The sequence below is a fragment of the Somniosus microcephalus genome, unplaced genomic scaffold (assembly GCF_052327205.1).
Source record: "Somniosus microcephalus isolate GS21.2 unplaced genomic scaffold, FLI_Smic_1.0 scaffold19, whole genome shotgun sequence".
NCBI lineage: Eukaryota > Metazoa > Chordata > Chondrichthyes > Squaliformes > Somniosidae > Somniosus > Somniosus microcephalus.
Window position 1 is genome coordinate 1,345,368 of NW_028225206.1, and position 72,089 is coordinate 1,417,456.

The window sequence follows — 72,089 nt, forward strand, 5'->3', positions numbered from 1 at the left end:
GGTAAATGCAGATAATGTTTTCAAGAATTGTACGTGAATGGAGAAGATACGACTATCAGAAAGATTGGGCCGGCCAGGGCTCTGCTCTCTGGAAAAGAGAAGACGAAGAGGAGGCAGTTTAGAGATCTTCAAAATTATGAAGGAGTCCGATTGGGTGAATGTGGAGAAACTTGCTGCTTGTGGTTGAGTTCATGACAAGGCGGCATTAATATATAATAGCCTCTAACAGATCAGATAAAGCAGTTAGGTGGACTTATTGTTCACACAGACGATGGTGAGAATGTAGAACTCGATGCCACATGGGGTGTTTGATGCAAATAACATTGATACTTTCAATGGGAGGCGTGATACTTAAATGAGAGGGAAGGTAATAGATGGGTACGGGGCATGGAGGGATGAGGTCATTCGAGTGGGAGGAGCCTTGTGTGGAATTTCCACACCGGCATAGTCCAGTTGTGCCAAGCTGCCTTTTTGTTCTGCTGTAGATTCTATGAAGTTCTTTGTAATTGTCATCATTGTATGTTCAAGTGATTTAAAGCCAGTCTGTGAATCAGTGCACTCTGAAGAAATACTGCCCAAAATTGTTTCTATCCCCATCACAAGGATCACGGTTCCACATGATTGTTCATTTATCTTCACTGATTATTTCCTCTCGGTATATTATGTTCCACATAATTTGTTTATTTGGGTACTTATCATTGCCTGCTAATACATATTTTATTTCCTGGAATTTTTGTTTATTTTTTAACAGTTCTGTTTTGGAGCCCACCCTACTCTGACTATTACCACTGACTGCAGTGATTCTACATTCACCCACTGAACAACGACCTCCATTGTTTATTGCCCAGTTTTGCTGCATTTACCCAATGTACAGCGACCCCTTTGTTTATGGCCCAGTTTTTCACTGGAGCTGGCCCTGCTCTGACTTTTGTCACTGACTGTTGTGATTCTGCAGTCACCCACTGTCCAGGGACCACCATTGATTCTTTCGCAGTTTTGCTGCATTGATCCACTTTAAAGTGACAGTGTGTCTGAGCCGTGCCGCTCAGAACTGCTTCACAGTCGCAGTCCATAACTTTGCAACTTTTTGGGACAAGTTGCCAGATATTTGAGAACATTTGTTTCAATCACTCAGTGAGACTCTCAGAGAGAAGGACAGCCCACAAACATATTTAGTGGTAATCAGAAGATCTGAATTTTCACCATCTATGTACTGTACCAGGGAGAGACGTGATGTGTTCCCTGTAAACAGAAAGGCAAGTGTTTTATAGATGGTGATCACTTTGAACCTAGGATGACCTTCCATAACCCCAGTGTGTGAAAAGCCGCTCGCAGTCTGCAGAGTCTCAGAGCAGTCGCTGTGTGTTTTGCTGTTCTGTTGAACTGATAGGAAGCACCTGGCTCTGTGGTGATTTCTGTGCTCGCGTTTTGTTGAAAGCTCCTGTGAAATATTGACATACTGCTGCTGGACATTTCATCTGGCGATTTGAACATAGGATGCATATCATCCAGCGGGTCAACGTATCAGGAGGAAGCATATCTGGGTAATGTCATTAATTCATTGCAAGCACATGACAACTTAGTGTCTGCAAATTAACTTATCCCTTATCGCAAAGACTGAATCAGAGTACAAGATGGCCGGAATCTGTGTAAACTTTCCTAAATCTATAACAAAAATTATTAACAGGTCAGGATAAATAGTCTCTAACTGTGTCCAAATCTATCAGTAAATTCAGGTACAACAGGAGCAGCAATTCTCCCTGTAGTTTTGAAGTCAAATAGAAGAATCCAGGAGCGGTTTGGCTGATTTTTAACTGTGTTTATAGGTCAATGAAACATTAAAGCTCTAAAGAATCTAACACAATCAGGGGGAGTGCGGCCTGTATCACTGTAAATGGGTAACTTATTGTGATCCAATCCAAAGAGGGGATCAGACGCTAGACGGTTTTTTGCAGAAACTGTCCATTGTATATCTCAATAAATGAAATTAAACGTGGCTCTGATTTCTCCAAGAGTGAATGTAGATCTGGAGAATGAAAAGAGCTTGAATATTTAATACAGATCGATGAATGGACACAGCTGAAGTGTTACTATGAAGTTACCACGAGTCTAAAACAGGCAAATAATTCATTCCTAGGATGCCATGTGGAATGGAACAACTCACCAGAAATATACATTTAACTAAAGAATTCCCCAACCCGTATTGTCAACAAGATGAAAATCAGTTAAACAGGGGAAAGCCCCTCATAACTCTGCCCCCACTCACTGGTTTCTGCAGGTATATCCGGTCCTGCCCCGATCTGATAGACTGGGCCCCCTGAGGTGAGTTTTGTAGATATCAAACAGACTTACAATACTGTGAGTGTGAGCTCTGGGTGATGGCAGCAACCGGCTGTCACAGCAACTTGAAGCACTCGCGCAGAAAGATGGAGGTGGGAAATATTTGGAGTCGGTCTCGTGTATCTCAAAGGAGCCAACCACCTTCCTGCTCTGGTGGGAGGGAAATGCGCCACTTTAAGTGAAGATGGGAGCTACAAAAATAAGCAAAGCTTTCTAGCGTGCACATATATCACCGTTCATTTATCATCACTTGGACAAAACACGTGAATTCTCCACCTAACAGCATCATGGGAACACCATTACCGTAAGGACGGCAGGAATCAGGAAGAAGATCCAGCACCACCTTCTAAGAGCAGCTCGGGAATGGGTATTAAATGGGTCCAGAACACCATCACTACAAGGACTGCAGTGGGTCAAGCAGAAGGCCCGCCACCATCTCCTCAAGGCAACGGATGATGGGCATTAATTAGGAACACAGCACGGGATCAAATGGAAAAGAGCAGCCGGGGATGATTCTGGGACCCCGCCACACCTACAAACACTTACCAACAAAGAAGGACAGGAAAATACCCTCTGCTCCGTCCAGCATGTCCCACACAAGTGTGATAACTTGCCTGTCATAATAAATACACTTTCCACAGCACCCGCCATCATGTGATCTCCCGGGAGAGGCGAAAAACCAGCCAAAATCCATGGCCCATTTAGGGGCAATAATCTGGGAAATTCCACTCCGACACCCCCAGGCAATCGAATCTAGACCAGGAGATCACTCCAGACTGATAATTCTATACAGTACCGACCTTTTGTACAAATTGATCTCCAGCCCGCCCAGAAACAGGTTCAGCTCTCGCTTGAAGGAAGTCAGTGAATCGGCGTCCACCGCTCGAGCCGGCAGATGGTTCCAGAGCCCCACTATTCTCTGGGAAATGTCCCACCCCCTGACATCTCAGCTAGTGCTGGACTTGTACTTAATATTTACAACTTAAAATTATGACCCCTGGTCCTACTTAACCAAGTTAAACAGCATTTGCCTATCACAAGCCTAAGCCCCCAAGACATCAGGAGTGGCCTGAAGCAATCGAGCATCATCAGCTGTCTGGACACTCGCAAAAATCTTACTACCATCTGTAAACTTGCAGATCGTGCCCCCAACACCTATATCTAGATCAGTAATAAAAATGGTCAAGAGGAAAGATCCCAATACTGATCCCTATGGGACACCACTAGTGACTGGTCTCCAAACAGCTCCGAATCCATCAATTTTTTATCAATAATTTATACATTTAAAAACCTGTGCAATAAGGTAAGTTTATTTTTAGCCCCTTTAAACAGTTTTATGTATTTCTCAGAAAATTACAATTTTGTATAATATTTAATTAAATGCCATTTTAATTAATTTTAAATATGTATTTCTTATTTATTTGCTGTGTAGTTGTATTTTTGGGAGTATGCCCATTTATGCATATGGTGTTTCCATACATATGGAATCCCCATAAGAATGATTGGAATCCCATTCTTTCTTTCATTGGGATGGTCCACGTGATCCCAGGGGCACTTGCAAACCACGTGCGCCCCTGACGTACATGAGCCTCTACCCGCGGTTACCCAGAGAATCCCAGGACCATGAATCTCCAGAACTCCCGGACCACCAGGTGCATGGGCATTTTATTTGCAGATCAGAGGCAATTCATTGCGGGAAGCCTCTGACCACAATTTCAGGGCCCATATGATTAGGCAGCATCAACATGGTTTTATGAAATGTAAATCATGTTTGACAAATTTATTAGAGTTTTTTGAGGATGTAACCAGCAGTGTAGATAAAAGGGAACCAATGGAGCAAGTATATTTGGAGTTCCAAAAGGCATTCGATAAGGTGCCGCATAAAAGATTGTAAAGCAAGATAACGGCACATGGGTTTGGGGGTAAGTTGTTAGCATGGATAAAGGATTGATGAACAGAGAGAAAACAGAAAGTAGGGATAAATGGGTCATTTTCAGATCGTCAGCCTGTAACTACTGTGGTGTCACAAGGATGAGCGCTTGGGACTCAGATATTTACAAACTCAGGAGATGGAACATAAGTTCGAATTCTTGTAGCAACCCAGCTGGAAATTAGGTACCAAAATAAAATACTGCAGATGCTGGAATTCAATAATAAAAACAGAAAGTGCGGGGAATACTCAGCAGGGTTCACGTTTCAGGTAGATGACCTTTCATCAGGCTGCTGTCCCAAGTCATACATTGCTGACCATATGGAATTCATTGTTAAGGGTGTGTAATCAGGGCACTTAGAACATCATAACCTGATTAGCAGAGTCAATTTGGTTTTAGGAAAGGAAATGTGTTTGACAAATTTATTAGAGATTTTTCAGAATGTAACTAGCAGGGTAGATAAAGTGCATGTAGTATATTTGGATTTCCAAAAGGCATTCGATAAGGTGCCACATAAAATGTTATTACAGAAGATAAGGGTACATGGAGTACAGGGTAATAGAGAAGCATGGATAGCGAATTGGTTAAAGGACAGAACACAGAGAGTAGGGATAAATGGGTCTTTTTCAGGTTGGCAGGCTGTAACTAGTGGGGTGTTGCAAGATCAGTGCTGGGGCATCCGTTATTTACAATCTATATTAATGACCTAGTTGAAGGTACTGAGTGTAATGTACCAAGTTTGCTGATGATAGAGACCTTGGTGATGAGCAAGCTGTGAGGAGAACACCAAGAATCTGCAAAGGGATATAGGTAATCTAAGTGAGTGGGCAGTAATGTGGCAGATGAAGTGTAATGTAGGGAAATGTGTGGTTATTCACTTTGGAAGGAAGGATACAAAAACAGAATATATTTTAAATGGTGAGAGACTTTTAAATATTGATGTTCTGTGAGATGTGTATGTCCTCGTTCAAGTAGCACAGAAAGCTAGCATGCAGGTACTGCAAGCAATAGGTAAGTCAAATGGCATGTCGGCCATTATTGCAAGGGGGTTGCAGTATAAGAGTAAGGAAGTCTTGCTGCAGTTGTTCAGGGTTTTGGTGAGACCACACCTGGAGTACTGTGCACAGTTTTGGTTACTTTATCTAAGGAAGGACATACTTGCCTTGGAGGACCACGCGATTTATTACTGGGATGAGAGGGCTGTCCTATGAAGGGAAATGGTGTAGCATGGGCCTATACGCTCTGGAGATTAGAAGAATGAGAGATGATCTCATTGAAACATAAAAGATTCTGAAGGGGATTGACAGGGTAGATCCGCTGCTGCCATGGCCACCAGGTAGCGAATGACACAGTTGGAGAGACTGCACTTCCCCGAGATAGGATCACAATCGTCATTAAGTTACTTCTAAGGAAGGAAACAAACAGCGAAATTATACAATAGCAAAATACTGCGGATGCTGGAAATCTGAAATAAGAACAGAAAATGCTGGAAAAACTCAGCAGGCCAGGCAGCATCCGTGGAGAGAGAAACAGAGTTAACGTTTCAGGTCGAAGACCTTTTGTCAGAATTGGCAAAAAGCAGGAAATGGAACATATTTAAAAGCAAGTTTCGGGGCTGGTAAATGGGTGATGGGATGAAAGAACAGAAGGGAAGGTCTGTGATAGGATGGAAGGCAGGAGAATTAAAGAGGCATTAAGAGATATTCAAGGCAAGAGGAGATGGTAATGGGACAGGTTAAGAAACAGAGGATGGCTCTTGATGAAGTGTTAGATATATTTCTTAAGTCTAAACGGCTCAAGGGATATGGGGAGAAGGCAGGGGCAGGGTACAGAGTTGAGATGATCAGCCATGATCTCCTTGAATGGCAGAGCTGGCTCGAGGGGCCGAATGACCAACTCCTGCTCCTATCTTCTATGTTTCTATGTTTCTAAGTGTGAATTGCACTGATAGAATGAAAGACAGCTGCCACGTGGGAGGGACGAAAATAAAGGAAAAGGACAAACAAAAAGTGTGGATAAAATATCTAAATATGATAGGGGCCGAGGTTATGAGCTGAAATTGTTGAACTCTGTGTTGTGTCCAGAGGGCTGTAGAGTGCCTAATCGGAAGATGAGGTGCTGTTCCTCGAGCTTACACTGAGCTTCCATGGAACAATGCAAGAGGCCGAGGACAGTGAGCTCTGAGTGGGAATGGAGCGGTGAATTAAAGTGACAGGCGACCAGAAACTCGGGGTCCCTCTTACGGACTGAACGGAGATGTTCCGCAAAGCGGTCACCCAATCTGCGTTTGGTCTCCCCAATGTAGAGGGAAATTATACGTCAGGACTGGAGCAAAAGCTACAGTTTAATGGCGTTCAGGGTGAAATATGCAGTTTTTACAATAACAAGGGGGCATAGATTCAAGGGAAGGGGCAGGAGGTTTAGAGGGGATTTGAGGAAGAACTTTTTCACCCAGAGGGTGGTTGGAATCTGGAACTCACTGCCTGAAAGGGCGGTAGAGGCAGGAACCCTCACAACATTCAAGAAGCATTTGGATGAGCACTTGAAATGTCATAGCATACAAGGTTACGGACCAAAGGCTGGAAAATGGGATTAGATTAGACAGGGCTTGATGGCCGGTGTGGACGCGATGGGCCCAAGGGCCTCTTTCTGTGCTGTATAACTCTATGACCCTATTCACTCTCAGTCTCACACATGCACACTCACTCACCCAAATACACTCACACACTCACACAGACACACTTATAGACACTCATATGAACTGTAATGTTTTCATGAAAGTTTGAAAAGTTTGTGAGACTGTCGATAATGAACGTGCTAATGGTCTACAAGCTGTAGGAGCTCTGCAATTCAAACCATGATCTGATCTGTGAGTGTTCTTATGGGCCAAGCAGCTTCTGCAGATTAATCTTACTGTTAAATCTTACACACCTTCTGCCCGGCCATTGGACAATGTTGCTGTCAATGTATTACATATACATCGGTACTGTGAGTTAATCCTGGGAATTTATCAGATCTGTTGCTTGTACAGACTCAAATGGTTATTCTCTGCTTGTCTTTTTCCCTTCTGTCTCCTATTTGACACTAAGCTGAGCTTCCGACCCCCATATCCTCTCAATCATCAAGACCGCCTATTTCCACCCCCGTAACATCGCCCGTCTCCACCCCTGCCTCAGCTCATCTGCTACTGAAACCCTCACCCGAGCCTTTGTTCCTCCAGACACGATGATTCTAATGATCTCCTGAACGGCCTCCCATCTTCCCCCTCCGTAAAGTTCAGCTCATCCAAAACTCTGCTGCCCCATATCGTACCTCGCACCAAGTCCGGTCCACGCAGCACCCCTCTGCTCACTGACCTACATTGGGTCCCAGTATGGCAAAGGCTCGATTTAAAAATAATCATCCTTGTCTTCAAATCACTCAATTGCCTCGCTCCTCTCCTTATCTCTGTAACCTCCTCCAGCCCTACAACCCTCCGAGATCTCTGCTGTCCTGCAATTCTGGCCTCTTGTGTATCCCCGATTTTCATTGCCCCACAATTGACGGCCGTACCTTCAGCTGCCTCACCCCCAAGCTCTGGAATTCCCTCCCTAAACCTCTCTGCCTCTCTCTCCTCCTTGAAGACACTCCTGAAAACCTACCTGTGAACAAGTTTTTGGTCACCTGTCCCAATATCTCCTCATGTGGCTCAGTGTTAAACTTTTGTCTGACCTACGCTCCTGTGAAGCGACTTGGGCCGTGTTTCTATATTAAAGGCGCTGTGTAAATGCAAGTTGTTGCTAGCTGGGGAATAAAATAGACAGGTGAATATCTGAAGCAAAGAAAAAATTACACCTCTACAAACTGGGAGCTTGCAGGATAATTGGAGCGCTACTTGAAAAGGGGCAAACATATCTGTTAACATTTTGAACAAAAAAAACTGATAAAGGTGTGTTTCAAATCCATCACACTCTTTACAACACTGTGGGGGGGAAATTAGGTTGTTAGCGCCACCGATTATCGCCTAAAGAGGCCGAAAAGTGGGGCAATAGCCAATTTCTGTGTGGTCACAGGGAACCTAGTGCCTCGCCCCATATTGACCATGCATTTAGCGCCGGTGGAAAATCTTAGCGTGCGCTCGCGGGCGCAGGCTGATCATAACGTCATTCCATTGTGCAAAGCCTTTTTAGCGTCCCGGACCGGAAATTGGGTGGCGCCTGCCTCTGTTGCGGCTGGCACTAATAGTGACAGCTCACTGGAACGTTCCCTAGGAACTCTTGGAGTCGGGGGGCGCTGTTTGAAGGGGACACCACTGTTCTGAAAACGTCAGCACTTTTGTGAATGCAACTTGTTGGCTGGTTTGATACAGTTGAGCAGATGCAGTGCTAGAGCCTTATTGCCATTCAAACAGCGGTGCCAGAGGACCCTTAGCTCTGTGAACATTACCTAGATGCTGGTAAGAGCTTACAACCTTTACCTTGATCACTCTTATTATGGGGGCTGCTCTGGAAGGGAACATCCTTCTGCTAGAACATCTTGATAGTGCACAGAGATGGAGGGAGAGAGGGCCAGGAGTGGCCAGACAGAGGAGGGCCAACAGACGTTGCCGCACCAGACCTTACACAGCGAGGGTTTTCAGGCAGCAGTTCTCCTACCACAACATGTCGGAGGAGCAGTGTGACAGAAGGCTGCGATTCCATAAGGAGTTGGTGACTGAGCTGTGCCAGCTGCATCAGGATGATGTTCTGCCACGCATACGGTGCAGGACATCTCTGTCGGTGCCTGTAAAGGTTACTGTAGCCCTCAATTTCTTTGCCAGAGGCTCCTTTCAGGCCGTGACTGGGGACATAGCTAACATTTCCCAGTTTGCAGAGCATTGCTGCATCCGTCAAGTTACAGATGCCCTATATAACAGGAGGTGGCAATTTATTTCATTCCCTTTGACACCGGAGAAGCAGCAGGAGCGCGCAGAAGGCTTTGCGGCAATAGCTGGCTTCCCCATGGTGCAGGGCACCATTGACTGTACGCACATGGCTTTGCGGGTGCCTGTGAACAATCCCAAGGATTACCGCAACCGCAAGGGATTCCACTCCCTTAATGTACAGCTGGTGTGTGACCACAGGCTGCTGATCCTCGCAGTCAACACACAATTCCCTGGCAGCAGCCAAGGCGCTTTCATCCTGCATCAGACCACAGTGGCAGACCTTTTTGAGGCCCCGGCTCACCCACGAGGCTGGCTTCTTGGAGACAAGGGCTATCCTCTGTGCCAATGGCTTATGACCCCGCTACGTTCGCCCAGCACCCAGGCAGAGGAGAACTGCAACTCCAGCTATCAGGCGACGCAGAACACTGTGGAGCACACAATCGGTGTGGGGAAGCAGCGGTTCCGATGTCTCGACCATTCGGGGGGCGCCCTGCTGTACTCTTCGGAGCGAGTCGCCCACATCTTCATTGTCTGCTGCATGCTCCACAACCTCGCCATCCAATGCACCCAGCCAATGCCAGCCGAGCTTGAAGGACCAGCAGAGGAGGAGGAGGAGGAAGACGGGAGGGTTCCCGAAACTGGAAGGGCCATTCGTCAGAGACTCATAACGACTCGTTTCTAGGCCCCACTGACGGATTGTTTGGTGTGTTTGGGAGAGGACCGTCCAGTTCACCCAAAGCCTATGAAGGACAGATTAAGTGTAAATAGGTTAGATATCCATGTAAATAAAAAATTGTCTTTATTTTCAAAAAAGTGGAGCCTTCCAACTTCATAAAGCAATTGCAGCAGAAAGCAAAACTAACGAAATAACACTTAAGTAACGGCTTAACACATAACTAAGGATTTAACACAAAAGTAACGGCAAAACACATAACAAGGATTTAACACATCAGCAAGGAAATACAACTTTAATGTCTGCCAAACCCGCGACAGTAGCCAACACATCCCCATCATTCACAAGAGCTGTAGAGGGCCTTGACATGTCCTTCCCAGTGCTTCGGCGATGCCCTGGGCAGTCCTTTCCTGTGCATCGGAGAAGGCCTGCGCACTCCTTCCTGTGCTGCACAGAAGTCCTGGAGACTCCCTGCCAGTGTGTCAATGGATCCAGGCTTTCGGCCACTCAGCAGGCCTCCCACAGCCTTGATGAAGCCACTGGGGTCCAATTAAGGAGGAGCTGCAGGGAGGGAAGGGGGCGTTCCAGAGAGAGAAGTCGAAGCCCATCAAGGGGTCAAAAGTAGAGGGATCTTCGGAAACTGCGAGGTTGAACAGAGCAAAGCTCCCTCTACACTGACCCATCAAACACTCCCAGGACAGGTACAGCATGGGTTAGATACAGAGTAAAACTCCCTCTAAACTGTCCCATCAAACACTCCCAGGGCACGTACAGCATGGGTAAGATACAGAGTAAAGCTCTCTCCACACTGTCCCATCAAAAACTCCCAGGGCAGTTACAACACAGATTAGATACAGAGTAAAGCTCCCTCTACACTGTCCCATCAAACAATCCCCAGGGCAGGTACAGCACGGGTTAGATACAGAGTAAAGCTCCCTCTACACTATCCCATCAAACAATCCCAAGGGCAGGTACAGCACGGGTTAGATACAGAGTAAAGCTCCCTCTAGACTGTCCAATCAAACACTCCCAGGGCAGGAGCATCAGTGGGTAGATACAGAGTAAAGCTCCCTCTACACAGTCCCATCAAAGACTCCCAGGGCAGGTAGAGCACGGGTTGGATACAGAGTAAAGCTGCGTCTACATTGTCCCATTAAAAACTCCCGGGGCAGGTACAGCTAAGGTTTGATACAGATTAACGCTCCCTCTACACTGTCCCATCTTACACTCCCAGGACAGGTACAGCATGGGTTAGATACAGAGCAAAGTTCCCTCTACACTGTCCCATCAAACACTCCCAGGACAGGTACAGCACGGGTTAGGTACAGAGTAAACGCCCCCTACACTGTCCCATCAAACACTCTCAGGACAGGTAGAGCATGGGTTAGATACAGAGTAAAGCTCCCTCTACACTGTCCCATCAAACACTCTCAGGGCAGGTATAGCACGTGATATAGAGTAAAGCTCCCTTTACACTGTCCCATCAAACACTCCCAGGGCAGGTACATCAGTGGGTAGATACAGAGTAAAGCTCCCTCTACACTGTCCCATCGAAAACTCCCAGGGCAGTTATAACACAGATTAGATACAGAGTAAAGCTCTCTCTACACTGTCCTATCAAACACTCTCAGGGCAGGAACAGCACGGGTTAGATACAGAGTAAAGCTCCTTCTATACTGCCTCATCAAACACTCCCAGGGCAGGTACATCAGTGGGTAGATACAGAGTAAAGCTCACTCTGCACTGTCCCAACAAACACTCCCAGGGCAGGTACAGCATGTGTAAGATACAGAGTAAAGCTCCCTCTACACTGTCCCATCATGAACTCCCAGGGCAGTTGCAACACAGATTAGGTATGGAATAAAGCTCCCTCTAAACTGTCCTATCAAACACTCCCAGAGCAGGAACAGCACGGGTTAGATACAGAGTAAAGCTCCTTCTATACTGCCTCATCAAACACTCCCAGGGTAGGTAGAGCATGGGATAGAAACAGAATAAAGATCCCTCTACACTGTCCCATTGAAATGAAGAATAGATTTGCCTTTCTAATCTAGGCTTTATTAACTTTAAAAATCCAGTAGCACATCTTTCAACACCAGTCTCCAACCATGACTGGAGAGAACTGAATTTAAGATGGCCACCGCAAATCACCTGACATCCACTACCAATGAGTTTACAGCATATATCTCAAGGTAGAAACAAACAACCAATTACAATACTTCTTACTAACACAGAGAACAACCACCCCATTCACCAATCACAATACTTCTTATTAAACATAGGAAATAATCACCACATTCACCCCTCCTTTTAAAACATGCTCCAACCTAAAACAACCTTTACAATTTATAATTAATTTATTTACAACTAAAATACAAATATAATATTGCAACAATTTTAAAACATTACTATCAATTTAAAAGTCCATTTTCAATCGGTCGACCGGATATCTTGTTCGTGTCGACCTTCTTAACCTTGGTGAAATTCCTTGCCCTCCCACACCCGGAGACACCGAAGTATCTTCTGCAGGAAGGCTATCCATATCCCACTTATCAACGGTTTCCGGATTGGAAATCCCATCAGGAAGTAAACTAGGACGGTCATGATCATCCATCAAAGGCTGACTAATAGAAGTATAATTATCTGCAGTAGGATTGGAAATATTCGTAGTATCTATAACAACATCCACATTATCTGAATCATGACTATTGTTAATATTCTCAGAAGAGGGCTGGCCACCACAAAGAGCCAAATCTTTAATTGAAACAGTACTTTCTTTCCCATCTTGGAATCGAATATGAGCATATTGGGAATTTGCCTCCAACAGCTCCACCTCCTCCACTAAAGGATCATATTTTGACAATCTAACATGGCGTCGAAGCAGCACAGGTCCCTGCATAGTAACCCATGAAGGTACCGAATATCCCGTAGTAGATCTCCGTGGGTAATTAAAGAGCCTTTCATGGGGGGTCACATTAGTAGCCGTTGAAAGCAATGATCTAATGGAATGCAGGGCATCAGGCAGTACCATTTCCCACTGTGTATTCTTAAGGTTCCGGGATGTCAAAGCCAACATAACTGCCTTCCAGATCACCCCATTGTATCGTTCGCACTGTCCATTACCCTGGGGGTTATACGGGGTAGTTCTACTAGTGGAAATTCCCCGACTCTGAAGGTATTCCTTCAACTGGGAAGACATAAAAGAACTTCCCTGATCCGAATGGATATACGCAGGCATCCCAAAGATGACAGCAAATTGAGTCAGACATTTGATAGCTGCAGCAGCTGATACATCTGCGGAAGGAAAAGCAAAAGGAAACCTTGAAAACTCATCCACAACAGTAAATATGGATCGATTTTGAGTCGCTGAAGGAAGAGGCCCCTTAAAATCAACACTCAGACGTTTAAAAGGAGAAGTAGCCTTTATAAGATGAGCTCATTGAGGCTTAAAGAAATTCGGTTTACACCGAGCACAGATAGAACATGATGAAGTCATCCACTTGATGTCTTCAACTGAAAAGGGCAAATTCTTACTGCATACGAAGTGTATCATCCTTGTAACCCCAGGATGACATAAGGCATTGTGAAGATTAATAAGCGTATCTCCGTGAATCACAGAACAATAAGCCCTCGACAGTGCATCAGCAGCAACATTATCCTTCCCCGGACGATAAACTATATCAAAATGGTAACATGCCAACTCAATCCTCCACCTCATTATTTTATCATTTTTAATCTTTCCTAAATGTTTAACATCAAACATAAAGGACACAGATTTTTGATCGGTTACCAACGTGAAATGTCACCTCGGTAAATAATGTCTCCATTTACGCAGTGCTTCTACAATTGCATATGCCTCTTTTTCTATTGAAGAATGTCTTTTTTCACTATTGTTCAAGGTACGTGAGAAAAAGGCCAGAGGTCTTCCATTCTGGTTCAGAGTAGCCCCAATTGCAAAATCAGGAGCATCCGTCTCAATCAGAAAGGGAACCTGCTCATCAATAGAATGCACAACTGCTCCTAAGATATCCTTTTTAAAATTATCAAAACATGTCCTGGCCTCCCATGATAGAGGATATGTCATAACCCGAATAAGGGGCTGGATCTTCTGTGAAAAGTTTGCAATCCAATTAGAATGGTAAGAAAACAGTCCAACAACTCGTTGCAAAGCCTTAGAATTAGTAGGATAAGGTAAATCGATCAATGGTCGCAAACGTTTTGGATCTGGTTTAATCTTATTTCCCGAGATAATATACCCCAGTAGATTTACCTCAGTAGTCGAAAAGATACACTTCTCTTTATTAAAAGTTAAACCAACTTTTTCCGCAGCTTGAAGGAATCTTTCTAAATTCGAATCATGCTCCACCCTTGATTTACCACACACCGTGATGTCATCTAAATATGAAAAGGTGTCAGAGAGAGAGTTATCACTTATAAAAGCATCCATTGCCCGTTGAAAACAAGCAACACCATTAGTAACACCAAATGGTATTCGGCAAAACTGATACAGCTTTCCACCAGCCTCAAAGGCTGTATATCGTTGATCCCTCTTAACAATCGGAATCTGATGATAAGCACTCTTTAAATCAATAGTGCTAAAAAACTTAAACTGAGATACTTTGTTGATAAGCTCATCAATCTTAGGCAAAGGGTACGCATCTAATTGAGTATACCAATTAATAGTTTGAGAGTAATCTATCACCACTCGTTTCTTATGTCTCTCGTTCATGGTGACAACTACCTGAGCCCGCCAAGGCAAACAACTAGGTTCAATGATTCCTTCCAATAAAAGACGCTGGACTTCAGAATTAATAAATTCTCTATCCTGACTGCCATACCTTCTTGACTTGGTAGCAATTGGCTTACAATCCGGCATCAAATTGGAAAAAAGTGATAATGGAGAAATGGATAAAGAAGTTAATCCAGAAATGGATAAGGGTGGCTTAGTCCCTCCAAACGAAAGACTGAGAGACTCGTGTAATTTAAGCACATCATGACCAATCAAAATATCCGCACAAAGATTAGGCAAAACAGATAGGCGTATATCAGTATACGTATTACCAAGAAGAATCATTTTCACAAGGCAACAACCAGCTACTTGTGAAGTAAGGGTCGTCTGAGCCATACACACCTGATAAGTAACAGGCAAGATTTTCAAACACTTTTCCTTCGCAAACTGAAGACTTATGAAACTCTCGGTACTGCCCGTATCTGTGAGAGCCTTCACTTCTAACCCATTAACTTGGGCCATAACTATAGCTTTGTTTAGGCCATGAGCAAATGCAGCAGAAATTGATGCAATAAACGCCCTCTCTACAGGTTGAATAGTCGCAGAAGAGGAGGGAATTGAACCTAATCATTTACAAACAAGTGCATAATGACCTCTCTTTCCACATTTACTACACTTCAAACGAGGATGCCGGACGTTCCCACAAAATTAACACTTCTGAATCCTAGAGGCAACAGCCGCCGAAGTAGAAACTGTTTCAGAATCTAGTAAACCACTCCCATTAAGTCCACCTAATTCTTTTTCGTCCGGAACTGCCAAAACCACAGTCGCAGGTCGATTAGAAAGAGCATAAGAATCCGAACTTCTCTGAGCCATATCCAATGTAGAAGCTTGCTCAAAAGCACTCTTGAGATCCAAAGTCTTATTTTCTAACAACCGCTGACGAATTGATCTAGACAGTAGTCCATTAATAAAAGCATCCCGTACCGATTCTTCCTTATATACTTCGGCCATCACGGCTTTATAATTACAGTTAGCACTAATGTGCCGAAGTGCTTGTAAATAAGTAGCCAAAGATTCTCCCACCTGCTGCCTACAGGCAGATAGAAGATAACGTGCAAATACTTCATTCTTTGGTTTAACAAATATCTTCTCCAATGTAGAAATAGCCAATTCGTAAGTTTTACAGTCCAAAATATACTTATACACATCCGGAGCAATGTAGTTGATCAGCATATTCAGCTTATTCAGAGACTCTTGTTCCAACACACCCAAAAGGTTTGTAAATGTACAATACCAATGTTTCCATTTATCATCCAGTCCTGCAGAATTAGGGTCAGCATTGAATCGTTCTGGTTGAAGATATCACTCCATTCTGATAAAAAGTTAATAAATTGAAATAAAGAATAGATTTGCCTTTCTAATCTAGGCTTTATTAACTTTAAAAATCCAGTAGCACATCTTTCAACACCAGTCTCCAACCATGACTGGAGAGAACTGAATTTAAGATGCCCACCACAAATCACCTGACATCCACTACCAATGAGTTTACAGCATATATCTCAAGGTAGAAACAAACAAACAATTACAATACTTCTTACTAACACAGAGAACAATCACCCCATTCACCAATCACAATACTTCTTATTAAACATAGGAAATAATCACCACACCCATCAAACACCCAGGGCAGTTGCAGCACAGGTTAGATTGAGTGAAGCTCCTTCTATACTGCCCCATCAAGCACTCCCAGGGCAGGAACAGTACGGATTAGATAGAGTGTTAAGCTCCTTCTATACTGCCTCATCAAACACTCCCAGGGCAGGTAGAGCACGGGTTAGATACAGAATAAAGCTCCCTCTACACTGTCCCATGAAACAATTCCAGGGCTGGTACAGCATGGGTTACATACAGAGCAAGGTTCCCTCTAAACTGTCCCACTTGGGCAGGTACAGCATGGGTAAGATACAGAGTAAAGCTCTCTCTACACTGTCCCATCTAAAACCCCAAGGGCAGCTACAACACAGAGTAGATACAGAGTAAAGCTCCCTCTACACTGTCCCATCAAACAATCCCCAGGGCAGGTACAGCACGGGTTTGGTACAGCTAAACGTTCCCTCTACACTGTTCCATCAAACACTCCCAGGACAGGTCCAGCATGGGTTAGATACAGAGTATAGCTCCCTCTACACTGTCCCATCAAACACTCCCAGTGCAGGAGCAGCACGGGTTAGATACAGAGTAAATCTCCCTCTACACTGTCCCATCAAACACTCCCAGGGCAGGAACAGCACGGGTTCAATACAGAGTAAAGCTCCCTCTACACTGTCCCATCAAACAATCCCCAGGGCAGGTACAGTATGGGTTCGATACAGAGTAAAGCTTCGTCTAAACTGTCCCATCAAAAACTCCCAGGGCAGGAACAGCACGGGTTAGGTACAAAGTAAAGCTCCCTCTACACTGTCCAATCAAACATTCCCAGGGCAGGTACAGCACGGATTACATACAGAGTAAAGCTCCCTCGACACCGTCCCATCAATCACTCCCAGGGCAGGTGCAGCACGGGTAAGATACAGAGTAAAGCTCTCTCTACACTGTCCCATCAAAAACTCCCAGGGCAGTTACAACACAGATGAGATACAGAGTAAAACTCCCTCTAAACTGTCCCATGAAACAATCCCCAGGGCAGGTACAGCGCTAGTTAGACACAGAGTAAAGCTCGCTCTACATTGTCCCATCAAACGCTCCCAGGGCAGTTACAGCACGGGTTAGATATAGAGTAAAGCGCTCGCTCCACTGTCTCATCCAACACTCCCCAGGGAAGATACAGCATGGGTTAGATACAGAGTAAAGCTCCCTCTACATTGTCCCATCAAACACTCCCAGGGCATGTAGAGCACACGTTGGATACAGAGTAATGCTGCGTCTACATTGTCCCATCAAACACTCCCGGGGCAGGTACAGCTAAGGTTTGATACAGATTAACGCTCCCTCTACACTGTCCCATCAAACACTCCCAGGACATGTATAGCACGGGTTAGGTACAGAGTAAAGCTCCCACTACACTGTCCTATCAAACACTCCCAGGGCAGGAACAGCACTTGTTAGGTACAGAGTAAAGCTCCTTCTTTATTGCCTCATTAAACACTCCCAGGGCAGGTACATTAGTGGGTAGATACAGAGTAAAGCTCTCTCTACACTGTCCCATCAAACACTCCGAGGGCAGGTACAGCACGGGTTAGATACAGACTAAAGATCCCTCTAGAATGTCCCATCAAACACTCCCAGTGCAGGTACAGCATGGGTAAGATACAGAGTAAAGCTCCCTCTACATTGTCCCATCATAAACTCCCAGGGCAGTTACAACACAGTTTAGATACGGAGTAAAGCTCCCTCTACACTGTCCTATCAAACACTCCCAGTGCAGGAACAGCACGGGTTAGATACAGAGTAAAGCTCCTTCTATACTGCCTCATCAAACAATCCCAGGGTAGGGAGCATGCGTTACAAACAGAGTAAAGATCCCTCTGCACTGTCCCAGCAAACACTCCCAGGGCAGGAACAGCACGGGTTAGATACAGAGTAAAACTCCATCTTCACTGTCCCATCAAACAATCCCCAGGGTAGGTACAGCATGGCTTAGATACAAATTAAAACTGTCTCTACATTGTCCCATCAAACACTCCCAGGGCGGGTACAGCATGGGTAAAATACAGAGTAAAGCTCTCCCTACACTGTCCCATCAATCACTCCCAGGGCAGGAATAGCACGGGATAGATACAGTGTAAAGCTCCCTGTGCACTGTCCCATCAAATACTCCCAGGGCAGGTACAGCACGGGTTATATACAAAGTAAATCTCCCTCTACACTGTCCCATCTAACACTCCCAGGGCAGGTACAGCACGGGTTACATACAGGGTAAGGCTCCCTCTACACTGTCCCATTTCACATTCCCAGTGCAGGTGCAGCGCGGGTAAGATACAAAGTAAAGCTCCCACTACACTGTCCCATCAAACAATCACAAGTCTGGTACAGCACGGGTTTCATAAAGAGTAAGTCTCCCTCTACACTGTCGCATCAAGCATTCCCAGGGCATGTACAGCACGGGTAAGATACAAAGTAAAGCTTCCTCTACACTGTCCCATCAAAAACTCCCAGGGAAGTTGTAACACAGATTAGATACAGATTAAAGCTCCCTTTACACTGTCCCATCAAACAGTCCCCAGGGCAGGTACAGCACGGGTTAGATACAGAGTAAAGCTCCCTCTGCATTGTCCCAACAAACACTCCCAGGGCATGTACAGCATGCGTTAGATACAGAGTACAGCTCCCTCTACACTCTCTCATCAAACACTCCCCAGGGAAGGCAGAGCATGGGTTAGGTACATAGCAAAGTTCCCTCTGCACTGTCCCATCAAACACTCTCAGGACAGGTACAGCACGGGTTAGATACAGAGTAAAGCTGCATCTACACTGTCTCATCAAACACTCCCCAGGGAGGATACAGCATGGGTTAGGTACAGAGTAAAGCTCCCTGTACACTGTCCCATCAAACACTCCCAAGGCAGGAAGAGCACGGGTTAGATACAGAGTAAAGCTCCCTCTACACTATCCCATCAAACACTGCCAGGTCAGGAACAGCACGGGTTAGATACAGAGTAAAGCTCCCTCTACACTGTCCCATCAAACAAGCCCCAGGGCAGTGTGGTGTATGTAACCGTTCCACCTTTAAGAGAACTATTTTAAGAGATGCACTACTTTATCTTGGCTGCTGTACACTGTAATACCGGTTGTGGCCACACCGGTATATAAGTGCTATGTAATGATTTATTGGGCAGTTCAGCCTGTCCTCCGAGTAGTAAAGACCTGTTGAATTTACTCTTGTGGTCCGTGTGCAGTGATTCTTATTAACAATTACTAGAACACACAGACTTAACAGTTGCGACGATGACGATCTTACCCTGCGGCAGAGATATATCCAAGGCAGTTTAATGGGCATCGAGAAGAGGCATCCACCCTCATCATCCTGCTAAGAGAAGACTCGGGTCTGAAGAGCAAGGAAGAATCCTGACACGAAGCCTTCCATCAGGAACAGGCAGTGATCATCCCTTCTATCACGGTGGTGGGTAAGCCGATCAGCGACGAGCAGCAAGTCGGCCGCGTTGGCTGTGAAGTAGGGGAGGGAAAAACGGAGGATATAAGGGCGGAGAACTCGACCACGGCCGGGGAAAAGAGCCGGATAGAAGTCGGGGCCAGAGGCGCTGAGACTGGGGCAGCGTAAGGCATGGGAGCCGCGGTGAATGCAAATGCAGCCGGTGTAAAAAGACCGGGCTGCAAGCGGGCTGGGAGACACAACAGCATCGAGAGAGAGCTCGACCACGACCGGGTAAAAAGGCTGGGCAGCTACCGAGGCCGCGAGGCGCGGGATAAAATAAAAAAAAATACCGCGGAGAACTCAGCCGCAGCCGGGGGAAAGGACCAGACTGCAAGAGGGGCTGGGAGGCACGATTTGAGAACTGCTGGGGAGGGCGAACGCAACAATACGGCAATCACCATTACAGGCAGTGGGGGAGAAAGGCAAACGCGGGATGCCGCAATTTTCGTAGGCGGGGGAAGAAGACAAGCGCGGGAAACCGCCATTTTGAAAAAAAATAAAAGAAAAATTTCTTTTTGTTTCTCAAGAAGATTGCGAGGATGCCTAAGTGTGGTAACATCAACGATTTCGATCCTGATGTTGAAGATTGGGCCACGTATGTAGAACGCATAGAGATTTATTGTAAGGCAAATAAAATATCAGATGAAGATAAAGCACTAACCTTACTAAACTCAATGGGTGCGAAGACATACGGGCTATTGAAGCATCTTCTATCACCAGCTAAACCGGCGGACCAGGCTTTCGCTAATATTGTTGCTGTCCTGAGAAATCATTTGAACCCCACACCGCTGATGTTAGCGGAACGATTTAAATTTTATGCGAGAACGCAACTGAAAGAGGAAAGCAACGCAGAGTATTTAATTGAACTGCGTAAGCTAGCAAAATACTGTTAGTTTGGGGAAAGACTGACAGAGGCACTGAGAGACAAATTCGTGTGTGGATTGTCGAAAGAAGGAACACAAAAGCGGCTGCTTGAAGAGAATCTTACACTTGATAAGGCTGTCACTATTGCAGCATCACACGAAGCCGCAGTGAGAGGCACTGTGGAAATGCAGCTGAAGGCAGCGGTACTCAGCATAGATCAAATGGCTTTTGGTACAGCGAAATGTTATCGTTGTGGAAAGACAACACATGATCAGAACCAATGCTGGTATAAAACTCAGGAATGTAGAAAATGTGGCAAGCTTGGTCACATAGCTAAAGTATGCCGGTCAGGAAAGAAGACCAGCAACAAAAAGTCACCGCAGGAAAAGTGCAGAAAGGTACATAAGGTGGCTGAGAAGAGTTCGGATGAACAGAATTCGGATTCAGACTCCAACAGCAAGGAACTGGGTAGTCTGAGAATTCACAATGTGAGTAAGGAAGCTGACCTACAAACTATCTGGGTCACACTTCAGATAGCAGGAGTCCAAGTGAAAATGGAATTGGACACTGGATCGGCGTTGACGGTCATGAATAAGCAAGATTACAAAAGGTTATTCACACATATTCCCCTACGGGAAACGGAGATAGTATTGCAGACATACACGGGGCAAAGAATTTACCCCATCGGAAAGATAAAAGTCAAGGTGGTACACAAGGGCAAAGAACACCAAGGATTGGACTTATATGTACTACCTGAGGGAGGTCCACCACTTCTGGGACGGGAGTGGATCAGGAAAATAAATATGGACTGGCACTCCCTAAAAGCAATAACGGTAGATTCCGGAAAAAAAGATGTCAAACCTGAACGATTGTCCAGAATATTGGATGAGGCTAAAGAGGTGTTCCAACAGGGACTGGGAACACTGAGAGGAATTACGGCAAAAATCAAGATTGCAGAACATGCAAACCCAAAATTTTTCAAATCCAGACCGGTACCTTATGCGATACGACCTGCTGTGGAAGCTGAGCTGGAAGGGCTAGAACGTTCAGGAGTACTGTCTGAGGTGGACTGGAGTGAGTGGGCCATGCCCATTGTTCCCGTCATGAAGCGTTCGTTGAGTAACAAGCCAGGGGAACCGGGGAAGGTCCGCACCTGTGGAGACTTCAAGATCACGGTTAATCCGGTGCTTCACACGGTGCAATATCCGCTTCCGCGGATTGAGGATATCTTTGCTTCATTGTCTGGTGGGAAACACTTCACCAAGATAGACCTGGCGCAAGCGTACTTACAGATGGAAGTTGAGGAAGAGTCGCGCCAGTATCTCACAATCAACACGCACAGAGGCTTGTATCGACATAATAGACTAGTTTTTGGAGTGACTTCGGCTCCAGCAATTTGGCAGAGGGCCATGGAGCAGGTATTACAGGGAATTCCAAACACTCAATGTTACTTGGACGATATCCTGATTACAGGAGATGACGATGAGGAACACCTTGCAAATTTGAGACTGGTGCTCACCAGATTGAAGGAATATGGACTTCGAATTAATCGCCAGAAATGTGAGTTCTTTCAGAAACGGATCTCGTACTGTGGTCATGTCATTGACCAGGAGGGGCTGCACAAGTCACCTGACAAGATCGAAGCTGTTGTGAAGGCTCCCGCTCCAGAAAATGTATCCCAGTTGAGGTCGTTCCTAGGGTTGATTAACTATTACCATAAGTTTCTGCCAAATCTATCCACGGTGCTGCACCCGCTGAACGCTCTTTTGCAGAAAGAAGTACCATGGAAGTGGAGCGAGGACTGTAAGAAGGCCTTTCGCAAAAGCAAGGCATTGTTTACCTCAGAGGAAGTGTTGGCTCACTACAACCCAACGCTACCTATTCGTTTAGCTTGTGATGCTTCTCCTTATGGTATTGGAGCAGTACTCTCACACAAGTTGCCAAATGGCTTGGAAAGGCCAGTCGCATTTGCATCCAGATCATTGACCTCCGCTGAGCGCAACTATGCTCAGATAGATAGGGAGGCTCTCAGCCTTGTGCGGGGAGTAAAGAAGTTTAATCATTACCTGCAGGGCCAGAAGTTTACACTGCTGACAGACCACCAGCCGTTGGTATCCATTTTTAACCCTAAGAAGGGTGTTTCGGTGATGACAGCACAGAGGCTCCAGAGATGGTCCCTTTTCCTAGGGGCACATCAATATCAGATAGAATTCAAAGGTACAAAGCAGCATGGTAATGCTAATGGGCTGTCGCGCCTGCCACTACCTACTGAGGAGGAGGCACCGACGGTTGACCCGGTGGAGTTATTTCACTCGACCATCATCGAATGTTTACCTGTCACCCATGCAAATATTGAAAGGGAGACTAGGAATGACCCGACACTGTCCCGGGTCTACGAATTGACAGTAAAGGGATGGCCAGCCCATGGTGATCCACTGTTACCGGCATTCTCAGCAAGACGAGAACAGCTGTCCATCTGTCAGGGAACATTGATGTATGGAACAAGGGTGATTATCCCTCCTAAGTTAAGAGAGAGAGTTCTAAAAGAACTATATGAAGGTCATCTGGGGGAGTCAAGATGAAAAGCCTTGCTAGGGCTTATGTGTGGTGGCCGGGTATCGACCAACAGATAGAGGATCTGATGAAAAGCTGCTCAGGGTGCCAAAAAGTGCAAAATGCACCTCCAATTGCACCGCTGCATCCATGGGAATGGCCTTCAACCCCATGGCAACGTGTACATATTGACTTTGCTGGTCCATTCATGGATTCCATGTTTTTAATTGCGGTGGACGCACATTCTAAATGGCCAGAAGTGATTAAAATGACTACCACTACCTCGGAGAAGACGATCGTGATGCTAAGAACGATATTTGCAAGAAATGGATTGCCAGAGCAAATATGTTCAGAAAACGGACCACAGTTCGTGTCAGAGGAATTCCAGAAATTCCTGAAGAAGAATGGGGTGAAACATTATACCTCTGCCCCATATCATCCAGCTACGAATGGGCTGGCCGAGAGGTTTGTACAGACGTTCAAAAAGGCAATAAAGGCCATGAGCAAAGATCAGATTCCACTGCAACACAAGGTGGACAATTTCCTACTGGCATATCGAAACACCACCCATGCAACAACAAACCAAAGTCCTGCCATGATGTTCTATAACAGAAGGTTGCGGTCCAGGTTGGACTTGTTAAAACCAAATGTGCGGAGGGAAGTCAAAAACAAACAGTTCCAGCATATCAATAACAAGCCCACTCGGAGTTTTGAAATAGGACAACTGGTGTTAGCCAGGGACTATAAAAACGAGAAATGGCAATCTGGAACAATTCGGGCCAGACAAGGACCCCTGATGTACACGGTAGATGTTGGTGAAAATGTAATGCGACATCATGCTGGCCAACTGGTGGGATCGAGAACAAGGGTCGAGCCCATGGTTACGACAGAGACAACCGTGGAGGAAGTTAGTGAACCTGAAGCATCTACCTCAGAAGTGAATATACCTGATGATGATGTCCTATCCATAGGGGATCAAATAGATGAGTCACCCCAGCAACGAGAACCAGAGACCCCTGAAAGGCGTTATCCGTCTCGGATCAGGAGTCCTCCTCAGAGACTGAATCTGTGAACTGTTTTTACATGAAGTTGTGTATATATGTTATTATGTTATGTTTAATGGGGAATATATACTGTTAAGCTAAAAAGGGAGGATTGTGGTGTATGTAACCGTTCCACCTTTAAGAGAACTATTTTAAGAGATGCACTACTTTATCTTGGCTGCTGTATACTGTAATACCGGTGATGACCACACCGGTATATAAGTGCTGTGTAATGATTTATTGGGCAGTTCAGCCTGACCTCCGACTAGTAAAGACCTGTTGAATTTACTCTTGTGGTCTGTGTGCAGTGATTCTTATTAACAATAACTAGAACACACAGACTTAACAGGCAGGTATTGCACGGGTTAGATACGGAGTAAAGCTGCCTCTACATTGTCCCATCAAACACTCCCGGGGCACGTACAGCTAGTGTTAGATACAGAGTAAATCTCCCTCTACACTGTCCTAACAAACACGCCCAGGGCAGGAACAGCACGGGTTAGATACCGAGTAAAGCTCCTTCTATACTGCCTCATCAAACACTCCCAGGGCAGGTACATCAGTGGGTAGATACAGAGTAAAGCTCCCTCTACACTGGCCCATCAAACACTCCCAGGGCAGGTTCAGCACGGGTTAGATACAGACCAAAGCTCCCTCTAGAATGTCCCATTAAACATTCCCAGGGCAGGTACAGCATGGGTAAGATACAGAGTAAAGCTCCCTCTGCACTGTCCCATGATAAACTCCCAGAACAGTTGCAACATAGATTAGATATGGAGTAAAGCTCCCCCTACACTGTCCTATCAAACACTCCCAGGGCAGGAACAGCACGGGTTAGATAGAGAGTAAAGCTCCTTCTATACTGCCTCATCAAACAGTCCCAGGGTAGGTAGAGCATGGGTTAGAAACAGAGTAAAGATCCCTCTACACTGTCACATCAAACACTCCCAGGTCAGGAACAGCACGGGTTAGATACAGAGTAAAGCTCCCTCTACACTTTCCCATCAAACAATCCCCAGGGCAGGTACAGCACGGGTTAGATACAGAGTAAAGCTGTCCCAGGGCAGGTACAGCATGGGTAAGATACAGAGTAAAGCTCCCTCTCCACTGTCCCATCAAACACTCCCAGGTCAGGAATAGCACGGGTAAGAAACAGTGTAAATCTCCCTCTACACTGTCACTTCAAACACTCCCAGGGCAGGTACAGCACGGGTTAGATACAGAGTAAAGCTCCCTCTACACTGTCCCATCAAACACTCCCAGGGCAGGTACAGCACGGGTTAGATACAGAGTAAAGCTCCCTCTACACTGTCCCATCAAACACTCCCAGTGCATGTACAGCACGGGTTAGATACAGAGTAAATCTCCCTCTACACAGTCCCATCAAACAATCCCAAGGCTGGTACAGCACGGGTTACATACAAAGTAAGGCTCCCTCTACACTGTCCCATCAAACAATCCCAAGGCTGGTACAGCACGGGTTACATACAAAGTAAGGCTCCCTCTACACTGTCCCATCAAACATTCCCAGGGCAGGTACAGCACGGGTAAGATACAGAGTAAAGCTCCCTCTACACTGTCCCATCAAAAACTCCCAGGGCAGTTACAACACAGAATAGATACAGAGTAAAGCTAGCTCTACACTGTCCCCTCAAACAATCCCCAGGGCAGGTACAGCACGGGTTAGATACAGAGTAAAGCTCCCTCTACCCTGTCTCATCAAACACTCCCCAGACGAGCGCGGACCAGCGCGGACCTGTGTGGGAACAGAGCATCAGCGGCACAGCTTAAAACCCGCAGCAAGGTGCGAGGATCAGCCCGACTAGCGTGGACCTGCGTGGGAACAGAGCATTGGCGGCAGATCTTAAAACCGGCAACGAGGAGCGAGGAGCAGCCCGACCAGCGCGGACCTGCGTGGGAACAGAGCATCGGCGGCAGAACTTAAAGCCGGCAGCGAACGAGGCTTACGAATTCAGCAGCAGGGGAGAGAGGTAAAAAGTATTCAAAGTGTGACGTCACCAGGAAGCAGGTAAGTGATTGGTTGGTGAGTATTTCACCCTTTTTTTTAAATTTAACTCTGGTTTATAGTTTGTAAGGTCCCTCTGGTGTAGCAGGGACTGTTGGTAAACCAGTTATCTGTAGTGTAATTAGTGGGATTGATTGATTTAATTTAAATTCAATTAAATAAAGGGTAAGTCATGGCAGGACAGCCGGGCCCCATGATCTGCTCCTCCTGCGATATGTGGGAACTCAGGGACACTTCCTGTGTCCCTGACAATGTCATGTGCAGGAAATGCACCCAGCTGCAGCTACTGACAGACCGCATTGCGGCGCTGGAGCTGCGATTGGATACATACTGGAGCGTTCACGATGCTCAGGACGTCGTGAATAGCACGTTTACAGAGTTGGACACACCGCAGCTGGAGGTTGGACAGGAAGAAAGGGAACAGGTGACCAACAGGCAGAATACTAGGTGCAGGCAGGTAGAGCAGGGGTCCCCTGTGCCCATCCCCCTCTCCAACAGATACTCCACTTTGAGTACTGTTGGGGGAGATGGCTTATCAGAGGATGGCAGCAGCAGCCAGCTTCCTGGCACCAGGCGTGGCTCTGCTGCACAGAATGGGAGGAAAAAGAGTGGTAGAGCTATAGTAATAGGGGATTCAATTGTAAGGGGAATAGATAGGCGTTTCTGCGGCCGCAAACGAGACTCCAGGATGGTGTGTTGCCTCCCTGGTGCAAGGGTCAAGGATGTCTCCGAGCGGCTGCAGAACATCTTGGAAGGGGAGGGTGAACAGCCAGTTGTTGTGGTGCATATAGGCACCAACGATATAGATAAAAAGCGGGATGAGGTCCTAAAAGCGGAATATAGGGAGTTAGGAGGTAAATTAAAAAACAGGACCTCAAAGGTAGTAATCTCAGGATTGCTACCAGTGCCACGTGCTAGTCAGAGTAGAAATAGAAGGATACTTCAGATGAATACGTGGCTAGAGGAATGGTGCCAGCTGGGAGGGATTCAAGTTCCTGGGACATTGGAACCGGTTCAGGGGGAGGTGGGACCAGTTCAAACCGGTGGTCTGCACCTGGTGAGGGCTGGAACCGATGTCCTAGGGGGTGTGTTTGCTAGTGCTGTGGGGGAGGATTTAAACTAAAATGGAAGGGGGTTGGGAACCTGAGCAGGGAGACAGAGGAAAGTGAAACAAGGATAAAATCAAAAGATAGGAAGGCAAAAAACAAAAGTGGAAGTCAGAGAAATCAACGGTTTAAATCAAACATGGCCGCAGTAAATAATAATTCTAATAGATCTAAGAGCATTAAAAAAACAAGCCTGAAGGCTTTGTGTCTTAATGCGTTGAGCATTTGTAATAAGGTGGGTGAATTGAATGCGCAAATAGAGGGAAACGAATATGATTTGGTTGGGATTACGGAAACGTGGCTCAAGGATGGCCAAGACTGGGAACTCAACATCCAGGGGTATTCGATATTCAGGAAAGATAGGCAAAAAGGAAAGGGAGGTGGGGTAGCATTACTGGTTAAAGAAGGGATTAACACAATTGTAATGAAGGAGAGCTGTAGACAGGTTGACTGAGTGGGTAAGAACATTGCAAATGGAATACACTGTGGGGAAGATTGAAGTTATCCACTTTGGTAGGGAAAAAAAAGCTGAATATTTTTGAATGGTGAGAGACTGGGAAATGTTTGCATTCAGAGGGACCTGGGTGTCCTTGTACATGAATGACAGATAGTTAACATGCATGTACAGCAAACAATTAAGAAAGCAAATAGTCATAGAGTCATAGAGTCATAGAGTTTTACAGCACAGAAAGAGGCCCTTCGGCCCATCGTGTCTGCACCACCCATCCCTCCCTGTCCAGTCTAATCCCATTTTCCAGCATTTGGTCCATAGCCTTGTATGCAATGGCATTTCAAGTGCTCATCCAAATGCTTCTTGAATGTTGTGAGGGTTCCTGCCTCTACCACCCTTTCAGGCAGTGAGTTCCAGCTTCCAACAACCCTCTGGGTGAAAAAGTTCCTCCTCAAATCCCCCCTAAATCTCCTGCCCCTTACCCTGAATCTGTGCCCCCTTGTTATTGACCCCCCTACTCAGGGGAAAAGTTCCTCCTTATCTACCCTATCTATGCCCCTCATCATTTTGTACACCTCAATCAGGTCGCCCCTCAGCCTCCTTTGCTCCAAGGAAAACAACCCCAGCCTGTTGAGTCTTTCTTCATAGCTGAGGTGCTCCATCCCAGGTAACATACTGGTGAATCTTCTCTGCACCCTCTCCAAAGCAATCACTTCCTTCCTATAGTGAGGCGACCAGAACTGCACACAGTACTCCAGCTGTGGCCTCACCAGCGTTTTGTACAGCTCCATCATAACCTCCCTGCTCTTATATTCTATGCCTCTGCTAATGAATGCAAGTATCCCATAAGCCTTTTTAATCACCTTATCTACCTGTTCCGCTGCCTTCAGGGATCTATGTACATGTACACCAAGGTCCCTCTGACCCTCTGTACTTCCTAGGGTCCTACCACTCATTGTGTATTCCCTTGCCTTATTTGTCCATCCAAAATGCATCACCTCGCACTTTTCCGGGTTAAATTCCATTTGCCACTTTTCTGCCCATCTGACCAACCCGTTAATATCGTCCTGTAGCCTGAGGCTTTCCTCCTTGCAATTTACCACCCCACCAACTTTCGTGTCATCCGCGAACTTACTGATCATACCCTTTACATTCTCATCCAAATCATTAATGTAGATCACAAACAGCAAGGGAGCCAGCACCGATCCCTGAGGTACCCCACTGGACACAGGCTTCCAGTCACAAAAGCAACCTTCGACCATCACCCTCTGCCTCCTGCCACTCAGCCAGTTTAGGAGCCAACGCTCCAAGGCCCCCTGGATCCCATGGGCTCTTACCTTCTTGACCAGTCTCCTATGCGGGACCTTGTCAAAAGCTTTACTGAAGTCCATGTAAACCACATCCACAGCATTTCCCTCATCCACACACCTAGTCACCCCCTCGAAAAATTCAATCAGATTGGTCAGACATGATTTACCCTTGACAAAGCCATGCTGACTATCCCCGATTAATCCTTGCCTCTCCAAGTGGAGACTAATTTTGTCCCTCAGAATTTTTTCCAATAATTTCCCTACCACAGATGTTAGGCTCACTGGCCTGTAATTCCCTGGTTTATCCCTGCTACCCTTCTTGAATAATGGTGCTACGTCAGCTGTTCTCCAGTCCTCTGGTACATCCCCTGTGGCCAGAGAGGTTCTGAAAATTTGTGTCAGAGCCCCTGCAATCTCCTCCTTTGCCTCCCACAGCAGCCTGGGATACATCTCATCCGGGCCTGGGGATTTATCCACTTTTTGGCCTGCTAAAACCGCTAGTACCTCCTCCCTCTCGATGCTAATATGTTCAAGTATGTCACAGTCCCCTTGCCCGACTTCTATGTCTACATCGTCTTTCTCCATAGTGAACACTGAGGCAAAAAATTCATTTAAAACCCCACCTACTTCATCTGGCTCTACACAGTATGTTAGCGTTTGTTACAAAGGATTTAATATATAACAGTAAAGAATTCTTACTACAATTATAAGGGCATTAGTGTGGCCACACCTGGAGTACTGTGAACAGTTCCAGTCTCCTTACCTAAGGAAAGGCATACTTGCATTCGAGGGAGTAAAACGAAGGTTCACTAAACTGGTTCCTTGGATGATGTGATAGTTCTATGAGGAGAGATTGGGTAGACTAGGACTATGTTCCCAAGAGTTTAACAGAATGAGAGGTGATCTAATTGAAACATTTAAAATTTATCAGGAGCTTGACAGGTGTAAATCTGATAAAAATGCTTCCCCTGGCGGTGTCATAGTCTCCAAATAAGTGGTTGACCATTTTGGGCTGAGATGAGGAGAAATTTCTTCACTCAAAGGTTTGTGAATCTTTGGAATCTCGACCCCAGAACGCTGTGGCTGCTCAGACGTTGAGTGTATTCAAGACAGAGGTCAATATTTTTGGGGGTACGAAGCGAATTATGGGATATGGGGATAGTGGGGGAAGGTAGAGTTGAGGAAGAAGATCAGCCATGACCTTGTTGAATGGCAGAGCAGGCTCGAAGGGCCAAATGGCCTTCTCCAGCTCCTATTTCTTATGTTATTTCGGTGCTGCGAATAGCGGGTGCCTGCTCTATGGGTATTTAGTTCTTATTGTTAACTTGTGAGGGACAATTCAGTGCGGTGATTCGGCTCATGTCCTTTTTTGTTTAGTTCTTGTTAGATTGTGAGTGACGGTTCAGTACAATGATTCAGCTCCTGTCTCTTGCTCTCTTTAGTTCTTTCTGCATCGGTTCCATTATGTTCCAAACGACAATTTTAGACACAGCGGTTCACTCAATACTTGAATAATTTTCTGTTGTTTATTCAGTGATTGACAATAGAAGTTCGATCCACAATTTGGGTCAAATTTTAGAGAGCGGTTGTCCAATGAAGGATCTCTGTAGTTGTCTCTCGAGGCTTATCTCATTTGTCTGCTATTGAGCACCTGCTCTGATGTTTCATTGTGGCGGTATGATGCTGAATTTCAACAAGTAGTTAAACATTACATCACACCACCGAACTCATCTTCCTCTCCACCCCCATTTAAACATTCCGAAAGGACTGTTCCCTCCATGACACCCTGTTCCACTCTTCCATCACCCACAACACCGGCTGCACTTCCCACGGCATCTACTCTTTCACCTGATCCCTTCCTACTGTCCAGGCCCCGAAATCCTCCTTCCAAGTGAAACAGCGATTTACTCCTTTCAATTTAGTCTACTGCATTCACTGCTCACGATGCAGTCTCCTCGACATTAGGGGGACCAAACGTAGATTGGGTGATTGCATTGCTGAACATTTCCATTCAGTCTGCAATCAAGACCTTGAGCTTCTGGTCACATGTCATTTTAATTCTCCATCTCACTCCCACCCTGACCTCTCTGACCGTGACCTACTGCACTATTCTAATGAAGCTCAATGGAAGCTCGAGGAACAGCACCTGATCTTTCGATGAGGTACTTGACAACCTTCCAGACTCAACATCGAGTTCAACAGTTTCAGATCATAATCCCTGCTCCTATTCTTCCGGACAGCGGGTGCAGGTAATGAATCTGTTGTCCATTTAAACATTCCTGCCTTCCACCCTATCACAGACCTTCTCTGTTGTTATATATCCCCGCCAACTTACCTTACCTTGAGGTGATTGATATTATTTGGGGGGAATGAGGAGGCCACTTACTCCTTCGATGGTAAGAAACTAAATGGTGTATAGGACTAAAGAGACCTGGGAATATAGATGCAGATTCAGATTCAGATTAGATTTATTTGCAATATGTAACAAGTACAAAGGAATGCTTGTTCCCCATAGGGATGCGTCAGCTATACATACAGCGCCGCGTTCAGATTCAATACAATGGCTTCCCATGGCAGTGGGAGCACGATGTCCCTCAGCCGCTCCGTCCTCCTCTTCACCGCGGCCTTCTCCTCACTGTTGCCGGCTCCACGTGTGCTGGCCTGCTTCTCCGCTCTGGCCACCATGCCCGACTCCCCTCCTCCCATCCAGACTGTGAGTTACCCGAAATGGAGCTTTCAGCCGACGTGCTGCAGCGTGTCGTGAGTCTGCTGCTGTTGCTCATTGTGCTGCGCTCCTCTGCCCGACTTGCTGAGCACCCACCCAATATGCTGGATTCATTTCTACAGGCAGAGAATATAAAAGCAGCGAGGTAATTTTAAATTTTATAGAACCTTCGTTAGATCACTTGGAGCAATGTGTGCAGTTCTGGTCTGTATACTATAAAAATGATAATGAAGGACTAGAGTAAATGCAGATAATGTTTTCAAGAATTTTACGTGAATTGAGAAGATACGACTATCAGAAAGATTGGGCAGGCCAGGGCTCTGCTCTCTGGAAAAGAGAAGACTAAGAGGAGGCAGTTTAGAGATCTTCAAAATTATGAAGGAGTCCGATTGGGTGAATGTAGAGAAACTGTTGCTGCTTGTGGTTGAGTTCATGACAAGGAGGCATTAATATAAAACAGCCTCTAACAGATCAGATAAAGCAGTTAGGTGGATTTATTTTTCACACAGACGATGGTGAGAATGTAGAACTCGATGCCACATGGGGTGTTTGATGCAAATAACATTGATACATTCAATGGGAGGCGTGATACTTAAATGAGAGGGAAGGTAATAGACGGGTACAGGGCATGGTGGGATGAGGTCATTGGAGTGGGAGAAGGCTTGTGTGGAATTTCCACACTGGCATAGTCCAGTTGTGCCAAGCTTCCCTTTTGTTCTGCTGTAGATTCTATGAAGTTCTTTGTAATTGTTATCATAGTATGTTCAAGTGGTTTAAAGCCAGTCTGTGAATCAGTGTACTCTGAAGAAATACTGCCCAAAATTGTTTCTATCCCCATCACAAGGATCACGGTTCCGAATGATCGTTCATTTATCTTCACTGATTATTTCTTCTTGGTACATTATGTTCCACATAACTTGTTTATTTGGGCACTTATCATTGCCTGCTAATATATATTTTATTTCCTGGAATTTTTGTTTACTTTTTAACAGTTCTGTTTTGGAGCCCAGCCTGCTCTGACTATTACCACTGACTGCAGTGATTCTGCATTCACCCACTGAACAGCGACCTCCATTGTTTATTGCTCAGTTTTGCTGCATTTACCCAATGTACAGGGACCCCTTTGTTTATGGCCCAGTTTATCACTGGAGCTGACCCTGCTCTTACTATTGTCACTGACTGTTGTGATTCTACAGTCACCCTCTGTCCAGGGACCACCATTGATTCTTTTGCAGTTGTGCTGCATTGATCCACTGTAAGGCGACAATGTGTCTGAGCCGTGCCGGTCAGAACTGCTTCACAGTCGCAGTCCATAACTTTGCAACTTTTTGGGTCAATTTGCCAAATATTTGAGGAAATGTGTTTCAATCACGCAGTGAGAATCTCAGAGAGAAGGACAGCCAGCAGACATATTTACTGGTAATCAGAAGATCTGAATTTTCACCATCGATGTACTGTACCAGGGAGAGACATGACGTGTTCCCTTTTAACAAAAAGGCAAGTGTTTTATAGACGCTGATCGCTTGGAATCGAGGATGACCTTCCATAACCCCAGTGTGTGAAAAGCCGCTCGCAGTATGCAGAGTCTCAGAGCAGTCGCTGTGTGTTTTGCTGTTCTGTTGAACTGACAGGAAGCACCTGGCTTTGTGGTGATTTCTGTGCTTGTGTTTTGTTGAATGCTCCCATGAAATATTGACATACTGCTGCTGGACGTTTCAACTGGGGATTTGAACATAATCTGCATATCATCCAGCGGTTCAATGTATCAGGAGGAAGCATATCTGGGTAATGTCATTAATTCACTGGAAACACATGACATCTTAGTGTCTGCAAATAAACTTAACCCTTATCGCAAAGACTGAATCAGAGTACAAGATGGCCGTAATCTGTGTAAACGTTCCCAAATCTATAACAAAATTTATTAACAGGTCAGGATAAATAGTCAGTTACTGTGTCCAAATCTATCAGTAAATTCAGGTGCAACAGGAGCAGCAATTCTCCCTGTAGTTTTAAAGTGAAATCGAAGAATCCAGGAGCGGTTTGGCTGATTTTTTACCTGTGTTGATAGGTCAATGAAACATTAAACCACGAAAGAATCTAACACAATCAGGGGGAGTGCGGCCTGTAAATGGGTAACTCGTTATGATCCATTCCAAAGAGGCGATCAGGAGCTAGGCGTTTTTTTGCAGAAACTGTCCATTGTATCTCAATAAATGAAATTAAACGTGGCTCTGATTTCTCCAAGAGTGAATGTCGATCTGGAGAGTGAAAAGAGCTTGAATATTTAACACAGATCAATGAATGGACACAGCTGAGGTGTTACTATAAAGTTACCACGAGTCTGAAACAGGCAAATAATTCATTCCCAGGATGCCATGTGGAATGGAACAACTCACCAGAAATATACATTTAACGAAAGAATTCCCCAACCCGTATTGTCAGCAAGATGAAAATCAGTTAAACAGGGGAAAGCCCCTCATAACTCTGCCCCCACTCACTGGTTTCCGCAGGTGTATCCGGTCCTGCCCCGACTTGATAGACTGGGACCCCTGAGGTGAGTTCTGTAGATATCAAACAGACTTACAATACTGTGAGTGTGAGCTCTGGGTGATGGCAGCAACCGGTTGTCACAGCAACTTGAAGCACTCGCGCAGAAAAATGGAGGTGGGAAATATTTGGAGTCGATCTCGTGTATCTCCGAGGAGCCAATCACCTTCCTGCTCTGGTGGGAGGGAAATGCACCACTTTAAGGAAAGATGGGAACTACAAAAATAAGCAAAACTTTCTAGCGTGCACATATATCACCATTTGTTTATCATCACTTGGACAAAACACGTGAATTCTCCACCTAACAGCATCATGGGAACACCATCACCACAAGGCCTGCAGTGGTTCAAGGAGAAGGCCCGCCACCATCTGCTCAAGGCAACGGGTGATGGGCATTAAATAGGAACACAGCACGGGATCAAATGGAAAAGAGCAGCCGGGGATGATTCTGGGACCCCGCCACACCTACAAACACTTAACAACAAAGAAGGACAGGAAAATACCCTCTGCTCCGTCCAGCATGTCCCACACAAGTGTGATAACTCGCCTGTCATAATAAATACACATTCCACTGCACCCGCCATCATGTGATCTCCTGGGAGAGGCGACAAACCAGCCAAAATCCATGGCCATTTAGGGGAAATAATCTGGGAAATTCCTCTCCGACACCCCCAGGCAATCGAATCTAGACCAGGAGATCACTCCAGACTGATAATTCTATACAGTACCAACCTTTTTTACAAATTGATCTCCAGCCCGGCCAGAAACAGGTCCAGCTCTCACTTGAAGGAAGTCAGTGAATCGGCGTCCACCACTCGAGCAGGCAGATGGTTCCAGAGCCCCACTATTCTCTGGGAAATGTCCCACCCCCTGACAGCTCAGCTAGTGCTGGCCTTGTACTTAATACTTACAACTTAAAATTATGACCCCTGGTCCTACTTAACCAAGATAACCATCATTTGCCAATCACAAGCCTAAGCCCCCAACACATCAGGAGCGGCCTGAAGCAATCGAGCATCATCAGCAGTCCAGACACTCGCAAAGTTCTTAGTACCATCTGCAAACTTGCAGATCGTGCCCCCTACACCTATATCTAGATCAGTAATAAAAATGGGCAGGAGGAAAGATCCCAATACTGATCCCTATGGGACACCACTAGTGACTGGTCTCCAAACAGCTCCGAATCCATCCATTTTTTTATCAATAATTTATACATTTAAAAATCTGTGCAATAAGGTAAGTTTATTTTTTGCCCCTTTAAACATTTTTATTTAGTTTTCAGAAAATTATATTTTTGTATAATATTTAATTAAATGCCATTTTAATTAATTTAAAATATGTATTTCTTATTTATTTGCTGTGTCGTTGTAATTTTGGGAGTATGCCCATTTATGCATATGGTGCTTCCATACATATGGAATCCCCATAAATATGATTGGGATCCCATTCTTTCTTTCATTGCGATGGTCCACCTGATCCCAGGGGCACTTGCAAACAATGTGCGCCCCTGAGGTATGTGAATCTCTACCCGCGGGTACCCAGAGAAGCCCAGGACCATGAATCTCCAGACCTCCCGGACAACCAGGTACACGTGCATTTTATTTGCAGATCAGAGGCAATTCATTACGGGAAGCCTCTGGCCACAAATTCAGGGCCCATATGATTAGGCAGCATCAACATGGTTTTATGAAATGTAAATCATGTTTGACAAATTTATTAGAGTTTTTTGAGGATGTAAACAGCAGTGTAGATAAAGGGGAACCAATGGATATAGTATATTTGGAGTTCCAAAAGGCATTTGATAAGGTGCCGCATAAAAGATTGTTAAGCAAGATAATGGCACATGGGTTTGGGGGTAATTTATTAGCATGGATAGAGCATTGGTGATCAGAGAGAAAACAGAACGTAGGGATAAATGGGTCATTTTCAGATTGTCAGGCTGTAACTAGTGTGGTGTCACAAGGATGAGCGCTTGGGACTCAGATATTTACAAACTCAGGAGATACAAAATAAGTTCGAATTCTTGTAGCGACCCAGCTGGAAATTAGGTACCAAAAGTAAAATACTGCAGATGCTGGAAATCAATAATAAAAACAGAAAGTGTGGTAAACACTCAGCAGGGCAGGAAAATATGTGGGGTGAGAAACCGAGTTCACATTTCAGGTAGATGACCTTTCATCAGGCTGCTGTCCCAAGTCATACATTGCTGACCATATGGAATCCATTGTTAAGGGTGTAGAATCAGGACACTGAGAAAATCATAACCTGATTAGCAGAGTCAATTTGGTTTTAGGAAAGGAAAGTGTGTTTGACAGATTTATTAGAGATTTTTCAGAATGTAACTAGCAGGGTAGATAAAGTGCATGTAGTATATTTGGATTTCCAAAAGGCATTCGATAAGTTGCCACATAAAATGTTATTACAGAAGATAAGGGTACATGGAGTATAGGGTAATATAGAAGCATGGATAGAGAATTGGTTGAAGAACAGAACACAGAGAGTAGGGATAAATGTGTCTTTTTCGTGTTGGCAGGCTGTAACTAGTGGGGTGCTGCAAGATCAGTGCTGGGGCATCCGTTATTTACAATCTATATTAATGACCTAGATGAAGGGACTGAGTGTAATGTACCAAGTTTGCTGATGATAGAAACCTTGCTGATGAGCAAGCTGTGAGGAGAACACCAAGAATCTGCAAAGGGATATAGGTAATCTAAGTGAGTGGGCAGTAATGTGGCAGATGAAGTATAATGTAGGGAAATGTGTGGTTATTCACTTTCGAAGGAAGGATACAAAAACAGAATGTATTTTAAATGGTGAGAGACTTTTAAATATTGATGTTCTGTGAGACGTGTATGTCCTCGTTCAAGTAGCACAGAAAGCTAGCATGCAGGTACTGCAAGCAATGGGTAAGGCAAATGGCATGTCGGCCATTATTGCAAGGGGTTGCAGTATAAGAGTAAGGAAGTCTTGCTGCAGTTGTTCAGGGTTTTGGTGAGACCACACCTGGAGTACTGTGCACAGTTTTGGTTACTTTATCTAAGGAAGGATATACTTGCCTTGGAGGCCCACGCGATTGATTACTGGGATGAGAGGGCTGTCCTATGATGGAAATGGTGTAGCATGGGCCGATACTCTCTGGAGATTAGAAGAATGAAAGGTGATCTCATTGAAACATAAAAGATTCTGAAGGGGATTGATAGGGTAGATCCGCCGTTGCCATGGCCACCAGGTAGCGAATGACACAGTTGGAGAGACTGCACTTCCCCGAGATAGGATCACAATCGTCATTAAGTTAATTCTATCTAAGGAAGCAAACAGCGAAATTATACAATAGCAAAATACTGCGGATGCTGGAAATCTGAAATAAGAACAAAGAATGCTGGAAAAACTCAGCAGACCAGGCAGCATCCGTGGAGAGAGAAACAGTGTTAACGTTTCAGGTCGAAGACCTTTTGTCAGAACTGGAAAAAAGCAGGAAATGGAACAGATTTAAAAGCAAGTTTAGGGGCTTGTAAATGGGTGATGGGATGAAAGAACAGAAGGGAAGGTCTGTGATAGGATGGAAGGCAGGAGAATTAAAGAGGCATTAAGAGATATTCAAGGCAAGAGGAGATGGTAATGGGACAGATTAAGAAACAAAGGATGGCTCTAGACGAAGTGTTAGATATATTTCTTAAGGCTAAACGGCTCAAGGGATATGGGGAGAAGGCAGGGGCAGGGTACAGAGTTTAGATGATCAGCCATGATCTCCTTGAATGGCAGAGCTGCCTCGAGGGACCGAATGGCCAACTCCTGCTCATATCTTCTATGTTTCTAAGTTCTAAGTGTGAATTGCGCTGATAGAATGAAAGACAGCTGCCACGTGGGAGGGAAGAAAAGAAAGGAAAAGGACAAACAAAAAGTGTGGATAAAATATCTAAATATGATAAGGGCCGAGGTTATGAGCTGAAATTGTTGAACTCTGTGTTGAGCCCAGAGGGCTGTAGAGTGCCCAATCGAAAGATAAGGTGCTGTTCCTCGAGCTTACACTGAGCTTCCGTGGAACAATGCAAGAGGCCGAGGACAGTGAGCTCTGAGTGGGAATGGAGCGGTGAATTAAAGTGACAGGCAACCAGAAGCTCGGGGTCCCTCTTATGGACTGAACGGAGGTGTCCTGCAAAGTGGTCACCAATGTAGAGGGAAATAATACGTCAGGACTGGAGCAAAAGCGACAGTTTGATGGCGTTCGGGGTGAAATGTGCAGTTTTTTACAATAACAATGTTGCATAGATTCAAGGTAAGGGGCAGGAGGTATAGAGGGGATTTGAGGAAGAACTTTTTCACCCAGAGGGTGGTTGGAATCTGGAACTCACTGCCTGAAAGGGCGGTAGAGTCAGGAACCCTCACAACATTCAAGAAGCATTTGGATGAGCACTTGAAATGCCATAGCATACAAGGCTACGGACCAAATGCTGGAAAATGAGATTAGATTAGACAGGGCTTGATGGCCGGCGTGGGCGCGATGGGCCCAAGGGCCTCTTTCTGTGCTGTATAACTCTATGAGTCTATGACTCTATGACTCTCAGTCTCACACACACACCCACTCACCCAAATACACTCACACACTCACACAGACACACTTATAGGCACTCATATGAACTGTTATGTTTTCATGAAAGTTTGAAAAGTTTGTGAGACTGTCGATAATGAAGTTGCTAATGATCTACAAGCTGTACGGAGCTTGGCAATTCACACTATGATCTGATCTGTGAGTGTTCTTATGGGCCAAGCAGCTTCTGCAGTTAAATCTTACTGCAAACTCTTACACACCTTCTGCCCGGACATTGGACAATGTTGCTGTCAATGTATTGCAAATACATCGGGACTGTGAGTTAATCCTGGGAATTTATCAGATCTGTTGCTTGTACAGACTCAAATGGTTATTCCCTGCTTGTCTTTTTCCCTTCTGTCTCCTATTTGACACTAAGCTGAGCTTCCGACCCCCATATCCTCTCAATCATCAAGACCGCCTATTTCCACCCCCGTAACATCACCCGTCTCCGCCCCTGCCTCAGCTCATCTGCTACTGAAACCCTCATCCGAGCCTTTGATACTCCATACATGACGATTCTAACGCTCTCCTGGCTGGCCTCCCATCTTCCCCCTCCGTATAGTTCAGCTCATCCAAAATTCTGCTGCCCCATATCGTACCTCGCACCAAGTCCGGTCCACCCAGCAACCCTGTGCTCGCTGACCTACATTGGGTCCCAGTATGGCAAAGGCTCGATTTAAAAATAATCATCCTTGTCTTCAAATCCCTCAATTGCCTCGCTCCTCTCCTTATCTCTGTAACCTCCTCCAGCCCTACAACCTTCTGAGATCTCTGCTGTCCTTCAATTCTGGCCTCCTGTGTATCCCCGATTTTCATTGCCCCACAATTGGTGGCCGTACCTTCAGCTGCCTCACCCCCAAGCTCTGGAATTCCCTCCCTAAACCTCTCCAGCTCTCTCTCTTCCTTGAAGACACTCGTGAAAACCTACCTGTGACCAAGTTTTTGGTCACCTGTCCCAATATCTCCTTATGTGGTTCGGTGTTAAACTTTTGTCTGTCCTACGCTCCTGTGAAGTGCCAGCGGCTCCTTTCAGGCTGCGACTGGGGACATAGCTAACATTTCACAGTTTACAGTGCATTGCTGCATCCCTCAAATTACAGATGCCCTATATAACAGGAGGCAGCAATTTATTTCATTCCCTCTGACACCGGAGAAGCAGCAGGAGTGCGCAGAAGGCTTTGAGGCAATAGCTGGCTTCCCCATGGTGCAGGGCGCCATTGACTGTATGCACGTGGCTTTGCGGGCGCCTGTGAACAACCCTGAGGATTACCGCAACAGCAAGGGGTTCCACTCCCTTAATGTACAGCTGGTGTGTGACCACCGGCTGCTGATCCTCGCAGTCAATGCACAACTCCCTGGCAGCAGCCACGACACATTCATCCTGCATCAGACCACAGTGGCAGACCTTTTTGAGGCCCTGGCTCACCCACGAGCTGGCTTCTTGGAGACAAGGGCTATCCTCTGTGCCCATGGCTTATGACACCGCTACCTTCGCCAAGCAGCCACGCAGAGGAGAACTACAACTCCAGCCATCAGGCAACGCAGAACACTGTGGAGCACACAATCAGCATGCTGAAGCAGCGGTTCCGATGTCTCGACCATTCGGGGGGTGCCCTGCAGTACTCGCCGGATTGAGTCACCCACATCGTCGTTGTCTGCTGCATGCTCCACAACCTCGCCATCCAATGCACCCAGCCAATGCCAGCCGAGCTTGAAGGACCAGCAGAGGAGGAGGAGGAGGAGGAGGAGGAGGAGGAAGATGGGAGGGTTCCCGAAACTGGAAGGGCCGTTCATAAGAGGCTCATAACGACTCGTTTCTAGGCCCCACTGACGGATTGTTTGGTGTGTTTGGGAGAGGACCGTCCGGTTCACCGAAAGCCTATGTAGGACAGATTAAGTGTAAATAGATTAGATATCTGTGGTGATTATTTCCTATGTTTAATAAGAAGTATTGTGATTGTTGAATGGGGTGGTTGTTCTCTGTATTAGTAAGAAGTATTGTAATTGGTTGTTTGTTTCTACCTTGATATATATGCTGTAAACTCATTGGTAGTGGATGTCAGGTGATTTGTGGTGGCCATCTTAAATTCAGTTCTCTCCAGTCATTGTTGGAGACTGGTGTTGAAAGATGTGCTACTGGGTTTTTAAAGTTAATAAAGCCTAGATTAGAAAGGCAAATCTATTCTTTATTTCAATATATTAACTTTTTATCAGAATGGAGCGATATCTTCAACTGGAACGATTCAATGCTGACCCTAATTCTGCAGGAGTGGATGATAAATGGAAACATTGGTATTGTACATTTACAAACTTTTTGGGTGTGTTGGAACAAGAGTTTCTGAATAAGCTGAATATGCTGATCAACTACATTGCTCCGGATGTGTATAAGTATATTTTGGACTGTAAAACTTACGAATTGGCTATTTGTACATTGGAGAAGATTTTTGTTAAACCAAAGAATGAGGTATTTGCACATTACCTTCTATCTGCCCGTAGGCAGCAGGTGGGAGAATCATTGGATACTTATTTACAAGCACTTCGGCACCTTAGTGCTAACTGTAATTATAAAGCCGTGACGGCCGAAGAATATAAGGAAGAATCGGTACGGGATGTTTTTATTAATGGACTACTGTCTAGATCAATTCATCAGCGGTTGTTAGAAAATAAGACTTTGGATCTCAAGAGTGCTTTTGAGCAAGCTTCTACATTGGATATGGCTCAGAGAAGTTCGGATTCTTATGCTCTTTCTAATCGGCCTGTGACTGTGGTTTCGGCAGTTCCGGGCGAAAAGGAATTAGGTGGACTTAATGGGAGTGGTTTACTAGTTTCTGAAATAGTTTCTACTCCAACAACTCCACCTTCTACTTCAGCGGCTGTTGCCTCTAGGATTCAGAAGTGTTATTTTTGTGGGAACGTCCGGCATCCTCATTTGAATTGTCCTGCCCGGGAGGCTGTATTTAGTAAATGCAGCAAGAGAGGTCATTATGCACGTGTTTGTAAATCATTAGGTTCAATTACCTCCTCTTCTGTGACTATTCAACCTGTAGAGAGGGCGTTTATTGCATCAATTTCTGCTGCATTTGCTCATGGCCTAAACAAAGCTATAGTTATGGCCCAAGTTAATGGGTTAGAAGTGAAGGCTCTCATAGATACGGGCAGTACCGAGAGTTTTATAAGTCTTCAGTTTGCGAAGGAAAAGTGTTTGAAAATCTTGCCTGTTACTTATAAGGTGTGTATGGCTCAGACGACCCTTACTTCACAAGTAGCTGGTTGTTGCCTTGTGAAATTGATTCTTCTAGGTAATACGTATACTGATATATGCCTATCTGTTTTGCCTAATCTTTGTGCGGATATTTCGATTGGTCATGATGTGCTTAAATTACACGAGTCTCTCAGTCTTTCGTTTGGAGGAACTAAGCCACCCTTATCCATTTGTGGATTAACTTCTTTATCCATTTCTCCATTATCACTTTTTTCCAATTTGATGCCGGATTGTAAGCCAATTGCTACCAAGTCAAGAAGGTATAGCAGTCAGGATAGAGAATTTATTAATTCTGAAGTCCAGCGTCTTTTATTGGAAGGAATCATTGAACCTAGTTGTTCGCCTTGGCGGGCTCAGGTAGTTGTCACCACTAACGAGAGGCATAAGAAACGAATGTTGATAGACTACTCTCAAACTATTAATAGGTATACTCAATTAGATGCGTACCCTTTGCCTAAGATTGATGAGCTTATCAACAAAGTATCTCAGTATAAGTTTTTTAGCACTATTGATTTAAAGCGTGCTTATCATCAGATTCCTATTGTTAAGAGGGATCAACCATATACAGCCTTTGAGGCTGGTGGAAAGCTGTATCAGTTTTGCCGAATACCATTTGGTGTTACTAATGGTGTTGCTTGTTTTCAACAGGCAATGGATGCTTTTATAAGTGATAACTCTCTCTCTGACACCTTTTCATAATTAGATGATATCACGGTGTGTGGTAAATCAAGGGTGGAGCATGATTCTAATTTAGAAAGATTCCTTCAAGCTGCGGAAAAAGTTGGTTTAACTTTTAATAAAGAGAAGTGTATCTTTTTGTCTACTGAGGTAAATCTACTGGGGTATATTATCTCGGGAAATAAGATTAAACCAGATCCAGAACGTCTGCGACCATTGATCGATTTACCTTATCCTACTAATTCTAGGGCTTTGCAACGAGTTGTTGGACTGTTTTCTTACTATTCTAATTGGATTGCAAACTTTTCGCAGAAGATCCGGCCCCTTATATGGGTTACGACATATCCTCTATCATGGGAGGCCAGGACATGTTTTGATAAATTTAAAAAGGATATCCTAGGAGCAGTTGTGCATTCTATTGATGAGCAGGTTCCCTTTGTGAATGAGATGGATGCTTCTGATTTTGCAATTGGGGCTACACTGAACCAAAATGGAAGACCTGTCGCCTTTTTCTCACGTACTTTGAACAATAGTGAAAAAAGGCATTCTTCAATAGAGAAAGAGGCATATGCAATTGTAGAAGCACTGCGTAAATGGAGACATTATTTATCGGGACGACATTTCACGTTGGTAACCGATCAAAAATCTGTGTCCTTTATGTTTGATGTTAAACATTTTGGAAAGATCAAAAATGATAAAATAATGAGGTGGAGGATTGAGTTGGCATGTAACCATTTTGATATAGTTTATCGTCCGGGGAAGGATAATGTTGCTGCTGATGCACTGTCGAGGGCTTATTGTTCTGTGATTCACGGAGATGCGCTTATTAATCTTCACAATGCCTTATGTCATCCTGGGGTTACGAGGATGATACACTTCGTACGCAGTAAGAATTTGCCCTTTTCAGTTGAATACGTCAAGCGGATGACTTCATCATGTTCTATCTGTGCTCGGTGTAAACCGAATTTCTTTAAGCCTCAACGAGCTCATCTTTTAAAGGCTACTTCTCCTTTTGAACGTTTGAGCGTTGATTTTAAGGGGCCTCTTCCTTCAAAGACTCAAAATCGATACATATTTACTGTTGTGGATAAGTTTTCAAGGTTTCCTTTTGCTTTTCATTGCGCAGATGTATCAGCTGCTACAGCTATCAAATGTCTGACTCAACATTCTGTCATCTTTGGGATGCCTGCGTATATCCATTCGGATCAAGGAAGTTCTTTTATGTCTTCCCAGTTGAAGGAATACCTTCAGAGTCGGGGAATTTCTACTAGTAGAACTACCCCGTATAACCCCCAGGATAATGGGCAGAGCGAACGATACAATGGGGTGATCTGGAAGGCAGTTATGTTGGCTTTTACATCCCGGAATCTTAAGAATACACAGTGGGAAACGGTACTGCCTGATGCCCTGCATTCCATTAGATCATTGCTTTCAACGGCTACTAATGTGACCCCCCATGAAAGGCTCTTTAATTACCCGCAGAGATCTACTATGGGATATTCGGTACCTTCATGGCTTATTATGCAGGGACCTGTGTTGCTTCGACGCCATGTTAGATGGTCAAAATATGATCCTTTAGTGGAGGAGGTGGAGCTGTTGGAGGCAAATTCCCAATATGCTCATATTCGATTCCAAGATGGGAAAGAAAGTACTGTTTCAATTAAAGACTTGGCTCCTTGTGGTGGCCAGCCCTCTTCCGAGGATACTAATAATAGTCATGATTCAGATAATGTGGATGTTGTGATAGATACTACGAATGTTTCCAATCCTATTGCAGATAATTATACTTCTATTAGTCAGCCTTTGATGGATGTTCATGACCGTCCTAGTTTACTTCCTGATGGGATTTCCAATCCGGATACCGTTGATAATCGGGATATGGATAGCCTTCCTGCAGAAGATACTTCTGTGTCTCCGAGTGTGGGAGGGCAAGGAATTTCACCAAGGTTAAGAAGGTCGACACGAATAAGATATCCGGTCGACCGATTGAAAATGGACTTTTAAATTGATAGTAATGTTTTAAAATTGTTGAAATATGTTATTTGTATTTTAGTTGTAAATAAATTAATTATAAATTGTAAAGGTTATTTAGGTTGGAGCATGTTTTAAAGGAGGGGTGAATGTGGTGATTATTTCCTATGTTTAATAAGAAGTATTGTGATTGGTGAATGGGGTGGTTGTTCTCTGTATTAGTAAGAAATATTGTAATTGGTTTTTTGTTTCTACCTTGGGATATATGCTGTAAACTCATTGGTAGTCGATGTCAGGTGATTTGTGGTGGCCCTCTTAAATTCAGTTCTCTCCAGTCATTGTGGGAGACTGGTGTTGGAAGATGTGCTGCTGTGTTTTTAAAGTTAATAAAGCCCAGATTAGAAAGGCAAATCTATTCTTTATTTCAATATCCATGTAAATAAAAAATTGTCTTTATTTTCAAAAAAGTGGAGCCTTCCAAATTCATAAAACAATTGCAGCAGAAAGCAAAACTAACGAAATAACACTTAAGTAACGGCTTAACACATAACTAAGGATTTAACACAAAAGTAACGGCAAAACACATAACAAGGATTTAACACATCAGCAAGGAAATACAACTTTAATGTCTGCCAAACCCGCGACTGTAACCAACACATCCCCATCATTCACAAGAGCTGTAGAGGGCCTTGAAATGTCCTTCCCAGTGCTTCAGTGATGCCCTGCACAGTCCTTTCCTGTGCAGCAGAGAAGGCCTGCGCACTCCTTCCTGTGCTGCACAGAAGTCCCGGAGACTCCCTGCCAGTGTGTCAATGGATCCAGGCTTTCGGCCACTCAGCAGGCCTACCCCAGCCTTGATGAAACCACTGGGGTCCAATTAAGGAGGAGCTGCAGGGAGGGAAGGGGGCATTCCAGAGAGAGAAGTCGAAGCCCATCATGGGGTCAAAAGTAGAGGGAGCTTCGGAAACTGCGAGGTTGAACAGAGTAAAGCTCCCTCTACACTGTCCCATCAAACACTCCCAGGACAGGGACAGCATGGGTTAGATACAGAGTAAAACTCCCTCTAAACTGTCACATCAAACAGTCCCAGGGCAGGTACAGCACGGGTAAGATACAGAGTAAAGCTCTCTCCAAACTGTCCCATCAAAAACCCCCAGGGCAGTTACAACACAGATTAGATACAGAGTAAAGATCCCTCTAAACTGTCCCATCAAACAATCACCAGAGCAGTTAAAGCACGGGTTAGATACAGAGTAAAGCTCCCTCTACACTGTCCCATCAAACACTCCCAGGGCAGGAGCATCAGTGGGTAGATACAGAGTAAAGCTGCGTCTACATTGTCCCATCAAAAACTCCCGGGGCAGATACAGCTAAGGTTTGATACAGATTAACGCTCCCTCTACACTGTCCCATCAAACTCCCAGGACAGGTACAGCATTGGTTAGATACAGAGCAAAGCTCCCTCTACACTGTCCCATCAAACACTCCTAGGACAGGTACAGCACGGGTTAGGTACAGAGTAGAGCTCCCTCTAAACTGTCCCATCAAACACTCCCAGGGCAGGCACATCAGTGGGTAGATACAGAGTAAAGCTCACTCCACACTTTCACATCAAAAACTCCCAGGGCAGTTATAACACAGCTTAGATACAGAGTAAAGCTTCCTCTACACTGTCCTATCAAACACTCTCAGGGCAGGAACAGCACGGGTAAGATACAGAGTAAAGCTCCTTCTATACTGCCTCATCAAACACTCCCAGGGCAGGTACATCAGTGGGTAGATACAGAGTAAAGCTCACTCTGCACTGTCCCAACAAAACACTCCCAGGGCAGGTACAGCATGGGTAAGATACAGAGTAAAGCACCTCTACACTGTCCCATCATAAACTCCCAGGGCAGTTACAACACAAATTAGATATGGAATAAAGCTCCCTCTACACTGTCCTATCAAACACTCCCAGGTCAGGAACAGCACGGGTTAGATACAGAGTAAAGCTCCTTCTATATTGCCTCATCAATCAGTCCCAGGGCAGGAAGAGCACGGGTTAGAAACAGAATAAAGATCCCTCCACAATGTCCCATCAAAAACACAGGGCAGGAACAGCACAGGTTAGATTGAGTAAAGCTCCTTCTATACTGCCCCATCAAACACTCACAGGGCAGGAAGAGTACGGGATAGATAGAGGGTTAAGCTCCTTCTATACTGCCTCATCAAACACTCCCAGGGCAGATGGAGCACGGGTTAGAAACCGAGTAAAGCTCCCTCTACACTGTCCCATCAAACAAAACCAGGGCAGGAACAGCATGGGTTAGAAACAGAGTTAAGCTCCCTCTACAGTGTCCCATCAAACACACCCAGGGCAGGAACAGCATAGGTTAGAAACAGAGTAAAGCTCTCTCTACAGTGTCCCATCAAACACTCTCAGGGCAGGTACAGCTCGGGTTACATGCAGAGTAAATCTCCCTCTACACTGTCCCATCAAACACTCCCAGGGCATGTACAGCACGGGTTAGATACAGAGTAAAGCTCCCTCTACACTGTCCCATGAAACACACCCAGGACATGTACAGCACGGGATAGATACAGAGTAAAGCTCCCTCTACACTGTCCCATCACCAATCCCAGGGCTGGTACAGCACGGGTTACATACAGAGCAAGGCTCCCTCTAAACTGTCCCATCAAACACTCCCAGGGCAGGTACAGCACGGGTAAGATACAGAGTATAGCTCCCTCTACACTGTCCCATCAAACACTCCCAGTGCAGGAGCGGCATGGGTTAGATACCGAGTAAAGCTCCTTCTATACTGCCTCATCAAACACTCACAGGGTAGGTAAAGCATGGGTTAGAAACAGAGTAAAGATCCCTCTACACTGTCCCATCAAACAATCCCCAGGGCAGGTACAGCACGGGTTAGATACAGAGCAAAGCTTCCTCTAAACTGTCCCATCAAACACTCCCAGGGCAGGAATAGCACAGGTTAGATACAGTGTAAAACACCCTCTGCACTTTCCCATCAAGCACTCCCAGGGCAGGTACAGCACGGGTTAGATATAAAGTAAAACTCCCTCTACACTGTCCCATCAAACACTCCCAGGGCAGGTACAGCACGGGTTACATACAGAGTAAGGCTCCCTCTACACCGTCCCATCAATCACTCCCAGGGCAGGTAGAGCACGGGTAAGATACAGAGTAAAGCTCTCTCTACACTATCCCATCAAAAACTCCCAGGGCAGTTACAACACAGATTAGATACAGAGTAAAGCTCCCTCTACACTGTCCAATCAAACAACCCCCAGGGCAGGTACAGCGCGGGTTAGATACAGAGTAAAGCTAGCTCTACATTGTCCCATCAAACACTCCCACAGCAGGTACAGCACGGGTTAGATACAGAGTAAAGCTCCCACTACACTGTCTTATCAAACACTCCCCAGGGAATATACAGCATGGGTTAGATACAGAGTAAAGCTCCCTCTACATTGTCCCATCAAACACTCCCAGGGCATATAGAGCACAGGTTGGATACAGAGTAATGCTGCATCAACATTGTCCGATCAAACACTCCCGGGGCAGGTACTGCTAAGGTTTGATACAGATTAACGCTCCCTCTGCACTGTCCCACCAAACACTCCCAGGACAGGTATAGCTCGGGTTCGGTACAGAGTAAAGCTCCCACTACACTGTCCTATCAAACACTCCCAGGGCAGGAACAGCACGTGTTAGATACAGAGTAAAGCTCCTTCTATACTGCCCCATCAAACACTCCGAGGGCAGGTACAGCACAGGTTAAATACAGACTAAAGATCCCTCTAGAATGTCCCATCAAACACTCCCAGGGCAGGTACAGCATGGGTAAGATACAGAGTAAAGCTCCCTCTACACTGTCCCATCATAAACTCCCAGGGCAGTTACAACACAGATTAGTTGCAGAGTAAAGCTCCCGCTACACTGTCCCATCAAACAATCCCCAAGGGTATAAGATTCGACAATTTTCATTGACTAATCATGCAAGAAAACAGGATTATTAATACAGCTTTATTGACCAAAAGAAGCTTATACAGAAAAACCTTTGATAAAAAAGGGGCATACAAAATGGCCGCCGGGCCTTGTGATTAGTTTCTGGGACCATTTGAATTCTGTTACTGCAAGCCAGACAGGCTTGTGGATTGAGGTCAGTAAGCCCGCGAAAGCCAGTATCGGGAAACCGAAACTCAGGGAACTGAGCATACATATTAATTGGATTCTAAGTACAAGACACTTTCAGGTAACAGGATGGGGCCCATCAAGGAATGGGCGGACAATTGAACGAACACTTAAACCCATTTACTGCACAAAGGAAAGAACGTTTAACAGCCATCAAGAGCAATCTCCAGACCCATCAATATGCAAACCGAGTTACGGTGACAAAGTAAAATACATTATCAGCCAGGAAGGCCAGTTAGGCTATCACCGGCTCCCGTTGCAAGACAATGCGCCCCTGCAGAGATTTCTGCCCGCCAAGAATATTAAGAACATAAGAACATAAGAAATAGGAGCAGGAGTAGGCCAATCGGCCCCTCGAGCCTGCTCCACCATTCAATAAGATCATGGCTGATCTGATCCTAACCTCAAATCTTCTATCACTCTGCATCCACCCAACCCATGTGATCTCCCGGGAGAGGCGAAAAACCAGATATAGACCCAATGGCCAATTTGGGAGAAAAAAATCTGGGAAATTCCTCTCCGACCCATTTGGCGATCGAAATTCTTCCAGGAGATCACTCTGTCCCTATATTTTCTACAGTACTTACCTTCTGTAAAGGCGATCTCCACCCCAGCCAGGAACAGGAATAAAACCATCTCCTGAAATCTAACACAGAATTAGAACACAGTTGGAGCAGAACAAGGCTACACAGCCCCTGGGCCCACTCCACTACCCACAGGGCCATGACCATTCCGAACCTAGACTCATGTCCAATTCCCTGCCCGCTCCCCATAACCCTTAATTCCCTTTACTTCTCGGAAACTATCTATCTCTGTTTTAAATTAATTTAATGATGTAGCTTCCACAGCTTTCTGGGGCAGCAAATTCCACAAACCTACCACCCTCTGAGTGAAGAAGTTTCTCCTCATCTCAGTTTTGAATGAGCAGCCCCTTATTTTAAGATTATGCCCCCTTGTTCTAGTTTCACCCATCATTGGGAACATCCTCACCGCATCGACCCGATCAAGCCCCTTCACAATCTTATATGTTTCAATAAGATTGCCTCTCATTCTTCTGAACTCCAATGAGTAGAGTCCCAATCTACTCAACCTCTCCTCATATGACCACCCCCTCATCCCCGGGATTAACCGAGTGAACCTTCTTTGTACTGACTCGAGAGCAAGTATGTCTTTTCTTAAGTATGGACACCAAAACTGTATGCAGTATTCCAGGTGCGGTCTCACCAATACCTTGTACAACTGCAGCAATACCTCCCTGTTTTTATATTCCAACCCCCTAGCAATAAAAGCCAACATTCCATTGGCCTTCTTAATCACTTGCTGCACCTACATACTAACTTTTTGAGTTTCGTGCACCAGGACCCCCAGATCCCTTTGTACTACAGTACTTTCCAGTTTCTTGCCATTAAGATAAAACTTGCTCTCTGATTTTTTCTGCCAAAGTGCATAACCTCACACTTTCCAGTATTGTATTCCATCTGCCAAATCTCTGCCCACTTACTTAGCCTGTCTATGTCCCTTTGCAGGTTTTTTATGACCTCCTCACTCACTACTTTCCGTCCCATCTTTGTATCATCTGCAAACTTTGATATGTTACACTCGGTCCCCTCCTCCAATTCGTTAATATAGATTGTAAAGAGTTGGGGACCCAGCACTGACCCCTGCGGAACACCACTAGTTACTGGTTGCCAATCTGAGAACGAACCATTTATCCCAACTCTCTGCTTTCTGTTAGAGAGCCAATCCTCCACCCACGCCAGAATATTACCCCCAATCCCGTGATTTTTTATCTTGAGCAATAATCATTTGTGTGGCACCTTGTCAAATGCCTTTTGGAAGTCTAAATACACTACGTCCACTGGTTCCCCTTTATCCACCATGCATGTTACTTCCTCAAAAAACTCAAGCAAATTTGTCAAACATGACTTCCCCTTCATGAAACCATGCTGAGTTTGTCCTATTAAATTATGTTTATCCAAATGTCCCGTTACTGTCTCCTTAATAATGGACTCTAACATTTTACCAACCACAGATGTTAGGCTAACAGGTCTATAGTTTCCAGCCTTCTGCCTACTACCCTTTTTAAATAAGGGTGTTACATTAGCAGTTTTCCAATCTGCTGGGACCTTTGCTGAGTCCAGTGAGTTTTGGAAAATTATTACCAATGCATCCACAATCCCTACCACTACTTCCCTCAAGACCCTAGGATGCAAGCCATCAGGTCCAGGGGATTTATCCGCCTTGAGTCCCATTATTTTACCAAGTACCACTTCCTTAGTGATTTTAATCGTATTTAGTTCCTCCCCCCCGAGAGCCCCCTGTTTGTCCAGTGTTGGGATATTCTTAGTGTCCTCTACTGTAAAGACTGATACAAAATAATTGTTCAGTGTTTTTGCCATCTCCATGTTTCCCACCATTAATTACCCAGTCTCATCCTCTAAGGGACCAACATTTACTTTAGCCACCCTTTTTCTTTTTATATAACTATAGAAACTTTTACTGTCTGTTTTTATATTTTTTGCTAATTTACTTTCATAATCTATCTTCCCTTTCCTAATCAATCTTTTAGTAATTTATTGCTGTCTTTTAAAGACTTCCCAATCTTCCATCCTCCCACTAGATTTGGCTACCTTATATGCCCTTGTTTTTAGTCGGATACTATCCTTAATTACTTCATTTAGCCACGGATGGCTATCTTTTCTTTTACACCCTTTTTTCTTCAGTGGAATATACTTTTTTTGGAAGTTGTAAAATAACTCCTTAAATGTACACCACTGGTCATGTAGTGTCTTACCCTTTAATCTATTTTCCCAGTCCACTCTAATTAATTCCGCTCTCATACCTTCATAGTCTCCTTTATTCAAGCTCAGCACGCTTGTTTGAGATCCAACCTTCTCACCCTCTAATTGAATATGGAACTCAACCATGTTATGGTCACTCATTCCAAGGGGATCCTTTACTAGGACATTTTTAATTAATCCTGTCTCATTACACAGGACCAAATCTAAGGTTGCTTGCCCCCTGGTCGGTTCAGTTACATACTGCTCAAGAAACCCATCCCTAATACACTCAATGGACGCTTCCTCAAGGCTGCTCTGCCCAATTTGATTTGTCCAGTTAATATGATAATTAAAATCCCCCATAATTATAGCTGTTCCCTTATTACAAGCCTCAACTATTTCCTGATTAATACTCCGTCCAACAGAGTTGCAACTGTTCGGAGGCCTATAGACTACACCCACTAGTGTTATTTTCCCCTTATTATTCCTTATCTCCACCCAAACTGTTTCACTATCCTGCTCCTTTGACCCAATATCATTTCTCTGTATTATAGTGATTCTTTCCTTTATTAACATAGCCACCCCACCTCCCCTCCCTTCCTGCCTGTCCTTCCTGATTGTTAAATAACCTGGTATGTTTAATTCCCAGTCATGGTCACCCTGCAGCCATGTTTCTGTAATGGCCACAAGATCATACCCAAATGTCATTATTTGTGCCGTTAACTCATTCATTTTGTTACGAATGCTACGTGCATTCAGATAAAGAACTTTCAAATATGTTTTGTAACACTTAGTTCCTGTTTTTTCCCTTTTTAGTACTTTACTTTTTACTCCATACCTTCTGTCCCTTCCTGACACATTCTGTTTTTTAATTCCCCCACTGCTACCTAAGTCTATGACCTTCTCTGTTGTCATTTCTATTATTTGCTCTCTAGAAACCTCCCCCCCACTAATTAGTTTAAAGCCCTCTCTACAGCCCTAGTTATATGATTCGCCAGGACTCTAGTCCCAGCACTGGCCAAGTGGAGTCCGTCCCAACAGAACAGCTCCCTCATGTCCCAGTACTGGTGCCAGTGTCCCAAGAAGCAAAACCCATTTCTCCCACACCAGTCTTTGAGCCACGCATTTAACTCTTTAATTTTATTTATCCTAGCCAAATACGCTCGTGGCTCAGGTAATAACCCAGAGATTATTACCCTTGAGGTTCTGTTTTTTAATTTGACCCCTAGCTGCTCATACTCCTTTAACAGAACCGTCTTCCTTGTCCTATCTACGTCGTTTGTACCAACATGGACCACGACAACTGGATCCTCCCCCTCCCACTCCAAGTTTCTTTCCAGCCCAGAAGAGATGCCCTTAACCCTGGCACCAGGCAGGCAACACAGCCTTCGGGACTCCCGCTCTTGACTGCAGAGAACCCTATCTATCCCCCTAATGATACTATCCCCTACCACTACAACATTTCTTTTTACTCCCTCCACTTGAATGGCCCCCTGTACCACGGTGCTGTGGCCAGGTTGCTCATCCTCCCTGCAGTCCCTGCTCCCGCCCTCACAGGGAGTAAGAACCTCGATCCTGCTGGACAAGAACAAGGGCTGCGTCTCTTTCAACACTACATCCTGGATCCCTGTACCTTCCTCACTCGTAGTCACACCGTCCTGTCCCTGACCACGGACTACATCTGCAGTAATTAACTTCATAGGTGTGACCATCTCCTGAAACATAGAGTCCAGGAACTTCTCCCCCTCCCTGATGTATCGCAGTGTCCGAAGCTCGGTCTCAAGATCCATAACATGGAACTTGAGTTCCTCTAGCAGCAAACACTTGTCGCAGATGTAATCACCGTGAGCCTCAATGGGGTTCACCGGCTCCCATATCTCGCAACAGTAACACATCACCTGCTCCATTCTATATAATTAATTTAATTTCTTATTATTAGTTATGAAGACGCTGCCCGGATATATATGATAATATCACACCACTATTCAATAGGACTTACCAACTTAAAGGTATGAAAGGGAAGAGAAGGAAGAAAACCAACCAACCAGCTGATCACCAACCTCCTCCTTGAATACTGTCTGTGGAGCCTGTTTGGTTGACTTGTCTCGCTGCTCCGCCTCTGCAGTGCTGTCTAAGCCTGGGAGTGGGGAACAAAACAGAGCAAAAAACACACCCTCACCTCCCGCTTATCCGAACTCTCCCACTTAGCAAAACTCCAACAGCACTCAATGCACAAAGCACTCCGTGCACTGCACTAGCCCCTCCCCTTTTATACCCGGATTCTACTTCCTGTTTAAACTGCCCAAGAGTTTAAAAAACCCTTAAAAAATTAAACTTACTTCAAATAATTGACTTCTTAACACACTAAAATTCACAAAATACACTTAAATGATTTTTCTCCCACTTAGCAAAACTCCAACAGCACTCAATGCACAAAGCACTCCGTGCACTGCACTAGCCCCTTCCCTTTTATACCCGGGTCTACTTCCTGTTTAAACTGCCCAAGAGTTTAAAAAACCCTTAAAAATTAAACTAACTTCAAATAATTGACTTCTTAACACACTAAAATTCACAAAATACACTTAAATGATTTTTCTCCCACTTAGCAAAACTCCAACAGCACTCAATGCACAAAGACTGGACTATGATCTGGCGGGAGTTAAGACTGTCCCAAAAGGGTATAACTATGGATTAAAAGGTCCATCAGGGCGCTTCGCTTCTCAGGACGCGTCTTCTTTTTGGGTGAACAAAACCAGGTTCGCTACGCTACAATTCGTAACTTCGGGGACGACGAGAAGACTTTGGCTTGGAAGCCAGCCCGGCCAGGCAAGGCCTGGTGACGACGGGAAGATGACGAGGGTGGCCCAGGTACTTTTGTCGGGAGATCATCGACGACCCAGGCCGAAGGAAAAGACACCCTCCAGCTCTGTTTCAAAGGATAACTATGACTGCATAAAGAAAGCAATTCGGTACCAGCGTCCCACCCCGTGGAAGACCATCGAGAGACCGACGACCGAGGTCGGAGAAGAAGATACTCAGGGTCCAACACTCCAGTGTCTCAACATCACATCGGTGGCAGATTCTTCCATGGGCATCCAGTTCTTCAACAACTGTTAATGGATTCAGTCATGACGAGTGCTCATCGAGGCTGTGTCCGCTGCCTCATCGCCTGAGAGAAGAGAAAAACAAGCTGCGCCAGAAGTTTCCAAATCCACATGACGACGGAAAGATGTGCCAAAGGGACTGCGAACCCCCTCTTTTGCGAATCTGAAAGTGGTGAGCATGATTCCGAGTCCCTCAGGTCGAAACTTAGTCTAGGTCTAGGGGAGGGGGTAAGGGTAATTGTAATGTGTTTCCCCTTTTTCGATGTGCCGTGTGTTTCCCATTTCCATGGAATTAAGTTTATAGATATGTGCATGCTTGTAATTGCTTTAATTTGTGCTTATGACATGTATTTTATAATGCTGCAGACTGTTTAATAATAAAAGCATCCATTTCATGCTATTCAACCTGGTCTATTGAGTCTTTCTGTGCACTACAGTTCCCTGCACCTAAGTCCAAGGTCTAGAACCGTAGGGGAGAGTGGGTCGAACCACTAAAGGGTAATTATTGCACGAAGCCTGGTAGGAGACCAGAACGAGCAAGAGAAACCCCCTACAGAAATGGCGACCGCGGCAGGACCTTGGCAGCAGGAATGTAGCGTGTTAGATCAAGGTTTGAATAAACGAAATGTGATGGATGAGAGGATAGCGGACTATGTTTTTCGGAAGGTAAACCTTACAAAACAGTGGATATCAGACCTATTGAGAGATAGGCGTCCTCTAGACGCAGCCATCAAGTGGACAGAAGAGAAAGAGCATAAAAGTCGGTGGAAAAGGCGGTCTGGCTGATGTGCTAAAGGAAGCAAGTCCAACTTTTGGACCAAGTCGTTGTAGCGCAGACAGCCCAGATAAAAGGGCTGCTCACAGAAGTAGAGGAAAAGGTTGCGGGAGATCAGAAACTGATTCAATCGCTTAACGCACTGAATCAGGAACACCAATCCGTAACTCACCGCCATGAAACCCGGATAGAGTATTTGGAATGTCAGGTCACTGAGGCCAAGGCCAGTGAAGGTAGAATGAGAGAGAGGTGTTTCCACCTAACTAAGCAGGTAGCGACACAGGAGGAAAGTATCTTGGGGGCTAGGGCAGCTTATAAGATGGCCATGCAGGACAGGTCTGAGAACACCGATCATAGCACTTGCCACAGAGAGCTAGAGGACCTGAGAACGGCCTTAGCAAAGGCAACCGGCTTGGTGTGTCTCATAAACCCGCCAGCAAGCCAGTTACTGTTAGCCAAGGAATCAACAAGACCAATTCCACAGGAGGCAGTTAGGGTACCAACCCCCGAGCCCTCAGCACCTCCTGCCTATGATGAGTCTTGGACTCCGGGGAAGGAAACGGAGAAGTCAGACCCAGAGGTTCTTGAGGTAGAGGAACACCAGGTAGTAGAGTCGGGGCTGGCGCCGATGTGTCCAACTCGACACCGAAGGCTCGGTCCGAACGAAGAAAATGGTGATGACGGACCCCTCGTGAATCAGATGATAATGCCCCACACCGCACAACAGCTGAGGGCAATGATAAGTCACATCCCAAAACTCTCCGAGTCAGGAGATCCCTCCATCCATTTTAGGGACGTGGAGCAGACCGCAGCAGTTAATGACTGCGACGGGGCTGAACAGTCCAAAATGCTGCTGTTCTCCCTGGACAGCTCGCTCCTCCAGTGTCTCCCTGACGAGAGCAAAAGAGGGCGAAAGACGTACGAGGAGATACGGGACGAGATCCTGGAGATTAAAGGGGAGGGTGACGGAACTCCGTTCCTCCGATTGGAAAGGACGGCACAGCTAGAGGGAGAACCCCCATGGGTTTTTGCCGGAAGGTTGTGGCCAGTGTACCGGCGCAGCTGCCTGGGAGGACCGGACCGGAATGCGCTAAATGATGACCAAAGGGCTCATTGGCTCCGGTGTGTGGTCGCAAATTGCTTGCCGCCAGTGAGGGAGCAGGCCAAAGCATGGTTTGACCCCACTAACCCCCGCTCCACGGAGGAAGTAGTACTGGATCAGCTCACGATAAGTTACAGGAACAGCAAGAGTAGGGATGTGCCTTCCTCAAAAGGAAAGGTGCATGAGGCAAGGCCTGCAGCTCCTGCTAAAAAGAAATGGCATGAGGAGGGGAATCGTGCCCCCCAAGCCAAGAGCAGTTGTTACGGGTGTGGAAAGGAGTGTCATTGGCGCCGAGACTGTAAAAGTCCCTGGAAGGATTTAAAGGGAAAAACTTCCCCAGCCCCAGCCCAAGCGCCCATCCGGGAGAGGGGAGCCGATGTGTCGATCCATCCCGATATGATCGAGTCAGTTTTAGAGGCAATGCGGTCTCTAATGACCTCGCAGGGGAAGGTGGCAGCTGCCAGCAGCCCTGTTGCTTCCCCAACCCCAACCGAAGTGCCCAAATACCTGAAGCCCACGCAGCCCGCCTACCTGTGTCCGCTCCGTTATGACGCGTGGAGAAGACCCGTTGTGGAGATGGAGGTGGAAAAGGAAAAGGGTAGTTACCTGTTGGATACGGGAGCATCATGCACCGTGATCCACACAGCTAAGCCTTTTGCCTCACCTCTATCTACCCAGGCTCCATTTTCAGTAGCGGGTTTCACAGGCAGAGAACAGGCTGGCGCATACTCCATCCCGCTCTCCATTCATTTGGGAGCACTCCACACCACATGGACGTGCGTCCTATTGAAGTGGAATGAGGGGGGTGGGAAACGCATCCTCGGGTATGATTTCTTGGTGGAACACGGAATCCTCGTGGACCTTAGAAATCACTGTCTCTGGGGAGCCGAGAATGGGTTAGGTAAGGTAGTTGTGATCCCAGCGAAGGGAGAAAAGGAGACCCTGTGCACCATGAAGCCGTCAGGAGGTTACGATCTCGAGCTTATGGTCGCAGACGTCCCAACGGACTTGCAGGCGTGTGTGTCGGGCAATCTGACCGCGTTCGCCACCCACAAGCACGACTGTGGGAGAGTCACTGGGTTTGAGGTCAGTGTAGACAGGGACCCCATGATCCGACCCCAAAAGCAGTATAACTTCCCCAAGGAGGCCGAACCCGACAGGGAGATAGCAATATCTTCATTGGTGCAGCAGGGCGTGTTGAGACCAATAGCCACTCACGTGAACTCCCCATTATGGCTGGTAAAGAAGCCGGACAATTCGTGGAGGGCCACGGTGGACTATAGAGTCCTCAACAGTAACATCCCAGCCTGCGCGCCCACGGTAGCAGCAGTTGCCGACCTAATTGGTAGGGAGTATTCCAGCATCTGCGACCATGTTCACGGTGCTGGATATCTCGAATGGTTTTTGGTCCATTCCGATGCGGCGGGAGGATCAGTACAAGTTTGCCTTTACTTTTAAAGGGCAACAGTACACTTGGAACTGCTTGCCACAGGGTTTTCACAACAGCCCCAGCATTTTCCATCATTGCATGGCGGGAAGTTTAAAGGAATTTAGCCAGCCCAATCAGAGAGTACAGCATGTGGACGACTTACTCCTGTTCACGGGTTCAAGGGAGGAGCACGGCCCACTATTAGCCGAATTATTGGAGCTGCTGGAAAGAAAGGGTTTTAAAGTAAACCCATAGAAAGCACAGATCGGCCAGCAGGAGGTGAAATTCCTGGGTCTGGCCATCCGCACTGGGGAAAGAGCCATAGATAAGGCTAGACGGGAATCGGTGCAAGATCTACCGATCCCCAACACAGTAACGAGTGTAAGGTCCTTTTTGGGATTGACCGGGTACTGCAGGGATTTCATCGAGGACTATGCAGCCACAGCAGCCCCGCTACTCCGACTCTTACACAAGGGAGTCGAGTGGTCTTGGGATGAGGGTTGTCAGGCAGCATTCGAGAAGTTGAAAAGAGATCTGCAGACCGCGCCAGCCCTAGGGGCCATAGATGGGGGGGAGGAGTTTTTCCTGGAAGTAGCTGCTAGTGGAGACAGCCTGAGCGCCGTGCTGCTCCAGGAATGAAACGGCAAGCTGAGACCAGTAGTCTATTCCTCCAGGGTACTTACGGATGTGGAGAGGAGTTTTTCCAATTGTGAACGGCATCTCCTGGCCACGCATTGGGCTGTGAACAGATCAGTGATCTTCACAGGAACCTCTCCCATCACGCTCCTCACCCATCACACCCCCGCAAAGATGCTTCTGGATGGAAGGATTAAGGATGGGACTGTGAGCAGCGCTCGGATTGCGTGCTGGACCCTTCTCCTTTCCCAGTTGGATCTCAAAGTTAAAGGTCTCTGCGAGCCGAAGCTCGCAGCCAACCTGGTATATCCCGGAACAGCCCATCGGTGTTCCGTAGAAGGGGTATGGGAGGTCGACATAGGTTTACGGGCTGGGATACACCCCACAGGCCGTGAAATCTATGTAGACGGATCCAGCACGATATCTGCTGGCGAACGACTCACAGGGTGTGGAGTTTATGACCCTGTGGCAGACATTGCCCTGGCGATTAAGCTCCCCAGCACTATGAGCGCACAGCAGGCTGAACTGTCCACGGTGGCGTACGTGGTTACCCACCCTGAGACCTTCCCAACCCCATACACGATTTGCTCGAACAGCATGTTCACGTGCAATTCGTGTACAGAATACCTTGCCATCTGGTCCCGCCACGGATATACCTCCGCAGACGGACGGCCTTTAACAGTTAAGCCCTTGCTGGAAAAGATCCTGGCCGCAGTGGGGGAGGAAGGGGAGGTGTTCATCCACAAGGTGAAGGCTCATTCTACCACAGAACCCCGCGGTCAGGGTAACCAGCAGGCAGATGCGCTAGCCAGGGAGGGTGCCCGCAACGGCATTTCCTGGGACCGCTATGGACCCGGACCCATGGCGGCGATCCGAGACGGGGAGTGGACTCTAGGGAACACAGGGGTGGCACTACCTCTAGACCTAAAGACCGTCCAGACGCTGGACCCCGCCCTTAAAACAGTCCTCAAAGCCATTTCTGAGGGCAAGCAGGTAGAGGGTCCGTACAGTACGGCAGCCCTCTCAGTCAAGGAAGGCATGCTGTTCCGAGAGGAACAGTGGGTTGTGCCACAGCAGCACCGGAGGGAATTCCTTCAACTGGCCCATGTGGGTCCAGGGGCAGGACACCCCGGGCCTGAGGTTACCTGGCAATGGGTAGAGCACGCGGGATGGTGGCCGGGACTTAGAGACAATGTCCGCGAGTTCTGTGCAAGCTGTCTTGTGTGTGCTGCAAACAACCCAGACCCCAGAAAAGGAAGGTGCCCATGGGGCACATCAGAATGGTACAGGGACCATGGCAGTCGATTCAGGTCGACTACACAGGGCCCCTGCCCGCCGCCTAAGGCGGCTATAAGTATTGCCTTGTCCTGGTGGATGTATTCACCAAATGGGTAGAAGCTTTCTCGTGCAGAACAGCTATGGCGCTGGGTGCTGCCAAGATCTTGATCCGGGAAGTGTTGTCACGGTGGGGGCTCCCCCGTTATGTGGAGTCCGACCAAGGGAGTCAGTCAAGTGATGCAGAACACCCTCATGCTCTTGGGCATTGAAGGGAAGTGGCACGTAGCGTACAATCCCCAGTCATCCGGGATTGTTGAACGCATGAACCGGGCCCTCAAGGAAAAGCTGAGGAAAGAGACAATGGGCTCGCCCCAGAAATGGGCGGAGGTCCTGCCTTTAGTCCTCATGGGGATCCGGGCCAGCCAGTCCAAAAGTACGGGGTACTCCCTGCACGAATTAATGACTGGAAGGATCATGCGAACACCCACCCATGTACCAGCCCCGGTGCTCACTGAGGGCCAGCTCCAAGAGGTGAAGCGAGACAAGTTCGTGCAAACCCTTTTGGGGCGCCTGAAACAGATTTATGGGCAGGCGGCTGGGAACATGGGGAGACAGCACCAGGGAAATCGACTGTTGCTGGAACCTCGTAAGCAACAAGAGTGGGAAGTCGGTTAGGAACTATGCCCGGGTGGGGAGTTTTGAACCACTGTACATGGGGCCTTACAGCATTGTAGACAAGGCCAGCCCCATGGTTTATGCAGTGAAGGTGCCCCGACGTACTAAGTGGTTTCACATTAACCAGTGCAAACTGTTTAAGTCGGGTGCACAAGGGCCAGCAACCGGGGCCAGGTCTGAGGACAAAAATCCTCAGCCTGCGACAGAGTCACAGACCACAAAGGCTGGAACAGTGGCCTGCGTGAAGGGAGGAGTCATCCCATTGGAGTGGGAGGTCTCCCCTCTGATTTGGGATTTGGACGAGGAAGAGCCCGAACAGCTCGACCCCGCCCTAGACCAGATCACAGAGGAGGAAGAGTCAGAGGACGAAGATCCCGCCCTCGACTCAAGCTTAGGGGAGGTAGGGATTGGGGGCGGAGACTCACTACCTGTCGGGACAGGCGAGGTGGAGTCGGATGTCACAAATCCTGGCCCCGGGGGGGCGGAGCCAGAGGGAGTGGAGCAGGAGCCGGCAGCTGTGGTGGAACCACAGGCTGTGACGGTGAAAGTCCCGACCCCCGGTCCGTCAGCCCTGGGAGCCTCACCCAAGGCAGCCCCTCGTAGGTCGACTTGAACGCCCCAGCCCAGAAAGCAATGGCCAAATTCTCCCTATCTTCCCCAACCTCGGTCCAGAGCAGCCCAAGAAAGGCACGATTCCCGTTCAGCAGCGACAGGCTGCGGGGGATCAAAGCCGAAGGTCAGTGCAGCCCCGCCACAGGGAGTGGCCCACTGCAGCCCTCACAGGAATTAAGTAGGCCGCCCGGAGGAGGGCGGCGCTGTACATAGGTTTAGGTAATGATAAGTTAAGTTAGGTAAGTGATTAATGTTAGTTTAAGATGGGTAAAGTATAATATGATGGGGATGTTTAAAAGGTAGTTTTCGGAGTCTGCCCAGAATGTGTGGTTGTTTGGAAGCGGGGTCAGGGGACCCCAGCGTCCGTTTAATTAAGCCAGCACCTGTTGGGAGCCTGGCTACATCATCTTATCGATTACAGAAACCCGAGATACGATGGAAAGGATTCTCGTAGCGATCACGGCGATCGGGTGCGGGCTGGACTACTGGGGCCGCACCAAGGACATCATCGTGTTTGGATGTTCCGGGGACACAGCCCCCATCGCGATGGATGGGACGGGGAAGCAAGAGGTTGAGGAAACCGCCACCTACTTCCACCAAGGGAGATGGCCAGGATGGCTGGGGACGAATTCTACGGAATACTCCAGCAATTTCGGTTTCGCCTACCAAGAGACTTCATTATCGTGCCCTCGGGTGAGGATCCTTGCACCCAGAATCAGCGTTACCGTGGGAAAGTGGATCTGTTTGGTGTGTAACGGGAACATACCGTTAAGTAGATGGTGGTGGTTATGAAAGCTGGGGAAGGACATGAAGAACTCTACCATCGAGTGGGAACGACTGGGTAACAATACCCATCGGACAATTACGGGGACTCACGGACAATTACGTGTGTGTTGGGACAAATGGTGGGAACCAGATGAAGGGATATATGTCTGTATGTGGGGTTCGAAACGTGCTTGCCCCAAGGGCGTATCCATTTTTTTCCAGAGGCAGTGGCAAGATGAAGGAAAGGGGATGAGATGGGATGTCAGCACTCGGGCGTGCGGAGCCCCATACTCCCCGATTCCAGTAAACGCCACTGAACTCATCACCCGCCCACGAAAGCCCCTGCCCACGATTCCAGTAGCACTAGCCCAGAAGGAAGGGTGCCCCACCACCACAAAGGGACCAGGGAATGGTCTAGTATTGGTACCCACCGGTCAGGTGCTGTACCAAGGGGTACACTATGCGGTGGCTTCAGTGATTTTAAACCTCACTGAGGTACGATTGATGGAGTGGTGTCCCAGGGAAACGGAACAGTTGTACCAGGTACTGTTAACCCGAATGTTCAGACAATTTTACGAGTTTGACTTTGCCGACATCGATAAGGCCAAATTATACACCACACCACAGGAAGTTTTGGATCGGGTAGGAAGGCAAAGAAGGGGTACTGTAAATGACATTTTCACTGCTTTTAACACTGGAACATCTGTTGTCAATGCTCCAGACAACGTGGAGCTGCAGACACAGATCAATGGTTTAAAAACACAGTTGAGGAACATACTGACAGGCGAAAATGAGGTAGTGGGTGCTGAGCTGCATGAAGACCAAGCCATGACACTACACTTAAAGGAAATAATCGCTGAGCTGGAGAAGCACGCTCGGACGGTAAATGCGCTCATTAAGGAGGATTGGAATGCGTCCAATCAGGCTGCGCAGAACGAGGCTTGTGTGCTATACAGGGCGTGGTTACTGGGCGAGGGCCGCAGTAATCTGGAGGATTTGAAACAAGGTTTGGTCCCGTCCTGGATCAGCAACAAGCACTTGCAAGCGCGCCACCCTTTTGAGAATGCATTAAGTCCGTGCCAGGTCAGACTAGCTGCAGAAGTGTACCCAGCCCCAGTGGACTGCAGATGCTCAAACCACACTATCATGGGAATAGTGGTAAGGATGCCGGTGTTGGGTCCCACAGCAAAGCCCGCCCCGGTATACAGGGTGGAGAACATTGGAGTCATTCAGGGGGGTGCGCACCTTCATTACGCAGTGGTCCCATCTTATGTCATCAGATGGGAGCGTACGATGACAGGCACCGATCTCTCGGGGTGTCGTAGCCGGGGAGCACACATCATCCTGTGCCCCCAGCATTTGAATGCCTTTTGAAACCACAGTGCGGGTTCAGAGCCGCTAGCGTGAAGCCGATAAATTGCCCCATGCAGGCAATGGCAATGGACCATGTGCCCCTGCAGGTGGCATATATCGGACGTGGGACATACTGTGTCACCAGTGCAGCGCCTCACTACCGCCACGGACAGCACGAGGGGTGTCCGGTCAGTGACAGCAGTTTCTGTTTCAAACCCAGGGCTGGAGTTCAAGTGGCACAACAACGGATTGTCCCCATTCCTGCACCCTCCACCATTCACCTCACTGTAAAAGGGAATTTCACGGACTTGCAGCGATTCATCGTGCATTTCGGATATGTCATTCCCCCTCTCCCCGAAAATCCTCACCAAGATCTTAAAAGCCGGTATAGTTTCACAGAAACATTTCTACACACTGGAGCAGAAGACAATAGAGATAGGGAAAGACATATTGGACATAGTCACCCCATCATGGTGGGACCTATTCACCAATATAGAGATCCCGGCCTGGATTAGAATAGCATCCCACATCCTAGTAGTGTGTCAGGTTTTAATTGTAATATTTATATTGTTCGTGCATTGCAAAAGAGGCAAACGCCTCCAGAGGCATGAGAACACAGGAGAATGGAGAGAACGCTATGTACGAGTGGGGGAAGAGAACACCCCAGTGTAAGCGGCTAGTATTAAAAGTTAAAGCGGCCCTCCATTTTTGGATGTCAGCCACTGTATGTTTTAAGTGTGTGAATAGTGTTATGTTGTAGCCGTTGGTGAAGTTTTGTTTTGATTGATTAATAAAAGGTGTATGCAGGTGGTGCAAGGGGCATTGGCCCCCTTCACATCTGAATAAATGAATGTGTTGTAGTATAAGATAATACTGCCTATGATTGTCCAACTGTACACAAGGTAATTTTTCTGAAATGGGAACTGCATATGTCGTGGGGGTCATAGATAGTTAATTACCAGGAGTGTTTGGATGTGAGGAATCAGGGAAAATTTGTTCACCGAGGATTATTGATACTGCAAGCAAGCTATCAGTATCACAGGGGGGACTGTAAGGTTCAAAAAATTTCATTAACTAATCACGCAAGAAAACAGGATTATTAATACAGCTTTATTGACCAAAAGAAGCTTATACAGAAAAACCTTTGATAAAAAAGGGGCATACAAAATGGCCGCCGGACCTCGTGATCAGTTTCTGGGACCATTTGAATTCTGTTACTGCAAGCCAGACAGGCTTGTGGATTGAGGACAGTAAGCCCGCGAAAGCCAGTATCGGGAAACCGAAACTCAGGGAACTGAGCATACATATTAATTGGATTCTAAGTACAAGACAGTTTCAGGTAACAGGATGGGGCCCATCAAGGAATGGGCGGACAATTGAATGAACACTTAAACCCATTTACTGTACAAAGGAAAGACCGTTTAACAGCCATCAAGGGCAATGTCCAGACCGATCAATATGCAAACCGAGTTATGGTGACAAAGTAAAAGACATTATCAGCCAGGAAGGCCAGTTAGGCTATCAGCGGCTCCCGTTACAAGACAAAGTGCCCCTGCAGAGATTTCTGCCCGCCAAGAATATTACAAAGACTGGACTATGATCTGGCGGGAGAAAAGACTTTCCCAAAAGGGTATAACTATGGATTAAAAGGTCCATCAGGGCGCTTCGCTTCTCAGGATGCTTCTTCTTTTTTTTGGGAACAAAACCAGCTTCGCTCCGTTACAATTCGTAACTTCGGGGACGACGAGAAGGCTTTGGCTTGGAAGCCAGCTCAGCCAGGCGAGGCCCGGTGATGACGGGAAGACAACGAGGGTGGCCCGGGTACTTTTGTCGGGAGATCATCGACGACCCAGGCCGAAGGAAAAGACACCCTCCAGCTCTGTTTCAAAGGATAACTATGACTGCATAAAGAAAGCAATTTGGTACCAGCGTCCCGCCCCGTGGAAGACCATCGAGAGACCGACGACCGAGGTTGGAGAAGAAGACACTCAGGGTCCAACACTCCAGTGTCTCAACATCACATCGGTGGCAGATTCTTCCAAGGGCATCCAGTCCTTCAACAACTGTTAACGGATTCAGTCATGACGAGCGCTCATCGAGGCTGTGTCCACTGCCTCATCGCCTGAGAGAAGAGAAAAACAAGCTGCGCCAGAAGTTTCCAAATCCACGTGACGACGGAAAGCTGTGCCAAAGGGGCTGCGAACCCCCTCTTTTGCGAATCTGAAAGTGGTGAGCATGATTCCGAGTTCCTCAGGTCGAAACTTAGTCTAGGTCTAGGGGAGGGGGTAAGGGTAATCGTAATGTGTTTTACCTTTTTCGATGTGCCGTGTGTTTCCCATTTCCATGGAATTAAGTTTATAGATATGTGCATGCTTGTAATTGCTTTAATTTGTGCTTATGACATGTATTTAATAATGCTGCAGACTGTTTAATAATAAAATCATCCATTTCGTGCTATTCAACCTGGTCTATTGAGTCTTTCTCTGCACTACAGTTCCCTGCACCTAAGTCCAAGGTCTAGAACCATAGGGGAGAGTGGGTCGAACCACTCAAGGGTAATTATTGCATGAAGCCTGGTAGGAGACCAGATCGAGCAAGAGAAACCCCCTACAAGGCAGGTACAGAACGGGTTAGATACAGAGTAAAGCTCCCTCTACATTGTCCCATCAAGCACTCCCAGGGCAGGTACAGCACGGGTTAGGTGCAGAGTAATGTTCCCTCTAAACTGTCCCATCAAACACTCCCAGGACAGGTACAGGATGGGTTGGATACAGAGTAAAGCTCCCTCTACACTGTCCCATCAAACACTCTCAGGGCAGGCTTAGCACGTGTTAGATAGACGAAATCTCCCTCTACAGTGTCCCAGCAAACACTCCCATGGCAGGTACATCAGTGGGTAGATACAGAGTAAAGCTCACTCTAAACTGTCCCATCCAACACTCCCAGGGCATGTACAGCATGGGTAAGATACAGTGTAAAGCTCCCACTACACTGTCCCATCACAAACTCCCAGGGCCGTTACAACACTGTATGACACAGAGTAGAGCTCCCTCTACACTGTCCTATCAAACACTCCCAGGGCAGGAACAGCACGGGTTAGATACAGAGGAAAACTCCTTCAATACTGCCTCATCAAAAACTCCCAGTGTAGGTAGAGCTTGTGTTATAAACAGAGTAAATCTCCCTCTACACTGTCCCATCAAGCACTCCCAGGACAGATACAGCATGGATGTTAGATATAGGGTAAAGCTCCCTCTAAACTGTCCCATCAATCACTCCCAGGGCAGATACAGCACAGTTTAGATTGAGTAAAACTCCTTCTATACTGCCCCATCAAGCATTCCCAGGTCAGGAACAGCATGGGTTATATACAGAGTAAAGCTCCATCTATACTGCCTCATCAAAAACTCCCAGGGCAGGTAGAGCATGAGTTAGAAACAGAGTAAACTCCTTCTACACTGTGCCATCAAACACTCCCAGGGCAGGTACAGCACGGGTTAGATACAGAGTAAAGCTCGCTCTACAATGTCCCAGCAAACATTCCCAGGGCAGGAATAGCACGGTATAGATACAGATTAAAGCTCCCTCTACACTGTCCCATCAAGCAATCCCCAGGGCAGGTACAGCACGGGTTAGATACAGAGTAAAGCTCCCTCTACTCTGTCCCATCAAACACTCCCAGGGCAGGTACAGCACAGGTTAGTTACAGAGTAAGGCTCCCTCTGCACTGTCCCATCAAAAGCTCCCAGGGCAGTTACAACACAGATTAGATGCAGAGTAAAGCACCCTCTACACTGTCCCATCAAACAAACCCCAGGGCTGGTACAGCACGGGTAATATACAGAGTAAAGCTCCCTCTACATTGTCCCATCAAACACTCCCAGGGCAGGTACAGCACGGGTTAGGTGCAGAGTAATGTTCCCTCTACACTCTCCCATCAAACACTCCCAGGACAGGTACAGCATGGATTAGATACAGAGTAAAGCTCCCTCTACACTGTCCCATCAAACACTCCCATGGCAGGCACATCAGCGGTAGATACAGAGTAAAGCTCGCTCTACACTGTCGCATCAAACACTCCCAGGGCAGGTACAGAATGGTAAGATACAGAGTAAAGCTCCCTCTCCACTGTACCATTAAAAACACACAGGGCAGGAACAGCACGGGTTAGATACAGAGTAAAGCTTACTCTACATTGTCCCATCAAACACTCCCAGGGCTGGTACAGCACGGGTTACATACAGAGTACAGCTCCCTCTAAACTGTCCCATCAAACATCCCAGGGCAGGTACAGCACGTGTTAGATACAGAATAAACCTCCCTCTAAATTGACCCATCAAACACTCCCAGGATAGGTACAGCACGGATTAGATACAGAGTAAAGCTCCATCTACAGTATCCCAGCAAATATAATCAGGGCAGGTAAAGCACGTGTTAGAACAAGTAGAGTGCCCTCTACACTGTCCCATCAAACACTCCCAGGGCAGGTACATCAGTGGCTAGATACAGAGTAACGCTCTCTCTACACTTTCCAATTAAGCACTCCCAGGGCAGGTACAACACTGATTAGATACAGAGAAAAGCTCCCTCTACACTGTCCCATTAAACACTCCCAGGGAAGTTATCTTAAGGGTTAGATACAGAGTAAAGCTCCCTCTACACTGTTCCATCAGACACTCCCAGGGCAGGTACTGCACGGGTTAGATGCTGTGTAAAGCTCCCTCTACACTGTCCCATCAAACACTCCCAGGGAAGTTTCAACAAAGATTAGATACAGAGTAAAGCTCAATCTACACTGTCCCATAAAACGCTCCCAGGGCAGGTACTGCACGGGTTAAATGCAGAGTAAAGCTCCCTCTACATTGTCCCAGCAAACACTCCAGGGGCAGGTACAGCACGGGTTAGATACAGAGTAAAACTCCCTCTACACTGTCCCATCAAACATTCCCAGGGCAGGTACAGCACGGGTTAGATCCAGAGTAAATCTCCCTCTAAACTTTCCCATCAACACTCCCAGGGCAGGTACAGCACGGGTTAGATATAGAGTAAAGCTCCATCTAAAATGTCCCAGCAAACACTCCCAGGGCTGGGACAGCATGGGTTAGATACAGAGCAAAGCTCCCTCTACACTGTCCCATCAAACAATCCCCAGGGCAGGTACAGCACGGGTTAGATACAGAGTAAAGCTCCCTCTACTTTGTCCCATCAACCACTCCTGGGGCAGGTACGGCACGGTTTAGGTACAGAGTAAAGCTACCTCTACACTGTCCCATCAAACATCCCCAGGGCAGGAACCGCACCGGTTAGATACAGAATAAAGCTCCCTGTACACTGTCCCATCAAACAATCCCCAGGACAGGTACAGCACGGGTTAGATACAGTGCAAAGCTCCCTCAACATTGTCCCGGCAAACACTCCCAGGGCAGGTACAGCACGGGTTAGATACAGAGTAAAGCTCCCTCTACATTATCCCATCAAACACTCACGGGGCAGGTGCAGCACGGGTTAGATGCAGAGTAAAGCTCCTTCTAAACTGTCCCATCAAACACTCCCCAGGGCAGCTACAGATAGGGTTATGTACAGAGTAACGCTCCCTCAAACACTCCCAGGGCAGGTCCTGCAGTGATTAGTGTAACGCTCCCTGTACAGTGTTCTATCAAACACTCCCAGGGCAGGAACAGCACGGATTAGATATAGAGTAAAGCTCCCTCTACACTGTCCCATGAAACACCCCCAGGGCAGGTACAGCACGGGTTAGATACAGTGTAAAGCTCCCTCTACATTTTCCTATCAAACACTCATGGGCCAGGTAATGCACGGGTTAGATGCAGAGTAAAGCTCCCTCTGCACTGTCCCATCAAACACTCCCAGGGAAGGTACAACACAGAAAAGATACAGAGGGAAGCTCATTCTACACTGTCTTATCTAACACTCACAGGGCAGGTACAACACAGATTAGATACAGAGTAAAGCTCCATCTACACGATCCCTTCAAACACTCCCTGGGCTGGTCCAGCACGTGTTAGATACAGAGTAAAGCTCCTTCTATACTGCCCCATCAAACTCTCCGAGGGCAGGTACAGCAGGGGTGAGAAACAGAGTTAAGCTCCATCTACACTGTCCGATGAAACACTCCCAGGGAAGGAACAGCACAGGTTTGATACAGAGTAAAGCTCCCTCAACACTGTCCCATCAAACAATCCCCAGGGCAGGTACAGCACGGGTTAGATACAGAGTAAAGCTACCTCTGCATTGACCCAGCATACACTCCCGGGGCAGTTACAGCACGGGTTAGATACAGAGTAAAGCAGCCTCTACACTTTCCCATCCAACACTCACCAGGGCAGATAAAGCACGGGTTAGGTACAGAGTAAATCTCCCTGTACACTGTCCCATCAAACACTCCCAGGGCAATTACAGCACGGTTTAGATACAGAGTAAAGCTCCATCTACACTGTCCCATCAAACACTCCCAGGGCTGGTACAGCATGGGTTAGATACAGAGTAAAGCTCCCTCTACACTGTTCCATCAAACACTATCAGGGCAGGAACAGCACGGGTTAGATACAGAGTAAAGCTCCCTCTACACTGTCCCATCAAACTTTCCCAGGGCAGGTACAGCACGGGTTAGATACAGCGTAAAGCTCCCTCTACACTCTCCAATCAAACACTCCCAGGGCAGGTACAGCACAGCTTAGATACAGATTAAAGCACCATCTACACTGTCCCATCAAACACTCCCAGGGCTGGTACAGCACGTGTTAGATACAGAGTAAAGATTCTTCGAATCTGCCCCATCAAACACTCCCAGGGCAGGTACAGCATGGGTTAGAAACAGAGTAACGCTCCGTCTACACTCTCCCATCAACACTCCCAGGGCATGTACATCACGGTTTTGATACAGAGTAAAGCTCCCTCTACACTGTCCCATCAAACACTCCCAGGGCAGGAAAAGCACAGGTTAGATAGAGAATAAAGGTCGCTCTACACTCTCCCATCAAACAATCCCAGGGCAGATACAGCACGGGTTAGATACAGAGTAAATCTCCCTGTACACTGCCCCATCAAACACTCCCGGGGCAGGAACAGCACGGCTTAGATACAGAGTAAAGCTCCCTGTAAACTGTCCCATCAAACTCTCCCGGGGCAGGTGCAGCACGGGTTAGATACAGAAAAAAGCTCCATCTACACTGTCCCAACAAACACTCCCCAGGGCAGTTACAGCACGGGTTAGGTACAGAATAAAGCAGCCTCTGCACTGTCCCATCAAACACTCCCGGGGCAGGTACAGCACGGGTTAGATACAGAGTAAAGCTCCCTCTACATTGTCGCATCAAACACTCCCGGGGCAGGTACAGCACGGGTTAGGTACAGAGTAAAACTCCCTCTACACTGTCCCATCAAGCAATCCCCAGGGCAGGTAGAGCATGGGATTGGTTCAGAGTAACCCTTCTTCTACACTGTACCATGAAAACACCCAGGGCCTGTACAGCTGAGGTTAGATACAGAGTAACGCTCCCTCTACACTGTCCCTTCAAACACTCCCAAGGCACGTACAACACTGATTAGATACAGAGTAAAGCTCCCTCAACACTGTTCCATCAAACACTCCCAGGGCAGGAATAGCACGGGTTAGATACGGAGTAAAGCTCCCTCTACATTTTCCCATCAAACACTCACGGGGCAGGTGCAGCACGGGTTAGATGCAGAGTAAAGTTCCCTCTACACTGTCCCATCAAACACTCTCAGGGCTGGTCCTGCAGAGGTTAGAGTAACGCTCCCTCTACAGTGTCCCATCAAACAGTCCCAGGTCAGTTACATCACAGTTTAGATTCAGAGTAAAGCTCCCTCTACACTGTCCCATCAAACAGCCCCAGGGCAGGTACAGCACGGGTTAGATAGAGTAAAGCTCCCTCTACATTGCCCCATCAAACACTCATGGGGCAGGTGCAGCACGTGTCTGATACAGAGTAAAGCTCCCTCTACACTGCCCAACCAGCACTCCCCTGGGCAGTTACAGCACGGTTTAGGTACAGAGTGATGTGCCTCAATGAATCTGAGACCCAATGTTAACGGAGCAAAGCAAGGCTTTTATTAACTCAGAAAGTAATACACAGTGGAGAAGTGTCTCTCATCCAGAGATCTGCTGTACTGCCTGTGAGACTCGCTGGGGCCTGCTTAATTAGGGGCCAGGTATGGGCGGAGCCCTACACACAATACAATACAGGTAAGGAAATGGATCAGAAACTAAACTCCCCTGCTTGTCACAGTCACAGGCACAATCAAACACAGAGAATACAGCGTGCCTGATGAATGGAATATTTCATCACATTCACCCCTTCTACAGATTTAGTCTGTTCGGGGGTTTGGTAGTCCTCTGTGATCAACGTAGCTGTTGTGGTGCCGCGGGTGTCGGCTGGGTGTCCCCGGTGGCCTCCTGGGTCTCTGCCGGTGGTGCCGCCAGGGTTGTTGAAGGGGTAGTTGGTGGGGGCACCGTTGGTCTATGTTCTTCCGGGGGTGA